Genomic DNA, 72,089 nt, shown 5'->3' with positions numbered 1-72,089 from the left:
CGTTTAGATTTCCTAAGCCAAATTATGATTTCTAGTCTCCTAATTGTAGCTAGAAGCTTTTTTAACATATGGCCTTTCAGCCACTAAATAGCCAAAAAAAAAAAAGAGAAGAAAAACAAATTGTGATATTAAAACCACCAAGTGCGGAAGATTTATTTGTCCCTTTTATCCGAAAGCAATTTATTGCACCATTAGAAGGAAAGGAAAGGACATCTCCGACCTTTACCCCATTATCTTCAACCTTTACCTCAATTTTGGTCTATTTCCCTATTTTGGGGATAACTTACTCCAATTATTCCCCCATTTTTTTTTCAAAAGAGAATATTCTTTTTTATATTCTTCTCTCTCTTCTATATTATATTATTATCTTTCATTTCAATTTTTATTTTTCAAATTTCATTAAACAAATTCCATCTTTTATTTTTATTAATTTATAATTTCTATTAAAACAATTCCATAATGAAAAGAAAAACTAAGAGTAAAAGAAATGAAAGAAGAAAATAAAGTTTTAATGATGGATGTAGAATCTATTGTCGATCCGACTCGTCGTGAATTTATGCGACAAGAACAACAACAAATAATGTATAAAAGAAGTCAACAATATCCACACTCACAACCACAACATTCTTCGGCCCCATTCATTCAATACTATAATGATTTTGGTGTATCTGAAAACGACATACCTCCCTACTAAGTTATTATGCTATTTACCGTAGTTTCAATTTTTATGTATTTTAATTTAATGTATTTTCAATTTTCATGTATTTTCAATTTTAATGTATTTTTAATTTTTACTTTTCAATTTTAGCAACATCTAATATTTTATATTCGCACCTTTCAATTTTAGCAACATCTAATATTTTATATTTGCACCATTTTTTTGAGATGATTATATATTTTTTGTACAATTATAATTTATAATAAAATTAACTTATAATTTTACATAAAAATAATAAATGCACGAAAATTAATTGATCAAAATTATACGCCAAAATTAAGATATAAAATTAATATTATAAAGATATTGTATAAATATAATTAGATATATATAAAGAGATAAATTTAAAAAGTTAAATAATAAAATATGCATAAATAATAAGGGAAAGATGAATAGTGTACTCATATTTGGAGGAACACTATTCATCCTTCATTTTGGGGGACAAAAATGGGGGAGGGTGCAAAAATTGCCCCCGTTACATAAAAATGGGGAGGGTTGAAGATGGCCTTGGAGAAAGAAGAAGATGAGGAGTATTCTAATTTGTCGTCTTTAGGACAAGACTTCTAATAATTCAAAGTGAGGATTTTTGCAAGAATATAGCTACGTCGAAACAGTCAACCACATAATTAGTACGTTCCAAAAACGTTTACTTTGAAGCCGTTGACTCAGTAGAGACAACTATCACCCAACCAACAAGGGTTGTGGACATCCTAGTGGAGTAATAACTATTCATTCATCTTTAACTAAAGGTTTCGGGTTTGACCCTTATATATGGAATCGCCTTTGATAGGGAACGCATTATCCTATAATATGGGACTTATGCACGAATTCGAATTTAGTCGGATCCCAAAGCGGGTACTGAACACCGGGTAGGCAATCAAAAAAACTACTTTATTTATCTCATATTATCTGTCGTGGTTTCTAAAAATAGTTGTTTCAAATTATTTATTATTTTAGAAATTCAAGAGTAAATTAATTATTCTTTTCCTATTCTACCTTTAATATTAATTATTTTTGAAGACTACAAATACCTTAATTATGAGTAAGTAATAAATGAAGAGAAATTATATCTTAAAAGATAAATAAGGGTAAAATAAGTCAAAATCTTTTCTATTTAATATTTTCTTAAGAGACGTGTAAAAGAGAAACACGACAGATAATATGAGACGGAGGGAGTATCATTGATACAACTAAGGGAGTACATGGGTCGGGTTGGTTCGAATTTTCTAATTACCAAACCAAACCAATTGTATCGGGTTATTAAATCTAAATACCAAACCAAACCAATAAAAGTCGGATTATTAAATCTAAATACCAAACCAAACCAATAAAAGTCGAGTTTTTTAATCTCGAATTTTCGGATTTTTTCGGATTTTTCTTTTCATTAAGTCTTCATAGCACAAAACGTAAAATATTTGCTCCAAATATTTCTTTAATCCTAGTAAGACAGAACTATATAAGGTGTTTTTCAATAAAATAACATAAATATGAGATTAGTCATGGCATTGTACTAAAATATTCGACAATAAAGATAATAAAATTGTATAAAATAAATATAATTAATAAGTCATAATGAAAACAAATATATTTTAAAATTATGACTAATAAGTACTACTATTTACATGACTAACCACTAAAAGAAAAATAAGTTACAATTTATCTAAACCATAAAAAAACTATTAAAAAAAAATAAAATATCCAACACTATTTTCATTCATAGTACAATTGAATTGAATGTCTTTTATTAGCATTAATATTGATTTAATTTTGGTTTAGGATTTATTTGAGTTACTAACATTTATGGACTATAAAACTTATTGGAGCATCCAAAAATTATAAGCTCAAGCTTGAAATAATACGTTAAAAGATAAAACTATGAAAAAGCTTAAGAAATATTTGTAAACTACACTACCATAAATATTTTTATGTATTAAATATATTTAAAACTTCTATACATATAATGTCGGGTTGGTTTGGTTTCGGGTTGACTTTTTTTAATTAAAACCAAACCAAACCAAATATGGTAGAGTTTTTTTTCTAACACAAAACCATAGTCGAATTTTTTTTTCTCGATTTAACTCGAATTATCGGATTGGTGCGGTTTGTAGGTTTCATTTGTACACCCCTAGGTACTACTATAACAAATTTTTAATTTTCTTTATGTCATAGTACTGTTCTTGATTGTGACATATTAGCTAGCTTTTCTCTTACAATTTGACATATTATTTTTAGTTATAGATTAGAGTAACCTGGTAATGTTTTTTGCAATCCAAGCTATAGAAATTAAAACCAAAACTATAGTGTTAAAAGAAGACAAAATCTATAACTCTTCCAAAACAAATACCAATACTATATACTAGAGTACTAAATTACCATATCCCGTCAGTTCAATATGGGGTAATTAACTTTTTCCTCTGCTTCCCTCTTGACTTTTCATGATTACTCAATGGTTACGCAAGACATGCGAAATATGTATATTCACAATTCTCAAAGGGAACAAAATGGAAATATTTCCTAGTCAATTAATATTTTAAACTTTTAATTTCGTATGTGTCACAAATTGGTTGAAAAATGAAATGTTATCTCCATAATTGTTTTTAATCATCTTCGAATATACTCACCTCTTTAGGCAAAGCCGCGAACAAATTAGTTGAACTTGGCAATCCTCGCCTTTGTGATGAGGTGTGACGAATTTTGGTAAGGGTGGTCAAAATTTAGTATATATATATATAAAGAGAGAGCAAGTAGGCAAGATATATATATGTCCCCCTCTTATCTTCGAGAGCTAGTTATTTATTGCGCCATTAGAAAAAAAAAAAACATTAAACTAGATAAAGAAGAAGATGAGGAGAAATCTAATTTGTCTTCTTTAGGACAAGACTTCTAAGTTCTAATAATTCAAAATGAGGAATTTTACATGAATATAGCTACATCGTAACAGTCAACCACATTAATAGTACGTATTGACTCTGAGGAGACAGTATCATCCATAATACTATAATAATATTTTAATTTATTTACGCCATAGTGTTCTCGATTGTAACATATTAGCCACCTTTACTCCTAAAGACAAAGCCAGTAATAAACTATATGATCTTGGCAGTTCTCGTTTTCAGTACTGAAGTGCAAAAAACTTCGTTAAGATTGTTCAAAACTTAATGGAGTATATTATTTTACGCATATATAAAATATAATTTCCTGGTGAAAGGTATCTCACTGTCCACCACACCCGGGGCGAAGTTACGTGCAACCAAGGGTGGTCAACTGATCACCCTTCGCCGGAAAATTATACTCCGTATAAGGTAAGATATTACTTGTTATTGATTAAAAATAGGCTTTGAACACCTTTACATAGCCCACTGGCAAAGATTTGAACACCCTTGTTAAATTTTCTGGTTTCGCCACTGACCATACCAGTTGTAGCTTCGCTCACCTTATGAAATAAATTTTGAAGTTGAGTTAGACTCAAAATTCTTTTCACCTATCAATATGTGGCCGGGAATAGTTGGAGATAAACAGTCATTTTCCATGAAGAAGCTGCAATATACTAAAGTTAGATCGATCTTTATCCGTATATCAAAATTCAATATGAAAAATAGACCTAATAAATGCTTTCCCATAATTGAAAGCAAAAAGATTGACTTACCTTCACTTACTTGGCAAGTGGGAATGCAGTTAGGAGTTGCAAAGTCATACACAAATTTATTAATTCTTCCTAACATGATGATCCCACTCTTCCTTTCTGATAAAGGAAAAAGGAGATTATTTCTAATAAACTAGAAATCTCGTTTACTCAAAAACAACTGGCCAGAGTTAATGCTGATAGTGACAAGTTCCTTGGCTTAGAAAAGTACAAAGGTAAAAAACTATATTTCTCACACTTAATCATTTGACATTTTACCTGTCTAATATTTGGGTTGGTCATTAATCCGTCCATTTATTTAATTAAGCTCATCTTGATCCAATTTATTTCAACCCATCAAAAGTTGGGCTGATTTTTAGCCCAAATTAATCCATGAGTAACTTTGCTAAAATATCTCAAAAATATTTTTTTTGTTTGATATGTTATATATGACCATAGCAAAAGAAAAAAAATCTTATTTAATAATTAAAAAATTCATAAAATATTAATACACATTAATTAAAGTTTGGTAAGAGTTCCATATATGACCCAATTTTTAGCCCAACTTGACTCAACCCATCTTAACATAATTTACTATTGAGCGGGCCATTCTCATTTATTGACTCAACTCATTTTGACCAATCCAAAATTAGCACAACCCATTTGACACCTTTAGGTATCTTCTTTGCCCTGTCATGTCTTTGTACTTTACTAACCCATTTTTTGAAAAAAAATAATAATAATAACACACCTTCATGGTGTTAATGGAAAAAATTATATCCTGAGAAAATAGTATTAAAAAAAGTTAAATAAAGAGGCTTTTTTATAGCAAAAATTAGTTATCTGCTCGGTATTTACATGAAATTAAACCAAGCAGTTTAATTAACTCTAACAACATTTTGTATCTCAATGTTAATTTCAGCAAGTCGATGGGGAATTTCGTGAATTTTAACACAAAGCAAAGCAAAGTGCATGGCTTTTTATTTTATTTTATTATTATTACAGCACGAAGGCTTATTGAGCCTTTTTTTTAAAGAGTTTCTAGCTTGCGTTAAGCTTCGTAGCACACCTCTTCTCTCTTTGTAGCAGTCATAGACAGAGGTAAGAATACATATCATTCAACCATAATTGTCAAGTAATATATTATATTTATATGCAAAACACGTCTCCCATTCATTATTTGGTGTAAACGACTATACCCTAAGTTTTTTTTCCTTTTAATATGTAGGGTAAGTTGAGAATATTTTGAGGCCAATAATTGCTGTACAGAAATGTTAGTTTTGGTGACATTTAATTTTGCTTTACATTCTTTAAGCTTCACAAGTTTCTTCTCATCCGAAACACATGCATCTTTGTCACACAACTGGCTGACTATAGCAATAATGTGGCAACCTGGACATGGCAGTTTAAGATGGATGGTAACTGGTAAGGAAGTACTTTCTTCAATTGTGACAATCCATATTTCCGAGTTTGAAGCTTTGCAGCAACGGTAAAGTTATATTTGCATGATCTACAGGTTATGGGTTCGAGCCATGGTGTCAGCCACTATATACTCATAAGAAGGGGAGCCTTGGAGCAACGGTAAAGTTGTTTCCGTGTGACTTATAGGTCACGAGTTCGAGCCGTGAAAGCAGTTATTAATGCTTGCGTTAGGGTAAGCTGTCTATATTACACTTCAGGGGTGCAGCCTTCTCGAGACCCAACTTGAATGCGGGATGATGTGTGCACCGGGCGTGAATGTGTGTGTGTTTTCAATTAATATTTTGCCCAAAATTTTCATCTTTAAGTGGATGAAACTACATAATGGATCCATATAAAATTATTATTTGGTACTCTACTTAGCAACTTAAAATTACTCAAAAGAGAAGATGTTAGTCTGCAAATTGGTTAAGATTATTTCTTGCTGGAGAGTTAGCATTAAAAAGAAAAAGAGTTTAAATTTTAAAGTAACCCGGCATTGAATTGGTATTCTATAAAAAGAAAATTTCGGTTTTTCCATTTTTTATTAAGTTTGTTTGTTGTGACTTTGCATTAGATCACGGTTGCTTTCTTGACTATAAAAGGTAAAAGAAGAAGAAGTAGTAGTTTATGGTTGCATTAAATCATACTTGAAACTTTCACAACATATCAAAGTGAGCCAGTGATGTTACAGATTTGTACTCCACGTTCCCAAGATTTGCAGATTGTAATATAATTTAATTTTATGTGATAAGGTTCTTCCCTCCCCAATCACCCAATAAAATTACAGATCCCAAGTGCAAAAAAATTCCTGATATAAGAAGATATTTTATTTTCTTAATTAAGTATATCATTAACATGCTCCTCAGGGTTGCTTTTTTGGAGATTATTTTTAATAATGAATAACCATCTAAACTTGATAGATGGTTTTTACCAAGTTTCTTACTAATTTGTCTTAAAAAATAAATAAATACACAGCTGAAATAAATAATTATTGCATATATAAAAGAAACAAAAAGAAATATAATGTTAGAATTAAATATGTTGTATATTAAGAAGAAACAAGAAAAAAAATATAAATTTGGAAAAAATAAATCATTTAATATAACTATGTGGCAATTAAAAATAAAAAATACCTTATTTTTTCACTCTCACGCTTCTAAAAGAGAGTGTATCCGTACTCTGGGGATCAAGGCTATTCATAAAGTGCCAAATCAATGTGATAATTAGGATAAAAATAGTTTAGTTGCGCACTAATAACATGTGTCAAATGTAGAGGCGTCTCGATTTATTTTACCAAAAAAAAAAAAGAGGAACTAGCTAAATTTGAGGGTCAAACGTTGTGCCCTGTGGTTCATATTCTCTATCCATTTCTCTTAATTCGTCTGTGTTTCTTGGACTGCTGTGTTACAGTATCAAAGTGAATAGCTTCGAATGTTTTGTTGCACGTAGTAAGGACTTGTAGAGGGGGAGGGTAAGGCAATTAAAACTCAAAAAAAAAATTAGAATTTAATTTCTACACACACACAAAAAAAAAAAAAAAAAGCTCAGTGCACTAAGCTCCCGTTATGTGCGGGGTCCGGAAAATTAAAGGGTCCGGCCACAAGAGTCTATTGTACGCGTTTTTTCCTATATTTCTGCAAGAGGCTATTTTTACGGGTCGAACCATGACCTCCTGATCACATGATAACAACTTTACTAGTTACCCCAAGGCTCCCTTACGGTTGCGCCAACTTCACCATCAACTTTTCTATACACACAGACAATGTAAATTTATAAAATTAAAACAAAAAAATTTGGTACGTGAATAGCTTTTTCCAGCAGTCTGATGAGTCAATGCTGGTTGGCTTCATAACTTTATACTCTACACTTCCATCTACCACTTCTTCCTTTCTTAAATGTTAGGCGATTTCAAATCTGTTAGCTTTAAAAGTTACTCTCCTTGCACCACCATAATAACTTTCTGTTCAGACCATGGCATGCACAAAATAAATTCTAGGGAAGGAAGTAATTATTTTAAATGAGAAAATTATTTTGGAAATGCAACTGTTAAAATAATTGGTATTTTTTATAAATTTTATAGTGATTTTTGGAATGTTTTTGTTTATTCAGAAAGATGATAGAAGTTAATATTTCCTTGTTTTATACCTAATTAATTAATGTGTTTGAATATATATTGCCTGTAATAAAGATTGTTAGAGACCGATCAGTTGGTGGGAGTTGGGAGAAGACAAAAACCAGTATTATATTTTCCAATTGCATTTAGTCACATGTGCCAACTTGGATCCTTCTTTTTATACTAAGACTTTGAATTAGATTTCTTATCAACCAAAAACCTAAAGTGTGCGACGTTCAAAAAACCCTAAGCTATTTACTCTCTCTTTGTCCTTTAGTCTTTGACTCTTCTTCTTCTTCTTCTCTTTCTCATGGATCTCATTTCCATTTTATTTTATGGTCTTCCTTTCTTTTATCTCCTCTTCTTGATATGGAAGATTATAGATCGAAAGAGACACCAAAATTGTTACATTTTGGACTACGAATGTCACAAGCCGACCGATGATCGAATGCTTAGCACAAAATTTTCTGGTGAAGTAATTAGAAGAAACAAACACCTTGGCATAAATGAGTACCAATTCCTCTTGAAAGCAATTGTGAGCTCGGGTATTGGTGAGCAAACATATGCACCAAGAATGATCTTTTATGGCCGTGAAGCATGTCCTACATATGAAGATGGGATTTTGGAAATGGAAGAATTTTTCCATGATAGTATTGACAAGGTCTTGAAAAGAAATGGAATTTCCCCTAGTGAAATCGATGTTCTCGTGGTGAATATATCCATGTTAACTTGTATGCCTTCTTTAGCTGCTCGAATAATCAATTATTACAAGATGAGAGAAGATATCAAGGTGTATAATATCACTGGGATGGGGTGCAGTGCTAGTGTAATATCGATAAATATCGTGGAAAGTATTTTCAAGAATGAGAAGAACAAGGTTGCACTTATGGTAACATCTGAATCCTTGAGTCCAAATTGGTACACAGGAAATAATAGATCTATGATTCTTGCTAATTGTTTGTTTAGATCAGGAGGGTCTGCAATTCTCTTGACAAACAAAGTAGCTTTGAAAAATAAGGCCATGTTCAAGTTGAAATGCCTAGTTCGAACACACCATGGTGCAAAAGATGAAGCCTATGATAGTTGCATACAAAAAGAAGATGATCAAGGTCACATAGGTTTCCACCTTGATAAAACACTACCAAAGGCCGCGACAAAGGCACTAGTCGATAATTTGAAAACAATTGCACCCTTAATTCTCCCAGTGAGAGAGTTACTTCGATTTGCAATTGTGTCACTTGTTAGAAAAATGAATTGGGGTTCAACAAAAGGAGGAGCTAGGCCAGTGGTCAATTTCAAAACAGGTGTGGATCATATTTGCCTTCATACAGGAGGAAAAGCAGTAATTGATGGAGTTGGGACAAATTTGAATCTAAGTGAGTATGATTTAGAGCCAGCAAGAATGACTTTACATAGATTTGGTAACACTTCAGCAAGTAGTCTTTGGTATGTGTTGGGTTATATGGAGGCTAAAAAAAGGTTAAAGAAAGGTGATAAAGTGCTAATGATTAGCTTTGGAGCAGGGTTTAAGTGTAATAGTTGTTTGTGGGAAGTGTTAAGAGATTTGGGAAATGAAAATGTTTGGAAAGATTGCATTGATAATTATCCGCCAAAAACTTTAGCAAATCCCTTCTTGGAGAAATTTGGATGGCTACATGATGAAGATCCAAACACTTTTGTTGTTCCAGATGACTATGTTATTCCAGATGACTAAAGAAAGAACAATATCCAACTTTCCTCTTTAATTTTATTTTATTTTATTTTCTTTTTCCATTGCAACAAGATGTATTACATTACAGTATTATTTTTCTCATTAGGTTTCTGGGTTGGGATTTAATCTATAGAATTGATAATTCCCTTTACAGATTTTTTTCATATATGTAAAACGAAAATTTGTTCTTGTTGATCGATTGGTGATTCTAACAAGACTTATCATTCTATTGTTCTTATTATTGTTAGAATTCTTCTTCTTTTTCCCGTACTAGCAGCTACATATGACGTTCATGACGGAGGGTAAGCTGATGACACAGATCAAGGAAAAAGTGGAAAGAATTAGGCTAGGCTGATAAACTTTCAAGAAGATGTGCATATGACACTTGAAAATTTCATATATCGAAAAAGTGAGATGTTATATAAGATAAAATACATGTTCACATGATACACACGCCTTTTAACTCTATATTGTATAACCAAGCGATCGAAATCCATGAAAATTACCGGGGCTGAAATAAACAATATATGTTATGGATGAGATTTGGGTCGTGACAGTAAACGACATTGTTTGGGTGTTTCTGAAACTTCTGGGAAAGGAAGCAGCTACGCATACTAATTTCTCCTTTACCCCACTTCCCTTAATGTCTTTGTGTGTGCGAATTTATTTTGTATTCGTGATTTTGTTGTGTGTCCAACTAAGACCATATTTAAGATGCACATGAGAACCGAAACTTCACTATCCAAAGGAGTCCCAACAATATATATCAGTTAAAGATTTTCTTCTTTGGTCCAATTCTTAGGAATTTAATTGGAAGTTTGAAATTAAACCTAATTTTATCGCGCAATTTATGATCCTTAAAGTGTTTTCATGTTTTGTCTATAACCTCACTTAAGGCAGATCATTGGGGTTATTAGGTCTTTGTAGCTCCTTTTACTAGATATGGATAAAGCTAATTTTCTAAATGTATGTCGCCTTTGTCAATGCGCACACGCTGCTCCAACTACTCCACATGAATATCATAGAGTTAACTCCTTTTATGATAGAGTTAACTCTCTCTCTCTCTTTGTTGAAGAAAGAACATATTGTTTGCAGGATTCAAAGTATTTGTTTAATCGTCAACAATATAATCACATATCATAAACACGAATTATATTGTAAAGATTCACATTTTAAAGTTATTTGAGTTGCACACGATTTTCCAATATTTCGTATAGAAAATCGATATGAATTAAGCTTTTCGCATAAAAATTAGGAGGAAGAAGATAGTTAGAAGAAGAAAAAGTTACATAGAAAAAGAATCCTACTTACTCCCTCCGTTCCGGTTTATGTAAACCTATTTTCTTTTTGGTCCGTTCCAAAAAGAATGACCCATTTCTAAATTTGAAAATAATTTTACTTAAACTTACAATTTTGTGGGACTCATCTAATAAAAAGAAATAAAAAAGAAAGAAAGAAAATGATGACAACAAGTTGCAATAATGAAGTGGGTGGCTAAGAAAAAAAAATTGACAACTTGCAAAGCAAATTGCATATGCAAGCATTTTGATTGGCTGAAAGTTTGGCAAGTTTTGCTATAAATAGCAGGCTTCGTTCTTTATTTAAGACACACTAAAATAAGAGAGAAGCAATAGAAGTTAAAAAGAGTAATCCACAGATTGTAGTCTGTGAGATAAATAGTGAGTGTGAGTAATATTGTAGTGATGCGTTTAAATAAAGAGTGTTATTTCTTTCAAAATTATAGTGATCTCTTGACACTACTAAGTTATAATATTAGTGGTAATATTGCTCCGCTCGGGTATTATATTTTACCTCATTAAAAGAGTTGGTGTCGTTGTTACTCTCTTGTGTTATTATTATTTGCCGTGGATATTATTTCTGAGCGGGATTATTATTTTTTCCCAACAAAGTGGTATCAGAGCCATGCAAAATAATGGTACGATATCTTTTTAATATTCCCGTCTCACAAAAGATAATTATGAGAAATGGTGTCTACGTATGAAAGCCATTCTTAGCTCCCAGGATATGTAGGAAATCGTAAATAGAGGGTATGCAAAACCCGATAATGAGGAAGCTCTGCCTCAAAATAAAAAAGATATCTTGGCAAAGACAAGGAAGAAGTATCAACAAACCCTCACGCTCATCCACCAATGTTTGGATGATGGCATGTTTGAGAAGGTGACAGATGCTACCACCTCAAAGGAAGCTTGGGAGATTTTAAAAAATTCTCTTCAAGAATTTGACAAGGTAAGGAAGGTAAATCTTCAAACTCTAAGGGCTGACTTTGAAGTTTTAAAAATAAAAGAATCCGAATGCATTTCAGATTATTGTTCAAAAGTGAAGGCTGTTTTAAATCAATTAAGAAGATACGGGGAGGACATATAAGATGTCCGTGTGGTAGAAAAGATACTTCGCACCTTAACACCTAAATTTGATTTTGTGGTGTGTGCTATTGAGGAGTCTAAAGATTTAGACTCTATGCTGGTAAAGCAATTGGAGAGTTCTTTACAGGCCCACGAAGAAAAGATCAAAAGAAGACAAGAAGTATCACTGGAGCAACTTCTTAAAACTCAGGCATCCTTTAAGGATTATGGGGGTGAAAAGAGCTATTGAGGACACGGATGAGGTTGAGGCCGTGGCGGTCATAGAAGAGGAAGAAGTAATGGTAACAACTTCAACAATAAAGTTAATATCCACCAAACATTCAGAGGTCGTGGCCGTGGACAAAGAGGAGAAAGAGGATGTGGCTACTACCAAGAAAATAATGGATAAAGGTTTGATAAATAAAAAATTGAGTGTTATAATTATTATAAATTTGGCCATTACTCTTGGGAATGTCGTAGCAATGTTGAAGAAAAAGCTAACCTTGTTGATGACAAGAAAGAAGAATATGAGTCAACGTTGTTGATGACACTCACGGAAGAAGACATGGATAATTGCAGCTCGTGGTATTTGGACAATGGAGCAAGAAATCATATGTGTGGATGCAAAGAGAAGTTTGTGGAGATTAATAAAATGGTGAGAGGTAATGTGTACTTTGGAGATACCTCAAAGATTCAAATCAAAGAGATAGGTATACGATTCTGATCTCCTGTAAAGATGGTAGTTACAAGCTAATTCAAGATGTTTATTATGTGCCAAAATTAAAAAATAATATTTTGAGTTTAGACCAACTTTTTGAAAAGAAATATGACATCCATATAAAAAATATGCATCTTTGGCTTAGAGATTCAAGTGGAATTCTAATTGGTAAAGTGCATATGGGAAAGAATAGATTATTTTCTGTGAATCTTAAAATAATTGATGCAAAGTATTTGAAGGCTAATGTGCAAGATGAATAATGGTGTTGGCACATGCGATTTGGGCACTTGAATTTTGAAGCGCTCAAATCAATGGGAGAAAAGAACATGCCGCATGGGATACCGTCAATCAACCTTCCCAGTCAATTGTGCGAAGCTTGTTTTCTTGGAAAACATGTAAGGAGGAGTTTTCCAAAGGAGGCCATGTCAAGATCAACTAAACCGCTTCAGCTTGTTCACACTGATGTGTGTGGACCAATCAATCCACCATCCTTTGGTAAAAGTAAATACTTTCTACTTTCTACTTTTTATTGATGGCTTTAGTAGAAAGACTTGGGTTTATTTCTTGAACCAAAAATCTGAAGCTTTTGCTGCTTTTAAAATTTCAAAGTACTTGTGGAGAAAGAAAGTGGCTATGAAATAAAAGCTTTAAGATCCGATAGAGGAGGCGAATTCACTTCAAAAAAATTTAATGACTTCTGTTAGTCTTATGGAATTCGTCATCCTCTAACGGTACCTTATTCACCCCAACAAAATGGAGTTGCAGAGAGAAAGAATCGAACGATTCTTAATATGGCTAGATGTATGTTAAAAGCTAAAAGTATGCCCAAGGAATTTTGGGAAGAAGCTTTATCTTATGCAGTTTATTTGAACAATAGGTCTCCAATAAAGAATGTTAGAGATCAAACCCCTCAAGAAGCATAGAGTGGAAGAAAGCCAAGTGTCAAGCATTTGACAATCTTTGGGAGCATAGCATATGCTCGTGTGCCACATCAAGGGAGAGAGAAGCTTGACGATCAAAGTATCAAGCAGGTGTTTGTTGGCTATGATACGAGTTCAAAAGGCTACAAGTTATACAACCCAAATAGTGGCAAGATGGTGGTGAGTCGTGATGTTGAATTTGATGAAGAATTGGCATGGAATTGGGAAGCTCAGGAAGAAATTTCATATGATTTTCTTCCAAACTTTGGCGATGAAGAAGAACCAGAGACCGTGAAAATTGTACAGGATACAACTCCACCTCCCTCTCTAACCAATGTTGCATCTCCTTCTTCTCAACAAAGTTCAAATGAGCAACCGCAAAGGACAAGGAGAATTCAAGAGCTCTATAATGGTACAGAAAAAGTTACTAATTTTGATTTTTTATATTGTCTCTTTGCTGATAGTGAACCAATGAACTTTGATGAAGTTGTTACAGACAAAAGGTGGAGATAAGCCATAAGGGAGGGGATCGAGTCAATAGAGAAGAACAACACTTGGGAGTTAACAACCCTTCCTAATGGTCATAATGCAATTGGAGTAAAATGGATATACAAGACAAAGAAGAATGTTGATGGAGATGTGGAGAGACACAAGGCACGACTTGTGACTAAAGGCTACGAGAAAAGGCAAGGCATTGACTATGAAGAAGTCTATGCACCTGTTACCCGCATGGAGATGATTCATTTACTGATCTCTTTGGCGGCGCAAATGAAGTGGAAGATCCATCAACTAGACGTCAAGTCAGCCTTCTTGAATGGCCATCTTGAAGAAGAAGTCTATGTTGAACAACCATTAGGTTTCGTGGACAAAAATTATGAAGATAAAGTGTTGCGGTTGAATAAAACTTTATATGGATTAAAGCCAGCCCCACGAGCATGGAATAGTTGCATCGACAAGTATTTTCAAGATAACGGGTTTACCCGTTGTCTCCATGAATATGCTCTTTACCTTAAAGTTCATACTAATGGAGATATATTACTTGTTTATCTTTATGTTGATGATCTTATTTTTACGGGTAATAACCCAAGTTTGTTTGAAGCTTTTAAGAAAGATATGTCTCGTGAGTTCGAGATGACAGACGTAGGGCTCATGTCATACTACTTGGGCCTAGAAGTGAAGCAGATGGAGGATGAAATTTTTATCTCTCAAGAAAGCTATACAAAAGAGATATTGAAGAAGTTCAACATGCTCGATTGCAACCCCGTGAACACACCGATGGAAAGTGGGACAAAATTATCCAAGTTTGATGAAGGAGAAAATGTGGATCCTATATTTTTCAAAAGTCTTGTGGGAAGTTTGAGGTACTTGACTTGTACCAGGCCAGATATACTCCTTGCAGTTGGAGTAGTAAGCCGCTTCATGGAAGCCCCTACCTCCACTCATTTGAAAGTCACTAGAAGAATTCTTTGTTACCTAAAAGTACGATTAACTTTGGATTACTTTATTCTTCTACTAGTGATTTCAAGCTTATGGGATATTGTGATAGTGATTATGCGGGAGATATTGATGATAGAAAAAATATAATTGGTCTGCTTTTGTATTTTTCTTGGGTGATTGTGTTATTTCCTGGAGTTCAAAGAAACAATCAATTGTTACTCTCTCGACTTGTGAAGCTGAATATGTAGCAGCAACATCTTGTACCTGTCATGCTATTTAGCTGAGAAGATTATTGAAGGAGCTCAATTTACCACAAATTGAAGCTACAAAGATTTGTATTGACAATAAATCCGCACATGTACTTGCAAAGAATCCAGTGTATCATGATCGAAGCAAGCATATAGATAAAAGGTATCACTTCATCAGAGAATATATTGCCAAGAAGGAAGTCGGGTTCAAGTATATGAAATCTCATGATCAAGTTGCAGATATTTTTACCAAGCCTCTCAAGTTTGAAGATTTTCAGAGGTTGAGATCAAGACTTGGAATGATAAGGAAAATTAAAATTAAGGGGGAGATTTGTGGGACTCATCTAATAAAAAGAAATAAAAAGAAAGAAAGAAAATAATGACAACAAGTTGCAATAATGAAGTGGGTGGCTGGAAAAAAAAAGTTTGACAACTTGCAAAGCAAATTGCATATGCAAGCATTTTGATTGGTTGAAAGTTTGGCAAGTTTTGCTATAAATAGCGGGATTCATTCTTCATTTAAGACACACCAAAATAAGAGAGAAGCAATAGAAGTTAGAGAGAGTAATCCACAGATTATAGCCTGTGAGATAAATAGTGAGTATGCGTAATATTGTAGTGAGGTGTTTAAATAAAGAGTGTTATTTCTTTCAAAATTCTAGTAGTCTCTTGGCACTACTAAGTATTGTAATATTAGTGGTAATATTATTCCGCTCGAGTATTGTATTTTACCTCGTTAAAAGAGTTGGTGTCGTTGTTACTCTCTTGTGTTATTGTTACTTGCCGTGAATATTATTTCTGGGCGGGATTATTATTTTTTCCCAATAAATTCTACCCTTAATGAGAAGCTTTTATAACCACACAAATACTCTAGGTTCCTTTTTGACTTATTTAGGATCATAAATTTTAAAAGTCTTCATTTTTTCTTAAACTCCGTGTCCAGTCAAATAGGTTCACATAAATTGAAACGGCGAGAGTAAATAAGATCACTCTTGTTTAATTGTCGCATCTACTGCCAACTCATGTGTCTTTTTTAGTTTATCTCCTTTTAATTTTATTTTATTATTAGGATTGACCCGTGTGGGTGACCCAGATTATTTTGTTTGCTTTTAAACTCATGTAATATATTAAATTAAACCACAATAAAATTAGAATTATTTCAGGAATATACTCATCTTCCTCTCTCCAATTGTTGTAATTTCCTTTTCTATCTCCCAACCTATGTTTGAATATGGCAACCTATGTTTCCGATAGACCTTATCTAATTTTCTCTATGACTTTACAAATTTATTCATTGAAACAAAGGGACCACATTGGGGTTAGAACGTAATGTACAGTGGTTGTACATGCACGAACAAGTCCCCAATGCCCATAACCAATATTTACAGACAACTTATTGGATCAAGATTTGGGAGATCAATGGGTGAAGTGGTACATTGAATATGTGCTGAGGCACAAGTTGCCACAATATATATTTGTTAATTAATTATCCACGCATATATATTCAATGATATTAATTTCACTTATAATAAAAGGAAAAGTTTTTATTAAACTTCGATTGAGGAAGTATATGTACTAATGCACAACGGTAGAAGGTCTACCAAAATTGATTTCTTTTAATTACTTATTACTTTTAATTAATGTTGTTACACATAATTACCATGTTTTATTCTGACACAAACTAATAAATTCGTGTTGTCTAATGGTATCAAATTAACTACATGATGAAGATGTTTATTGACAAGAAAACAATAATAATGCACGTTCCAAATAAAATCACGTCTTATCTTTTTTAGAATGCTTTTACCAGTTTAAACTTCCAGTATTATATTATTGCCATTGTCTCGTGATCATTATAACCTGCATTAATTGAAAATATATAGAAGTTAGAACTTTGTTATCACTACAAAATTCCAATAATACCCTAGCTTTGACGTTTTACATATGATTTTCACTAATACATTTTTATCCATTTTTTTGTTAAATACTAGCTAGTAGTAGCACTATAAAGTTGATTGAGATATGTGTGTGTGTGGGGGGTGTTGCGGGGGGGGGGGGGGGGTGCTTACTACTTAAGAACGTCATGCATAGAAGAAAACTACGTCGAAAAAGACTGGAAGCATTCACCAAATTAACCCCCACCCCCACCCCACCCCTTTCCAAACCCATAAACCAAGAAGGAAAAATGAACTAAAAAGTAAGGGCGCATCAATATTGAAGTTAGATGTTTAACTGTAAAAGCGAGCAGCGCGCCAGCTATTAATAGGTTTAAGTCTTATTACTTCTGTCTAATATGAAATTACTTAATCGGGCCTAAGTAAACACCGTTGTCACACAAATTGAGACAAAAAGAATATCTTTAAGTATTTTGACAGTATAAATTTACTTTTCATTATAATATATATTTTTATTTAAAATTTATTCTTCTAATTTTTTGAGACGCAAAGTTGTTAATAATTTTTTTATAATCTATTCTTCTAATTTTTTTATAATCGATTGTTATTAAATTTTCAACTTTTCTTTTCTTTTGGATTTTTAAATAACCAGATGCATATTTTCTTGTTGACATATTTATATTCCAAAAAATTAAACAATATGTATGGAGTAAAATTAATAAAATAATAAATAAAAATAATACTAGAAAGTTAGAATGATATTACCCAATGAATGATTCAAAAAGTCTGAAGACTTTGATTCCAAAATATCAAGTTGTTGGCTTGTAGGAGAAAGAAAGAAATCTAGTAGAATTGTAGAAAAAGATGAGCATGGATAAAGAAGTAGGAAGAAGGTATGTCTCATATATGGAATATCAAATATGAGGATTGAAATGAAATTGTAACGTTGAGATTTACTTGGGAGGAGTAAAAAGTAGAATTGTCAAATCAAATCAAATTGAAAATTATTTTTCTACTATAAAAAGTACAATAGTACTAGTGTATATATATATATATATATATATATATATATATATATATATATATATATATATTATTCACTCTTTTACCCCCCCAAAATTGGGGGCCTAAGACACTTGCCTTACCCCATACACTGTTAGAGTTGGCCATGTCAGCTTATAGATGTTAAGCTCAAACATATATAATGCCATACTTCAACAAAGAATAATTGCCGGAGCACTATATATTTTTATGACAAAAAAAAAAGTCACCAAGAAGATTAATAGTCGTTGCTTGAGACTGCTTATTTTTAGAATTTTATAGATTATTATGCAAAAAAGTTGGAAATGTGCAGCTTGTTCCAGAAGTTGGCATCATACACTTGTTCTCATGATATTTATGGGCAAAAACGGAGCTAGGATTTCAATTTTCAACCTTATATGTTCACGATTCTAATCCGTTTAAGTTATTGTTCATACTATTTATGTCAAAGTATTGTTCTTGATTGTGACATATTAGGTAACTTTTCTCTTACAATTTGACATATTATTTTTAGTTATAGATTAGAGTAAACTGGTAAAGTCTTTTGCAATCCAAGCTATAGAAAACCTTAACTATAGTGTTAAAAGTAGACAAAATCTATAACTCTTCCAAAACAAATACCAATACTATATACTAGAGTACTAAATTACCATATCCCGTCATTTCAATATGGGGTAATTAACTTTTTCCTCCGCTTCCCTCTTGACTTTTCATGATTACTCAATGGTTACGCAAGACATGCGAAATAAGTATATTCACAATTCTCAAAGGGAACAAAATGGAAATATTTCCTAGTCAATTAATATTTTAAACTTTTAATGTCGTATGTGTCACAAATTGGTTGAAAAATGAAATGTTGTCTCCTTAATTTTCTTTAATCATCTTCGAATATACTCACCTCTAGAGGCAAAGCCACGAATAAATTAGTTGAACTTGGCAATAAGTAGGCAAGATATATATTTGTCCCTCTTATCTTCGAGAGCTAGCTATTTATTGCACCATTAGAAAATAAGAAAAACATCAAATTAGATAAAGAAGAAGATGAGGAGAATTCTTATTTGTCTTCTTTAGGACAAGACTTCTAATAATTCAAAGTGAGGAATTTTACATGTATATGGCTACGTCGTAACAGTCAACCACATTATTAGTACGTATTGACTCTGAGGAGACAATATCATCCATAATACTATAATAATAATTTAATTTATTATAATTTTCATAGTGCAATAAAAGGAAAAGTTTTTATTAAACTTCGGTTGAGGAAGTATATGTACTAATGCACAACGGTAGAAGGCCTACTAAAATTGATTTCTTTTAATTACTTATTACTTTTAATTAATGTTTTTTCACATAATTACCATGTTTTATTCTGACACAAACTAATAAATTCGTGTTGTCTAATGGTACCAAATTAACTACATGATGAAGATGTTTATTGACAAGAAAACAATAATAATGCACATTCCAAACAAAATCACGTCTTATCTTTTTTGGAATGCTTTTACCATATCCTGTTTAAACTTTCAGTATTATATTATTGTCGTTGTCGCGTGATCATTATAACCTGCTTTAATTGAAAATATATAGAAGTTAGAACTTAGTTATCACTACAAAATTACAATAAGATCCCAGCTTTGACGTTTTACATATGATTTTCACTAATACATTTTTTTCCATTTTTTTGTTAAATACTAGCTAGTAGTAGCACTATAAAGTTGATTAAGATATGTGGGGGGTGGGGGGAGGGGGGAGGACCTGCTTACTAATTAAGAACGTCATGCATTGAAGAAAACTACGTCGAAAACTATGTTGGGCATATTTCTATATCTTTTAATATTACTTTACTCATATTTTAATCACTTTTTGGTGCTATTTGGTGTTAAAAATACCATATTAATTATTAATTTTTTGACTAATTGAGATGTGTGTGATGATTTAGGGTGTTTGGAGTGCGAAAATATGAAAAAAAGGTGCTCCAGCTATAGGAGAAGAGGGTGGATGTGTCGCATCCAACTTTGGAAAAAATTGTATTTGGTACACCTTTAGCAGTGACGTCGGGCTAAGGCATCCGCACCTGAGCACATCAGAGATAAAGGAACAGAGGGTGGATGCGATGCTGAGAGGTTGAAGATACGGCGGATGCGGCACATCCACCCCAGCATATATCAATCCCTGAAGCTGAGTTAGATTAGGAAAAGAAAAACATTGGCCCATGACCTATGTACGCATTATATAAGCCAAAAACGCCTCTTTTAGGTCATCTAACACACAAGGAAGCGGAAAAAAGCCATCACAAAGTTTGGAAACTACGGAATTCATCTTGAGTTCTTACTTTTTCCTTCTTTTATTGATTTGTATGTACTCTTGGGAATTATTTGAAATTGCTACCATGACTATGTGTGGCTAAACTCATCCGTTCTGGAGTTATGATTTTACATGAATGTTGATAATTGATTTGACGAGTTAATTTATCATATTTGGTTGTTTATTTATATTCTAAGTTTAATTATTTTACTGCCTAGCTAACAGTGAAATACTATATATGAATCTTGAGTTGAACTTGAAAGAGGTAATTCTTGATTGCAAAAGGATTGAATAGAGCACGATCTTGAACCTAGTCATTGGGGAATTGATTTGCAAATATGGATAGAAATATACATATTTTCCGTGCTTAGCCAATTATGCAAAAAATTATTAATGCGTTCTTTTTATCTCTAATCTCATAGAAATATAGGGTTTAGAATAAATTAAATAGGCGAGTAGAAGTTGTACAATTTCTACGAGTATTATTGTTCTTACAAGTTAATAACCAAGATAAAATAATGAGTCGAGTCGATTTAAGAATTCAACAGGATTGTTAGCCAGCCATAACCCTCGAATATTATTTCTCAGTAAATTAAATTCTTCGTGCTAAGTGTGCTAGTTAATTACTTCTTCTTTTACTTGCAGTTTTAGTTAGTAGAATCAATTAATCAAAAATCACTTTGAAACTTGTTCTTGACTCGATAAATTAGAAATTGCTCGATTTAGTTGATGATTGATCATAAATACTAGTGGGAACGATACTCTATTCACTCTTTATTACTTAATTGATCGCGTATACTTGTGTGTGCGATTTTGGGCAACAAGTTTTTGGCGTCGTTGTCGGGGACTTAAAAATTGATTATCTTACAACATTAAGCTTTTACCACTCATCGAGTTTAGTGTTTTTTTAATCTTCTTTTTGGATGGGTGTTTGATCTCAGGTACTTTTCTTGAATGCGATGGGTTAGAAGCCAGGATAGACTACAAGATTTTGACCCAGAACATTAGAGAGCATTTTGTAGAAGGTTGAGAGAAGCTCGAGAAAAAAATAATCTACAAGAACTCATCCAACTTCCTGTGGAAATGGCGGAAGAACACCCATTGGCGGTACAAGAGGTGGCTATGCCTAGCATTACTAATGTCACCTCCAATATCGTTAAGCCTAGGATCACTGGGCATTTCGAGCTTAAGCAGAGAATGATCCAGCTACTTCATGCAAATGGACAGTTCATGGGACTGGCACACGAAGACCCCCAACAACAACAACAACCCAGTATAATCCCACTAGTGGGGTCTAGGAGGATAGTGTGTACGCAGACCTTATCTCTACCCTGGGGTAGAGAGGTTGTTTCCGATAGATCCTCGGCTCCCTCCCTCCAAGAACTCCCCACCTTGCTCTTGGGGTGACTCGAACTTACAACCTCTTGGTTGGAAATGGAGGGTGCTTACCACTAGAGCAACCCACTCTTACCGAAGACCCCCAATAACATATTCTGAATTTTCTGGAGATTAGTGATACCTATATCACTAACGAGGTCACATATGATTATGTCTGGCTCATATTATTCCCTTTTTCTTTGTTGGGAGAGGCCAAGAGATGACTGAAGTCTGAGCCATCTAACTCTATTGCATCGTGGAATGATTTGGCTCGCAAATTTCTGGCTAGGTTCTTTCCCTCTGGTAAAACCGTAAAGATAAGAAGTGAGATAGTTGCATTCAAACAGAGAGAATGTGAATCACTTTATACAGCCTAGGAGCGATTCAAGGGGCTACTAAGAGACTGTCCACATCATAACCAAACCAACGAAGTACTGGCTCACACCTTTATTGAAGGTATGCACCCTAAAACAAAAAAAGTGGTAGACGCAGCAATTGATGGTCAAGTATTGGAAAAGAGCTTTGATGAGATCTACGTGCTGTTGAACAAGTTTTCCAAAAGCAACCCAGATTGGTAAGGGGAAGCAGGTAGACACACGGCCCATAAAGCTGCTGGGGTACTTGAATTGGATGTTGTATCAGCACTATCTGAACAGGTAACATCTTTAGCAAATCAAATCAGCAAGATGAATGTGACCCAGAACCAGCAACAGTTCCCATTAATGCAACAGGTTCAACCAGTACAACAGGTGCATGTGTTTTGCGAAGTCTGCGGCGAGGGCCATACCAGTGATGCATGTCCAGCGAATCCAGAGTTAGTTAATTTGTGGGAATGTGAATAGAGGCCAAGCTAATCAGAAGCAGTTCAAACCACAAGGCCAATAACAACAGTTTCGCCCACCATAAGCAGATTAGTATCGCACCTGACTGGAGTCTGCCCTTTGAGTTGATGTGTGATGCGAGTGACGTAGCAATTGGAGTTATTCTTGGACAGAGGAAGAACAAAGTGTTTCATTCAATCTACTATGCCAGCAAGACCCTAACTGATGCATAACTCAATTACACCACGACAAAAAAAGAACTATTGGCAGTTGTCTATGCTTTTGATAAGTTTCGGTCCTACTAACACATGCGATCATGTACATGGATCATGCGGCGATCAGGTATTTAATTTCAAATAAAAAATGCTAAGCCGAGACTGATTAGATGGGTACTTATTTTGCAGGAATTTGACTTAGAAATCCGTTATCGGAAGGGCACAGAGAAGCAGGTGGCTGACCACTTGTCAAGGCTAGAAAATCATGAGCATGTGGGAAAAGGAGGGGTGATTAAGGAGACGTTCCCAGACGAGTAACTCTTTGCACTCACACATGATCCACCAACATGGTATGCGGATTATGTAAATCTCATAATGAGCGGAGTACTACCTCCAGAAATGTCACCTGAAGGGAGGAAGCGATTCCTACATGACATAAACTACTATTTATGGGATGAGTTGTTCTTTGTATCGGCAATGTGCTGACCAACTGAGGAGGAGATGCATTCCGGAGAAGGAGGTGGAGCAGGTTTTGTACGATTGTCACTCCTCACCTTATGGGAGACATCATGGCAGTGACAGAACAACTGCAAAAGTTATGCAGTCGGAATTTTATTAGCCGACTCTGTTTAAAGATGCCCATTCATTTGTGAAGAAGTGTGATCGGTGTCAGCGAACTGGAACAATCACTAGAAAAAATGAGATGCCGCTTACGAACATTCTTGAGGTGGAGATTTTCGATGTTTGGGGGATCGATTTTACGGGACCATTCCCATTGCCTAGAGGGAACAAATACATCTTATTAGTAGTGGACTACGTGTCTAAGTGGGTGGAGGCCATTGCTTTACCTACTAATGATGCGAAGGTAGTGGCTAATTTTGTCAATAAGAACATTTTTACACATTTCGGGACTCCTCAAGCTCTGATAAGTGATAAAGGTACGCATTTTTACAATAGACTTGAACAACCTTCTAGCGAAATAAGTCAAGCACAAAGTTTCCACTGCATATCACCCTCAGACAAGTGGGCAAGCAGAGGTATCGAATAGAAAAATAAAGCAAATTTTGGAGAAAACGGTATGTGCAAATAGGAAAGACTGGGCTGCAAGGTTGGATGACGCTCTATGGGCATACAGAACTGCATATAAGAAGCCTATTAGTACCTCACCTTACAAGTTGATCTATGAAAAAGCATGTCACCTTCGAGTTGAGCTAGAACACAAGGCCTTTTGGGCCGTCAAAAATCTCAATATGAATATGGAGTTGGTGGGTGAGAAAAGATTGCTCCAACTCAATGAGCTAGATGAATTTAGGCTGAATGTATATGAGAACGCCAAGCTATATAAAGAAAAGACCAAAAGGTGGCACGACAAGCACATCAAGCATCGCCATTTCGAGTCGGGCTAGTTAGTATTGCTATTCAACTCCAGGTTGAAGTTTTTTCCTGGAAAATTAAAGTCGAGATGGTCTGGACCTTTTGAAATAGTGCGTGTGACACCATACAGGGCTATAGAGTTAAGATCGCCAAATTCCGAGAAGACATTCTTGGTAAATGGGCAAAGAATCAAGCGTTATTGAAGTGGTGAAGTTGATCGTCACAAGTCCTCAATTGCACTGAAGGATGATTGAGGAGTGGTAACGTCGTGTCGCGATGTTAAATCAAGCGCTTCTTGGGAAGCAACCCAAGCATTTTATTTTGCTTTGATAGTTCACTAGCTTTCCCCTTTTGTTTCTGTATTTTTTATTTTTTTTAGGAGTTCCTTAATTTTGCTTTATCTTGTAGGAATAATTTTTGTTGTATTTATCATAAAAATAAAAATAAAAAGTTCCAGCTGTCACACCTCCTTTTTTCCGAGGGATGGGGAGTTTTTCCAATCTAAGTGACATTATTGAAATGAGATTATTTTATTTAATTCAGAGTCGCCACTTGGAACAATTGTTATGGTGTCCCAAGTCACCGATTTATTTCAAAATCCCAAATCGATAAAATTGGCTCTTATTTATGGTCTGCGAACATAGAAGACCGGGTAAGAAATTTTGTTAACCCGAGAGAAGGTGTGAGGCACTTCCGAGTTCCGTGATTTTAGCACGGTCGCTTAACAATTAATACATGGCTTAATTATCTGATTTATTACATGTCTACAACCTATTCTGCATTTTTATATTTTAACCGCTTTTAATTATTTTTAGTCCTTTTAGTATTTATGGAATTTATTTGATCAAGTCGCGATGCCGCGCACTCGTTGTTATGGTACATATTGTAAATCACGCCACGTGAAATGTACCCGTGATTCACAACATATTTATTTTAATTATTATTATTATTTTAAATTAAAGTCAAGTCACGTGAAACACACACATGAGTTGGGATTTATGTATCATGACTATGCCACGGGAACTGTACCCATAGTCACGATGATTTATTAATCGCGCCTAAAGTAAGCTACGAATGTTTATGAGTCTATCTTCCTAAACTAATTTGAGATTATTGTGAAGGCCATAGATTATGGAATTTATTTGTGGATGACATGTCTTAATTGCTAATGGATCATTTAGGACTTGATGACCAAAAGGCTCTTTCAATTCATCTTATAATCTATAGAAATATGTGCCAACTGATAGTAATATATTAATTAATCCAATCGTTCTTATCATTTAAAAGTTATTCCTAAAGCCAAATCATTTCATGTGAATGCCCAACTCATCTTTCAAGATATTAGTGTATGGCCCAATTAGAAAATAATTCATTTACCAATTAAGCTTTGAGCCCATATTCTTAGCACTAACAATCATTCCAAAATAACGACACCAGTGAAGAAAAACTCACGTCTTAACATCAAAAGAATTAACCAAGGAATTCAAGGCATGCTAATTAACTAAAACTAAAAGCAATAAGCAACAAGGCTAAAATATCCGTCAAAAATAACAAGTGAAATAGTAAACCAATCGTAAATCTATCCTTAAGGAAAATAGGAAAAAAAATCAAACTTATAGCAAACATAATATGAATTGGAATCCGAAAACTGGAGAACAAGAAATGGACCTTTCAATAGCTAAATATTCTTCGGTACAACAGGAACAAAGCTCTGCTGGACTTTTGTACGAACTAACCACAACCGAAAACGGTACCGAGAACCTCGACGAAGCTTCGAACCTCGACTGAAACTCTTTTATTTTAGTGTTTGGGTAAGTTTCAGCTGGTGGTTCATGGAAGAAGATGAGGTGTTAGGTGTTGGTTTTCTACTGGAAGTTTAGGCTGGATTTTCGAAAGAAAGAGGAAGAAAGAATGACACGAATAGAAATTTTCTTAGCTATAGAAGAAACAAAAAAATATTTCTCTCAATTCTCTCCTCTCTATTTTTTTCTCTTTCTCCCCCTTTTTTTTCTCCTCACATTTCTCTTCTATTTATAGAAATATTTTCGGACTTTTTCAGATTTATTTATTATTATTATTATTATTATTATTATTATAATTAAAAAGAATTTCCACTTCCCATTTCTCTTCTTTTTTAAAAGAAAATAATTCCCTACTTTCCTATACTTTTATTTTTTAATTTCTCACCTTTTTACTTTTATTATATTTAAATTCCCACTTTTTTTACTTTTCTTTTTTTATTTTCCACTTATTTTCCTTCTTTTTTTTTTAATTTTCACTTTCTTTTACTTTTAAAAAACAAAAAATCAGCTACCTTTACTTTTATTTTTTAATTCCAACTTTCTTTTACTTTTCATTTTTTAAATTTCCACATTCTTTTACTTTTATTTTTTTAATGTTCCACTTTCTTTTACTTTTTTATTAAACAATTTTCACCTACTTTTACTTTTACTTTTTAATTCTATATTTTTACCTTTCCTATTTTTTAATTCCTATCCGAAATTTTTAAAAATAATATTTAATTTTTTTCGATTTTTTAATTCATTTTATTTTAAAATAAAGATAAAAATAAAAATAAAAATAATACTAATATAATAATTGACCTTTTAAATTATTATTATTTTTTACCCTATATAAAAATAAGTGTAACAAAGCTAAAAATACATATATTAAATTTCTAAAAATATTTATATGGTACAAGGTGATAAAAATTCAAATATAGTAAAAAATTAGGTGCTCACACCAGGCATGGGTAAAGAGGGTGGATGCGTCGCATCCCCCTCAGCGCCAGAAATTTTAGGGCAAAAATGGTCGAGGCAGTGAAGTCTGCCCAAAGCGCCAACTAGCGCATCCAATTGAAGTATGGGGAAAACAATTGGGACGCGTCGCGTCCCCTTCAGCGCGCACAGGTAAGTGTTTTAAACACTGCCTCAACCTCAAATGCAACAGGTACATGCCTCTCCTTCCTCGTCTTTTCTCTATCTCGCTGGTAGCAGCAGAACCCCTACCCCAAATTCCTTACTAATTAGAATATTACACATGAGACTAAGAAGGGAACTGAAAAAGTTTGAGGCATGTGATTGTCGTTCCCGTTGGTTGTGATATTTGTGAGATGATAAACTAGAATTCCCTTTATCTCGTTAATTTTGGGAGGGTATCCGAATTGCCCAACTATTAGAAAACACTAGGCAAAATTATTGCATGCCACATGTTCGACTAAATGCCTATGAGGTAAATTTAGGCGTTGGCGAAGTATGAGTAACCGAGCGATACTAGTATATGCTAGTGAATAAGTGTGGGGTCGTTTGAGTGATCGTGTACAGCCGTCTTAGAGTGTAGAAGCTACAGGTGCTCGCCACTCTTTCATCTTTCGTTTTGAAGCATGTGATGGTCGTTAGGCTTCCGAGCGACCACGTTCCGGGCTGAATTAAATGCAATTAAAGTGCTCAGCTGCTTGTAATGTAATGTACATGGCTCATGCAATTGCATTATGTGTACTTTATGCATAGTGGTATATATTGAAACTAAGTGTGGGGTGGCGAGTCATATAGCTGAATAAATTATTGCGGTTCGTGTGAGCACCACTCGAATCAATCTCTTGTTGTGCATAATGATGTCTATAAGTGCATTGCTCACTCGTGTAGTTGAATGAAATACTGAATGGCATAAACATGCGAATGATTGGAAGTGCACACTTTTGCACAACTCCTTCACATCTGAAACTTCAATGTTCTGCATACTAATTGTTGACTTTGCTTTGCAGGTACATAGGTTCCTAATGGCGGCAACGAGCAAAACGTCCAAACAACAAGAATAAGATAATGATAGGCAACCGCCTAAAAAGCTTACTGGAAAAGCGATAGGTGCTCCAAACTCACAGAACAAAAGAAAGCGGACTGAGAAAGCAAAGGTGCCGCCACCTAGGTGATTAATTGATGAGTCAGAGCAAGAAGAAGATGAACCATTAGTGAGGAGGACTGTAAAAAGGGGTACCACAAAAATATCCGTAAATCCTCCAAGAAAGGGGATAGAGTTCAGAGAACATGTGCCGCACTAGACCTAATCCACAACGCAGGTTGATCCAAAAGATAAAGGGAAGCAAAAGACTACCTCAAAATCTGAGTCTGAGTCTGATTCGGACTATGAGCTCACAAATGTCAACATGAGCGACGAAGATGAGGGTGAACTAGTTGACCGAGCTGCTTGGGAGAAGAATTTTGTCAGTGAAAAAGCATTCCGGGCTTATGAGAAAATCCTGGATTCTAAGAAGTACATTTCAGAAAAGCCAATCAACATTGGAACATTGAAGAAACATTATCCAGATCTTCTAAAATCAATTCGAGAGGTGCAACAATAAGGACCTATCTTGAAGGGCCACAGCAAGGCCAACCTTACTATTGTCAAAGAGCTTTATGCCAATTGGCGTCACTCACTGGATAACATTGTGAGAGTACGAGGAGTGGATATCAATGTATAAGCTGAAGCTCTGAACGAGTACTTAGGGGTTCCACACACACCAACGGACAAGTATGACTCTATATGCAAAGAGCCTGATTACTCACATATTCAGTCAGTCCTATGCCCTACCAGGAAAGATGCAAATTGGAAGCATGGGAGTGTAGAGTACTATTCTCTGGCCAAAGAATTCATGAGCGCATTAGCACATGTGGTTCTGAATTTCATATACAATCGCTTGATGTCGTGCCAACACAAAACTAATGTCCCTCGATACCGAGCACTAGTGTTGTATGCTTTATTGGAGGGGATCCCGCTCAACTTGGGATCCATTATGCACGACCAGATGCAGTGCACTAGGATGAACTACATGTAGATGTTGCTCTTTGCGAATACCTTATCGGCTTACTTGACAGAGATGGGAGTGCTATGGTACAAGGAGAATGATGATGTCGAGGCTAAAGCTCCAGGACCATATGATATTACTCATGTACTAGAGTCGAACATGGGGAGGGCCTCTAAGTTCACTATTCAATAGTTGTTTGAGCAGATGAGAGCTGATATGCAAAGGAACATGGCTGAGTTAATCGAGACTCGTGCAGAGTTGAGTGCCCCTAGAGGTGAGTTGATTCAGACTCGGGCAGATCTAAGCCAAGTCCAGACTGAGCAGGCTATGATGATAAGGGAGGTATCACTACTCCTCCGTGCTTTGGTCCAACGTACATATATAGATATCTCATAATTTCTTGCACCATCCTCTGCTGGACCATCCACGTATGCTCCTCCTATAGTCCCGGAGTCTCCATCCATAATGCCCACTGAGACCGCTGTGCCGCATGCTACAAACTCAGCTCCACTGGTGATGATAGGACTGTGATCGAGCTCCATATTCGTGAGGATGTTATTGCTATGCTAGAAGGGGCCATGATAGATGTCGCGGATGCTTCGAGTACTCACTCGGTTGTTGCTACTGTCTCTGATGCTCCTCCAAACACCACGGAGGAGCCCTTCACATAGACTTGAGGGAGTTTCTTCTCACCCTACTCTACTTAATTTGTGTGCATTGGGGACAACGCACGGTACTAAGTGTGGGGCGAAGGTTATTCATTTTTTTGTATGGATGAATGTACTTAACTGTTACAATGTTTGTTGCTTTTGATACTTTTGGGGCTGGAATATTTACTAAATTAATGACCTGTAATAGTTAGTAAATACGTCTATAAGTAGTAACTCTCGGTCTCTTGGTGTGTCTATTGGTAGTATATATATATATATATATATATATATATATATATATATATATATATATATATATATATAATAATAATAATAAATAAATAAAGTATTTTTCCCAACAACGGACTACTGGGACAGTTCTCTCGAGGGATTAAGGTCCTTGAAAAAAATACAAAAAGGTTTTCACTTGATTCTAGGAATTAGTGTTAGTATTAGAAAATTGATAAAAAATAAATAAAAGCACAAAAACATTTTAGTTGCTTTGAGTAGTTAGTAAGTTTAACTTATTTTGCAATAATCCGCCTGGTTTTTCTTTGGCCATCGGTTCTTTTTCAAGGGGTGAACTTTTGAACCGGATATTAATTTTTATTTTTAGAGTAGTGTAGGATATAATGACTTAGACTAAATTCAGCATATTCAGTGACTTGTTTGATACCAACGGAGTTAGACTTGAGCATATGGATTGTAACATTCTCCATGAGTTCTTGAGAACATTTTTGCCTTGAAAAGTAGAATAATTTTTTTTGTGACGCTTAAGCTCATTTTCTTGACTTTTGTGCTAACTGTTGTGCCTTGTGCATCAAAACTGTGGCTTAACTTTGTACTTGCTTTGATTGAGAGTTGAAATGTAGCAATCCTAATTGAATCATGTTCCATTGTATGGTGAGATTTTTGTATAGTTCCATGTAGTATATTTGTGTCTAGAACTTGCCCTGCATGTGAGTTGAAGCGAAATCCTAGGTTTTGCTCTGTGTGAAATATGATTTTAGGCTGTCTTTGATCCTTTTTGAATTGTAATGCTATCACAAATAAAATCATCCCTAGTTAGCCATTTTGAGCCTCTAGATCTTTTATTTGGAACCCACATTACGAGCCTATATCCTTTTATTCTTAATTAAAACTTTTGATCCTTTTACCTCTTAGAGTACTTTAATTGTGAAATGAGCACTAAAAGAAGTAATGAAGAGATATGGGTGGATTTGTGGAATCAATGAAAGGGAGAAAGGTGCACTTATTATGTAAAATAATACATCACTAGCGAAAATTGAAAAAAAAAAAAGAAAATGAAAGAAGGAAAAATAGAGATAAATAAATTATGTCTTGTTCTTGCTAGTGGGGTACAAATTAAAGTAGTACTTAAAGAAAGAGAGAATAATTTTGGGGAGTGATCTTGTTTATGAAATTGAAGTGGATTGAAGAAGTGCGCTTAGAGTTTATTATGTGATGTGTTAAAGTGCTTAGGAGGATAAACCACTATTCCTAAATATATCCTACCCGTCCCTTAGCCCACATTACAACCAAGATAAAGTCCTAATTGATTTTAGACTGAGCAGGCCTACATTAGTAGAGATTTACATAACGAGCAAGCATATGGCACCTTTTGTGCGCATGTGAACTTCTTTAAGAGAGTGAGTGATTTCCTCTATTGTTTGAAGTCCTTAAATTACGTTCGATTTTTTTTTTGAGTGTGTAGACTATCTCTCTTTGATTTGTGGTGAGTGCACATATTTCATAATGGATAGGTGACTTTATTAAGCTCTTCAGTCAGAGTGAGTAAGTTGGCCTGGAAGTAGTTATGCTAGGGAGTCAGTTTCTGAGGTTGAGATGTCCCGAATTTGCTATTTGATTGGTTTGAACTGTTCAATAGCGTGCTATGCATGATTTTAATATGGAGAGGAAAGTCCAAGAATGCATATGCAAAGGGCTAATTATTGGTATCAACCAAAGTCATGGATACTTGAGCTTAATTGAAATGTATGGCTTGATATTGATAAACTTAACTGTGTTCGATACATTATAGGTTGATTTTACTTTGCTCGAGGACGAACAAAAGTTTAAGTGTGGGGTGGTGATGTTGAGCATATTTCTATGTGTTTTAATATTACTTTACCCATATTTTAACCACTTTTTGGTGCTATTTGATGTTAAAAATACCCAACATGTGTTAATTATTAGTTTTATGATTAATTGAGTTGTGTGTGATGATTTAAGGTGTTTGGAGTGTGAAAATATGAAGAAAATGTGCTCCAGCTATAGGAGAAGATGGTGGATGCGTCGCATCCAACCTAGAAAAAAATTATATTTGGTGCACCCTTAGCAGTGAAGTTGGGCTAAGACATCTGCCTTAGCATCCGCACTTGGGCACAACAGAGATGAAGGAACATAGGGTGGATGCGAATCATCCACCCCAGCATGCGATGTTGAGAGGTTGAAGCTGAGGCATATGCGAAGCATCCACCCCAACATCAACCCCTGAAGCTGAATCGGATTAGGAAAAGGAAAACTTTAACCCACGACCTGTGTACGCAATATATAAGCGAAAAACGCCTATTTTTGGTCATCTAACACACGGAGAAGCGGATAAAAGCCATCACATAGTTTGGAAACCACATAATTCGTATTGAGTTCTTACTTTTTCCTTCTTTTATTAATTTGTATGTACTCGTGGGAATTATTTGAGATTGCTACCATGACTATGTGTGGCTAAACTCATCCGTTCTGGAGTTATGGTTTTACACGAATGTTGATATTCGAATATTGATTTGACGAGTTAATTTATCATATTGGGTTGTTTATTTATATTTTGAATTTAATTATTTTACTGCCTAGCTAACAATGAAATACTATATATGAATCTTGAGTTTAACTTGAAAAAGGTAATTCTTGATTGCAAGAGGATTGAATAGAGCGCGATCTTGAACCTAGTCATTGGGGAATTGATTTGCGAATACATATAGAAATATACCTATTTGTTGTGCTTAGCCAATTGTACAAGAAATTGTTAATACGTTCTTTATATCTCTAATCTCATAGAAATATAGGATTTAGAATAAATTGAATAGGCAAGTAGAAGTTGTCAAATTTCTACGAGTATTATTGTTCTTGCAGGTTAATAACCAAGATAAAATAATGAGTCGAGTCGATTTAAGAATTCAACAGAATTGTTAGCCAGCCATAATCATGTAATATTATTTCTCAATGAATTAAATTATTCGTGCTAAGTGTGCTAGTTAATTACTTCTTCTTTTGCTTGCAGTTTTAGTTAGTAGAGCCATTAATCAAAAATCACTTTGAAACTTGTTCTTGACTGGATAAATTAGAAATTGCTCGATTTAATTGATGATTGATCATAAGTTCTCGTGGGAACGATACTCTACTTACTCTTTATTACTTGATTGACCGAGTATACTTGCGTGTGCGTTTTTGGGCAACAAGCATCCATATTGAAGTAGATGTTTAACTGTAAAAGCGAGCAGGTAAAGCGCGATAACTATTAATAGGTTTCAACTCTTATTACTTCTGTCTAATATGAAACTACTTATCTTAAACTTCGGGTCTAAGTAAACACCGTCACACAAATTGAGACGAAAAGAATATCTTTAAGTATTTTGATAGTATAAATTTACTTTTCATTATCAGCTATAGATGTTAAACTCAAATATACTTCAACATAGAATAATTGCCGGAGCACTATATATTTTTATGATAAAAAGAGTCACCAAGAAGATTTATAGTCGTTGCTTGAGACGGCTTATTTTTAGAATCTTATAGATTATTATGCAAAAAGTTGGAAATGTGCAGCTTGTTCCAGAAGTTGGCATTATACACTTATTCTCATGATATTTATGGGCAGAGACGGAGTTATGATTTCAACTTTATAGGTTCACGATTTTAATCCGTTTTAGTTACTGGATTCTAAATTAATATTTATACATAATTAATAAATTTAAAAAAAAATGAATACAAGGTTTGAATCAAAGCTATTAGGTTCGGCCGAACCCGTAGCCGGCACTGTGGCCCCGCCCATGTTTATGGGCATAAAAAATATGGGGCCGTGTCCCTAATATTAGTGTTATAGAACTAGTTGCAATTACTAGTGAAGACCCTCTAATTTATTGATTTCGCTTTTGAAAAGTCATATGCATGCATGAAACCTTTTACTTATTGTATGAGTACAATTGTTAGAAACTATAGAAATTCATGTAAAAGTCAGTCCTTCCTGGCTCTGTAGTTTTCACTTGTTAATTCCATACTGTACCACTTTTTTCATCTTAATTAAGTTACCTAATAACATTCCGACAAACTTACATCAAGTAGTTTTGAATGTTCTTAGAAATGCAATTCATATTTATTTTTTTGTTGCAAATTTTGGAATTAAAAGGTCAAACAAATTTTACCACTTTGCTTACCCAAATAATAATTTGATATTTAATGAAAGTATATGTTTTTCGGTGCAGAAATTGTTAAATTAGTACATGCTCAAAGAATTTGACAGAATTATAACTTAAATCCTACTTATTTGAAACAAGAATTAGCCAGGAGTGACCTTCCCTGTGTCTGTTGTTTTTTTTGGCCCTATTAAAGAATATATCAGCTTATTAACCCCCTTGTGTTAGGATTTGGCCACCATAAGCATATTATGGTGATTACTCGGATGCACCAGAAATTTTAGCGATCAACATAAGCATGTTATGGTGATCACTAGAATTTTTGACCAAAAATCTACTATGAAGGAGCCTGCTTCCAAGTTCTATTAGGAAGGCTATTTTTTCAAGATTTTTTTAACGGGGTCAAAATCTGAACGGTGGCAACGAATAATCCTATTTGTGCAAATTACCCTATTTGTAACTGGCAAAGTGCACCAGTAGCCACTTCCAAGCCTGCAATTTAAAATATATTCACGATTTACAAAGTTTTTAAAGATTAGCCAATTCATCCAAACTTCAGGGCTAAGTATCCTAAAATTTTGAGCTGCTAATTTGAAATTCAGGACTAAGTGTCTTGAATTTCTAAACTATTAATTTAATTTTCAGGACTAAGTGTTCTAAATTTATGAACTGCTAATTTACTATTCAAGACAAAAGATTCGAATTTTTGGACACAATTTTCGAGCTTTAGAACACAATGTCTTGAAGTTTGAACTTTGAGGTTTAAACTTCAGGACGCCGTATCCTGAAGTTTGAGCGAATTGGCTAATCTTTAAATACATTGTAAACTATGAATATATTTTAAACAACATGCTTAAAAGTGGCTACCTGATGTCATTTCTACATTTGTAAGGCTGCCCAGGTGTGAAAGACTTGAAAGAACAGGCCCAAAGTCCATCTAGAACTACATCGGGTCCAGGCCCATTAAATATGGAACCCAAATTCTTACTCCGAGCACCTAGCTTCAACTCTCATACAATTTACCTGTAATTTGATCAATCTCGACTCTCTGTGTGTGTGTAGAAGAAATGGAGGAGAAAATCAGCTGCGACGGCGGTCACGAATTCAAGCTGCTGCTCTCATGTCCTTCTGGCCTATCTCCTTCACAGGTTATTTACTTATATTGCCCATTGTCTGTTTTCTCTCTTCGTTTTCTACATATTTATTATGCTCATTCTTGTAATCTGAATGTACTTGGGTAAAAGGTTTCAGTTGTTTTCAATGAAGCATACGACAGGATTCCCCATCCCGATTCTTCTTTGGAGCAGTCCATTTCCGAGGTTTTTGTTTCTAATTCTCTTCCTTTAAATGACAATTTTGTAATTAGAAATGCTTAGAGAACATTTGAAAAAATCATGGTCTAAGAAAAAATGTTTGATTTCTAAATAGTAATGGTTTCATGTAAAATGAAGCAGAATTAATACTATGCAAATAACGCTGTTTCTTTTGTTGATCGTGAGAATCACACTTGATTAAAAGACCAAATACCAAACTCTAATTTTCTAGGTAATTGTCTGTATGTTTAGGCTGATAGATCAAAAAGCTATAAGTACTAACTTGGACCAATACCGGAATTTGTTCTGAATCTTTTGATTGCTGTAATGTGTTGTCGGTTTGTTAGATATGGGACGCAAGAGTTCAACAAAGTTCATCACTTTACAATGGAACGAAGTTTAGGGTATGCTGCACTCTTCTTCCATTGCATTTATCATTTAATTTTTATATTGAACTATAGATAGTTTGGCTATATCTGTTCTGTCCAGAATTTGGACAATGTCGTGTTGTCACTTTGATGACCACAGTTGCAGATCCATTATTTATAGGAGAGTTTAATTAGTCATTTATTGTTTATCAGATACACCCAAATATGATATATGCATAGAAGCTGCATATCTTTGTTTTTTTTTTCCTTCTCAATTTTCCTTTTAAGAATGTTAAATATACTAATACTTTACAGTATGGAGGATGCAACTTCAATGTAGGAAATGATCCCAAGCAACAGCCTCATGTTTCCCTTCAGCTTGGTCTGACAGATTATAGGTTCTTCGCTATCTTGCATCTTCTTCCTTCCTGCCTTCCTTTATTCTACATGTTTTTCCATTTAATGTGCATGTAATGGAAAATGTATATCCGTCCGGTGAATATGGACATGCTAATGTTACTGTCCCAAACTTATATCAGAATGTTGAAACGATAAATTATTAAACAATTGTTCGTTATTTGTGTCGCTAAAATTTTGGGTGAAATATGAGAATTTGTGTATGCCTGCAATGTGCCGTCAACACTTCAATTTCGTCCTTGCATTAACCCGATAAGAAGAGCAAAAATAAGGAACAAATTAGGAAATAAAATGATATTCTTACACTTGCGCTTTTCTACTCAGGACATTTGTTGGAACAAATTTAAGTCCTATATGGGAAAGATATCTTGTTCAATCTGAAGGTAAACTTTCATGAAATACAATTGTTTATTGAGTTTCTTCTACCGAAGGAAACGACTGTACCCTGCATATCTATAATGTATCTGCTATCATTTTAAAAAAAAAAAGAAGTAATTGATTCCATTGCTGGAATCAAGAAGATGCATAAAATTACAAAAGAGGGGGACTAATGTATCTGCTATCATAAACTGCAATATATTTCTTATTTCTTTTAGTTTCCTTTTCTATACTCTTTTGGTTTCCAACATAAGGTCTGTATCTAATTTGATGTCTTAAGAATTCTAAGAGGGATATGTTACAAGGTTCTTATGTGATGCAGAACTGCATATAACATTGCACAGAGCAGAGACTTCAAGTATATGCAAAATGATGAAAATGATTCCGACTGATATTCCAACTCGCGAGACCACAATTTTTTGTGCTAAAAGATGTGACTTGGTTTTCTGCAGATGATTGCATACAATGTCAACACACATCAAGTCCCCTGGGTAATGGTGCACTTGTGGAGACTTCTGACAAGAAAATACTTGTGCTTCAGAGAAGTAATAAAGTTGGAGAATTCCCCGGATATTTTGTTTTTCCTGGAGGCCATCCAGAGGTATCTCATCTCATGTTGTAAGGACACCTTTGAGATAATGGCAACAAAATTCTGATAAATATAAGCTTTCGCAACTCAAAATGGGAGAGGCAAAAATGGTTGTAACCCAACAAGCTACTCAAAATCTTTCATATTGAATAACGTGTGAGCTATGGCAGCAAAAAACAACTGTCATATTTCTGTATGTCAATTGGTACCAACGGTGTTCACCATTTAGACCTTTAGCTAAACAGTGTTTTTAAGTTGGGTAACTTGTTATTCTATTTCACCTGTTTATAATGTAACCACCATATTGTGTGACCTTATCTGACATTGCTTTCTGGAATTGTAAGCTTTGTTTTAGGTTTATTTAATTAGAAGATCACCTAAGGGATTTTGAATGTGTGACTGCTTTCATGCAAATCACTCTTCTTTTGTGTCAAGATTAAGCTGTGGAATTTTTGTTACTTCACTGCCCAAATATATCCGGATAATAAGCAATACATGGCATGATTGTATTTATTCTTTTAACAGCCCCAAGAAGTTGGAATAATCTCCCATGACGGCTTCAAAGAGCTGAATCAATGTCGTCCAATTAATAGCAAAGTTTCTCAGGAAATGTTTGACAGCATTGTCCGTGAAGTTGTTGAAGAAATTGGTGCTCCTGCAGATAGCCTTGTAAGTGGTGATTTGTGTTACTCTAATAGCCTTCTTTCTTTCTTCTATAGCCTTCTGTTCTGCCTTTTATGTTAATATCAAGGGTAGAGTTCAAAACCTACTACATTGATGATGCTAACGAGGTCTCCATAGGTCATTTGATGATAAGAAATTTTACCCTCACAACGATCTTGGATTTTTGTTCTGACCTTGTTTGCGAATAAAGGTGGAAGTTCACTGATAAAGCGTTCTTTCCAGAAATCTAGATGACAGTGAGGTCTAATCATAACCTTACTGATGAATTGGTTTTTATACCAAATAAAGTCATCTAGAGTTGGGCAAGACAAATTGTTTAGGATTTGTAAACTTCTATCTTGGAAGAGTTTGGGTTTTCCGATGAAGTGTTTTGCGATATGATAGACAAGGGTAGCACAAACGTCTTCTCTAGCTATCTGAGAGGTAGTTTCCATGTCTGTGGCTGTAGTTTCAGTTTTAACAACTGTTTCAATGGCAATTGAAGAATATATGGATTGTTTGATTTCATCAGTGAAATAATTATCCCACCAATGTTTCAACATGCCAGTGAATCCAGCTACGATCATGGAGGCGGCTTCTTTGTCAGAGGAGCCTCGTATTTTGTAGGCTGTGATAGAAACACCCATCTCATGGAGTTTATTGTATATCTGATGTTCAGCCAAACCATCGATATTCCATTCCATGATGCTTATTCCTTCATGAGCAGTGGTGGTGAGATAGATATTCTCTTCATACTGAATATCTGGGAATGAAGGACGCGTATGATAATTTTTCTTATTATGAAAGCGATTGTTAGAAAGTTTGTGGAGAAGGGCTTCTTTCTCTTGAATAACGGAAATTTTTCTTTTGTCGGAAATATTGAAATTGGCCAATTGTTCATTGATCTTATCAAGAATATTACCAGAGACATCAAAATTATCTTTGAGTTTTGGGTACTTATCTCTGGAAAATTCAGTCATTTTGAATACTGGATTTGGTTCAATAGTTTGACTGGTGCTTGGCTTTGAAAGAGTTGGTTTTCCACTAAATATAGATTTTTCTTTGGAATCTTCTATTTGTCTGGAGACAACATGAAGGAGTTGATTGGTGTAGTTATTCTGTTCGATGATTCGGTCAACGTCTGAACAGACAACCATACTGTTAGGCTTCTCGCTCTTAGTTTTGAAGGGAGAGGCAGGAATAACTGTGTTGGAAGCTGTGATCTTTATCCCTTCTAATAGAGGAGTAACTGACTCAATAACTTTGTTGGTGGTTGTGTACCATTTGTTGATAAGGACTTGCAGAGATTCCTTTTGGCTGTCGAATTTGCCAGATATTTCAAACCATCTAAAGAAGTCGATTTCGCATCTAATTCTTTTCATATCTGCCATCCAACAATCTCTGAAGTTTTCTCTTTGTTTTAGAGAATAAGTAGCCACATACCATTTTCTCTTTGTTTGATTGTCAGGATGAGTCCAGAGACGATTTAGGGTCTCAGGATTTGGAGTAAAAGAATTACCTGACTTAATCATCTTAAGGTGTTCTGGTATTCTTGGAGGAGATTTCATGTCGCTAGGGGTTAGACTAGCGGGATGATCTTGGTAATAGATTTTGGGAATTGTATAGGAGAAATCTACTCCTGTAATTTCCTCTTTGTCGTTGTTTACAACAACTGAAGTTGTGCCTTCCTCCGGGGGTTTTGAAGAAGGTACGGAAGGAACTGTAGACTTTCTTCTAAAGAAACTGGTTCTGCTTGATAGATTGGAACCTGAACCTAAAAATTTGAAATCTATAGATCCATCAGAAAATTGAATTACTTGTTCAATATGGGATCTCTCAAGATTGGAGGTGGAAGGTTGAGTTATGGCATCAAAGTTCCAATCATTACTTGAGAGTATATCATTCCAGTTAAGAAGTCTAGGTACAAAGACTGTACTATGCTCAGTGTTTGCTTCCATAAGCATGGTGATTCCTTTGACACTTTCAACTCGAGCTTTAGGTGCCAGAGTAGTGTCCATAAGTCTATAGTAGACTCGATGAATGATAGCTATCTCACGAGTGTTAACTTTGCTATTCATATTCTTGGTTTTGACATTTAAAGTCAAAGTATCTATGACATTAGGGTCATTGATATCAACCGAGAAGTTAGGGTAGCAATTGAAGTATACCGGGCCATTGGCGAGGTTGCTTTGAATGACTCCTAAGAGAGAGTCGTCGAAGTTCAATAGACGAACATCTCTTAAAAGGACGCAGATGGGTACGTCTAAACCTTTTCTAAAGAGAGGTTTGACAGCAATTTGAACAAGACCTATATGCAAATAATTGAATTAATGCTTGTATTTGTTCAAATCTTGTTCAGAAAGCAATTTAATAATTTCTAAAGAATTATTGATAGCAATAGTGGACTCCCAGGTTTTAATATTATGCTTCTTAATAAAACTGAAACTTCCTATTTCATAAATTTTTTTGAAAGGTTCGTTGGGAATATTCCAATTTTGTAAATCATTTTCAAGCTTAGCAATCTTAGTTGCTTGAGAAGATAAGTTAACATTATTCAAAACATGCTGGTTTGAATTCATTTTGAGAAGAATACAGTCTAGGGGCTTATAAGGCTAAAATAATTATTCAATACTTGTAATAGTAAAACAGCAAATATGCAAATATCTAACAGATACTATACCTCAACATCATAGATCTAATAACTTCTTAGTAAAGTCTTCTTGGATTTACATCTGTTTTCTCTAAAGTCATTTTAGCGACGAGATCACCTAACAAGGTCTAAACGCCTACCTCAGCTACAACGACCTATCACTTTAAGGCTAGCCAAAGTTTGAACCGTATATTAATCGGTTACCTCATACTTATAGAGAAAATAAAAACCTCATAGTAAACATAGAAGCATTTGTAGATATATACTGCCAACATGGCTCTGATACCAATTGGGACGGAACGAAGTGCAGTATATAAACAGTAAAGACAGTATAAGAGAAGCCCTTAAAAAACTTACAAGATTTTATTGAACGAACATTAAAACATAAGGAAAGCAGAAATATTTAGAGAATGCTACTAAGGGAGAGAGGTCTTTGAAATTTGGGAAAATTTCTGATGCCTCTAACAATGGGAATGGGGTTTTTTATATAGACTAGAGAAGATGCCCTTTTGATTTTAGGCTTACAAGTGTACCACTTAAATTCGTTAGACAAAATTTAGTGGTAGACAAAGAATAAAGTGGGTGATTTACTTTTGAAAAAGTAAAGTGGTTGCTTTTGATAAAGTAGAAAGATAAGATTCTTTCTGTTTTGTCTGTCTTGATGATGGATTTCTTTATTCGAAGTTGGGGTCCATGTAGGCCAAAACTATTCCTTTTGGGTTGCACATGTCTCCGTTACTGCTTTCTCCTGATAAAGCAGCATCTTCTATTAGCTGCATGATTTGATGTTCTTCGTAATTGTCAATATTCTGCAAGGCTTGCTTGAGTTTCTCTTTGAGCGCTGCTTTGGAAGATGAAGCTTTTGTAAAGCTTTGTTGAGTATTTTTTGTTGCTTTGAGGATTTGCTGTTTGGGAGTCCAGTCTTTGATCTTGATTTCTTTAGACAGATATTTAATCCTTTCAAATTCTGCTTTAGAAAAGTTCCAACTAATAATGAAGTAAATTCTTTTTTGAATAAAGTACTTGCACATTTTAATGTGCTCTGGTAAGGAAGATGTTGCCTCTTTGATCTGAAAGCCATCAAACCTGTTAAGGAATTGTTGGGGAAGAATCTCTTTGTTTCCTCCGAAAATGTTCCACCATTCGTAGAACCATATGGGATTATTGCCTTAGTGACTTCTAGACTATACTTAACAAACCAAGTATGTCCTGGCCTAAGGTATAGAAAGTTGAACCAGGCAGCCTCGTAGTCATGCCAGTTGTATGTTTGGGGTCGGTGCATCATAGATAGTGCTATAGGTGTGTGCAAGTGATCAGCAAACCATTCAAATGGTGATAATATTTTCTTAATGGTATCTCTAGAGTAGTTGATGTACTCTGGACTTTTGTCGTTTAAAGTATGTTCTACTTCTATAGAATCAGTGTCAATGAGAATGGCTTCATAGAACCTTCTTGTTTTATATGGATTTTCTGTATCCACGTAGTTAAAGTCTGTAAAACAAGGTTTAATAAGGTATTCAATTCTGAGACCTTCATACTCCTTGTCAAGTGCTAGTAAAGGTAATACCTGGATGGTAACATATTCAAATTTCTCTTCTTTAGGAATATCTTCTTGTACCTTCTTAGCCGAAGGGTTAACTGTTTCTGCAAAAGTCTCAGGGACTTTCATAGCGTAACTTTCTTTGGTTTGAATTGAGGAATTAGAAGTTGTTCCTCTTTCAAAAGGTTTTGTTGGTTGGAGATTGGTCAGTTTCGCTGATGGAATTGGTATTGGGGCTGGTAGCTTGGGATACTCAGCTAGGGCTGTATACCTGTTTTGGAAAGGAAGTTGGGGCCTTTGAGGGGCTGTTGTTTTGTTGGGAGTAATAGGAGGAAGAACAAATGGTCTAGCCATTTGTGTAGCCATTTGTGTATTATTGATCTTTTTCCCTTTGGAAGGGGTGTTAGGCTTGAAGGGCCTCATTTTTTCTCTGTAAAAATTCTCTTGTTAGAATATCAGGTAAAGAGTTATTTTCTCCTTTAATAAAATCTATTTTGAAATCGAAGCTAGATAGTAGAGCTTGTCACCTAGCAAATATTTGTTTTGAAACAAGGTTTTTGATATCCTTTTGAAGAATCTCTTTAGCAGATTTACAATAAACTCTAATTAAAACTCTTTGTTAATAAGATCGTCTTGAAATTTTGTAATACATAGTACTATAGACAAGACTTCCCTTTTAACCGTAGAATAGTTTTTCTGAGCGGAAATCTAGATTCCAGATGTAAAACGGACAAGTTGTTCTTGGGCTTCTATGGATATCCTCTGCTTAAGGATTCCGCCATAACCTATATCTGAAGCATCTGTTTCTACAATCATAAATGCTTTTGGATTCGGGATTCCTAAGCATGGAAGATTTTGTACTAAACCTTTTATTTGGATAACTAATCTTGTTTGTTCAGAGCTCCAAGGAATAGGGTTTTTCCTAAGTCTTTTATATAAAGGTTCACAGACCTGTCTAATGTTTGGAATAAAGTCAGCTACATAGTTGAGACTTCCTAGAAATTTTTGAAGCTGGGTTTTATCAGTGATCTCATTAGGAAATTTAGAAGAGAACTCTATGGCTCTGCAAATTGGCTTGTAAAAACCTTGGTATAGGTCATGGCCTAAGAATCTAATGGCGGTCTGAAAGAGTTTGATCTTCTTAGCACTGACTACTAGACCATTTCTCTTAACGACTTTAAAGAATGTGTTGAGATGCTTAAAATGAGAATCTATGTTTTCTGAGAAGATAAGGACATCATCTATATAAATAATAGACATGTAACTATAATCATTAAAAATGGAATTCATGACATTCTGAAATTCAGAGGGGGCATTCTTAAGCCCAAATGGCATAACGTTCCATTCATACTGTCCGAAAGGAACATTAAAAGGAGTTTTGTATCTGTCTTTCTCGGTTACTTGAATTTGCCAGAAACCAGATTTCATATCGAACTTGCTATAAATATTAGTTTTGTAAGTTCTTTTTAAGAGATCCCTTTTGTTAGGAATGAGATATCTAATCCATTTAAGGACAACATTTAAAGGCTTATAGTTTATAACTAACCGGGGTGCTTCTCTTTCTTTCTCAGCACTATTATTAACATAAAAGGCAGAACAGCTCCAAGGGGATTTAGAGGGGCGAATGATGTTATTCTTAAGGAGATTTGAAATCTCAGTTTTACAAGTTTCCATCATTTCTTGATTCATTTGAATAGGCCTTGCTTTGGTTGAGATGACCTGTTCATTGAATCCTTCAATGTATGGAAGTTCAATCAAATGCTTTTTTCTTTCCCAAAAAGCATTAGGAAAATCAGAGCATATTTCTTTTTCAAAGAGGTTTTGAAGATTGGCTATTTTAGTAACCATCTCCGGGGTTTTTAAAATCTGCTCGATTTTCTTAACTTTTATTTCATCCTTTAAAAAGGTGATATGTTGAGAAAGTTTATTAATACGAAATACTGTATTTTTTCTTATAAAATTACTTTCATCCGGTGAAAGGGTTTTTATACAAGGAAAGTGTAAATTTTTTCCTAAAATATGAGTGGAGATACCGTCTAAACCAGTAATGAAAGGTTTTATTTGAGTAATAAAAGGAATTCCTAAAATGATATCTTCATTTATATCTTCAGTTATAACAAAATCATTTGTCAAGCAAATACCATTGTTACAAATATGGGCTTTAGAAAGCTTATAATTAATACGAAATTGTTCTCCTGTAGCGGAGTATAATTTAGAAGTACTTTTTTCTAAATATTGAGTAGGAACAATACCTTTCATGATACAGTTACGATTTGCACCACTGTCAAGTAAAGGAATGTTGTTAATAACAAAGTTTTTGCTAATAACAATTTTGATAGGGATATGTTAACTCTGAGGTTTAATACTAGTTATAACAGTAATGCATGGAGCATTGGATGATGAAGTAAGACGAAGATTGGTAGAGTTATCATTTTCTAAGTGATACTCACCTTCAGGAAGCTCGGGAGGTTCTTCTTCCTCAGACTTATGTTCGTAGGTTCTGGCCTGTTTAAGGACCTGTTCTGTAAGAACATCAAGTTCGACTTTTCCAAGTCTGGATTTAATATCCCTAATTTCTCCTTTAAGTTCTGAGACTTCTTGTCGTAGATCGGAGATGGATGGTTCCGAAGGTTTGTTAAAATGAGACATGATTTGTTTCATACTAAACGGTTCAACGACAGGTTTTGAATAGGATCTATCATTGCTATGATTGAGGATGAGATTTTTGAGTTCAATAAGGTAACGTTTTCTGGATTCATCATTATCGATGTGTTGGATTACATCATAAAGAGCTTCTTTGGAGCTATCTGAAAGAACTCTAATAGATGCTGGAGTGTTGCCACAAGTACAATAGGTTTCGGTGCAGATTGGCTAGAATCAGACTTATAAGCGATGTTAAGATCTTCTTCATCACTATAATCATTCGACGAATAATTTGGAGAGGAATCTGAATTAGCTTCTTCTAAGATGGAGAAGAGTTCCTTTTTAGTATCATCGCTAATTTCTAGAAGATTGATTTTCTTCCTTTTCTTGTCTGATTTGCATTCATTGGCTCTGTGTCCAGTTTTTCCACAGTTCCAACAGACATCTTTGGGTTTAGAAAACTTGGAAGGTCTACGGTATCTGGATTTCTTTCTAGGTGAATTTTCGAAAATTCTGCGAGATTTGCTACGGTGAATCTTTCTAGAAGATTTAGAGGTTGTCTCTTTTTGAAGAGTGAGTAGAGGGGACAACAATGTTTGTGTAACTGAAGTCTTGACAGAAACTTCCTAGTTCTTTTCTAGAAGAGAATCGTTCTTTCTTAAGTTGGCTCTTCTGCTTCATGGCCTAAGAATCTAATGGCGGTCTGAAAGAGTTTTGATCTTCTTAGCACTGACTACTAGACCAAGGTTCTTACAAGCTAATTTGCAGAGCCATAGAGTTCTCTTCTAAATTTCCTAATGAGATCACCGATAAAACTCAACTTCAAAGATTTCTAGGAAGTCTCAACTATGTAGCTGACTTTATCCCAAACATTAGACAGGTCTGTGAACCTTCTTTATATAAAAGACTTGGGAAAAATCCAATTCCTTGGAGCTCTGAACAAACAAGATCAATTATCCAAATAAAAGGGTTAGTACAAAATCTTCCATGCTTAGGAATCCCGAATCCAGAAGCATTTATGATTGTAGAAACAGATGCTTCAGATATAGGTTATGGTGGAATCCTTAAGCAGAGGATATTCATAGAAGCCCAAGAACAACTTGTCCGTTTTACATCTGGAATTTAGAATTCCGCTCAGAAAAACTATTCTACTGTTAAAAAGGAAATCTTGTCTATAGTACTATGTATTACAAAATTTCAAGACGATCTTATTAACAAAGAATTTTTAGTTAGAGTTGATTGTAAATCTACTAAAGAGATTCTTCAAAAGGATGTCAAAAACTTTAGGTGGCAAGCTCTACTATCTAGCTTCGATTTCAAAATAGATTTTATTAAAGGAGAAAATAACTCTTTACCTGATTTTCTAACAAGAGAATTTTTACAGGGAAAAAATGAGGCCCTTCAAGCCTAACACCCCTTCCAAAGGGAAAAAGATCAATAATCCACAAATGGCTAGACCATTTGTTCTTCCTCCTATTACTCTCAACAAAACAACAGCCCCTCAAAGGCCCCAACTTCCTTTCCAAAACAGGTATACAGCCCTAGCTGAGTATCCCAAGCTACCAGCCCCAATACCAGTTCCATCAGCGAAACTGACCAATCTCCAACCAACAAAACCTTTTGAAAGAGGAACAACTTCTAATTCCTCAATTCAAACCAAAGAAAGTTACGCTATGAAAGTCCCTGAGACTTTTGCAGAAGCAGTTAACCCTTCGGCTAAGAAGGTACAAGAAGATCTTCCTAAAGAAGAGAAATTTGAATATGTTACCATCCAGGTATTACCTTTACTAGCACTTGACAAGGAGTATGAAGGTCTCAGAATTGAAGACCTTATTAAACCTTGTTTTACAGACTTTAACTACGTGGATACAAAAAATCCATATAAAACAAGAAGTTTCTATGAAGCCATTCTCATTGACACTGATTCTATAGAAGTAGAACATACTTTAAACGACAAAAGTCCAGAGTACATCAACTACTCTAGAGATACCATTAAGAAAATATTATCACCATTTGAATGGTTTGCTGATCACTTGCACACACCTATAGCACTATCTATGATGCACCGACCCCACACATACAACTGGCATGACTACGAGGCTGGTTCAACTTTCTATACCTTAGGCCAGGACATACTTGGTTTGTTAAGTATAGTCTAGAAGTCACTAAGGCAATAATCTCAGATGGTTCTACGAATGGTGGAACATTTTCGGAGGAAACAAAGAGATTCTTCCCCAACAATTCCTTAACAGGTTTGATGACTTTCAGACCAAAGAGGCAACATCTTCCTTACCAGAGCACATTAAAATGTGCAAGTACTTTATTCAAAAAAGAATTTCCTTCATTATTAGTTGGAACTTTTCTAAAGCAGAATTTGAAAGGATTAAATATCTGTCTAAAGAAATCAAGATCAAAGACTGGACTCCCAAACAGCAAATCCTCAAAGCAACAAAAAATACTCAACAAAGCTTTACAAAAGCTTCATCTTCCAAAGCAACGCTCAAAGAGAAACTCAAGCAAGCCTTGAAGAATATTGACAATTACGAAGAACATCAAATCATGCAGCTAATAGAAGATGCTGCTTCATCAGGAGAAAGCAGTAACGGAGACATGTGCAACCCAAAAGGAATAGTTTTGGCCTACATGGACCCCAACTTCGAATAAAGAAATCCATCATCAAGACGGACAAAACAGAAAGAATTTTATTTTTTTACTTTATCAAAAACAACCACTTTACTTTTTCAAAAGTAAATCACCCACTTTATTCTTTGTCTACCACTAAATTTTGTCTAACGAATTTAAGCGGTACACTTGTAAGCCTAAGGGCATCTTCTCTGGTCTATATAAAACCCCCCATTCCCATTGTTAGAGGCATCATAAATTTTCCCAAATTTCAAAGACCTCTCTCCCTTAGTAGCATTCTCTAAATATTTCTGCTTTCCTTATGTTTTAATGTTCGTTCAATAAAATCTTTTAAGTTTTTTAAGGGCTTCTCTTATACTGTCTTTACTGTTTATATACTGCACTTCGTTCCGTCCCAATTGGTATCAGAGCCATGTTGGCAGTATACGTATTTAACATGAGCAGCTAAGTACATATACTGTCTAGGGCATGGCAAAATTACTTTCTATGCTGTATTTTTAAAAACTTAACTATGTTTACATCTATCTTACTACTGTTCTTCAAAATCATGTTCTACAAATGCTTCTATGTTTAGTATGAGGTTTTTATTTTCTCTATAAGTATGAGGTAACCGATTAATATCCGGTTCAGACGTTGGCTAGCCTTAAAGTGATAGGTCGCTGTAGCCGAGGTAGGCGTTTAGACCTTGTTAGGTGATCCCGTCGCTAAGATGACTTTAGAGAAAACAGATGTAAATCCAAGAAGACTTTACTAAGAAGCTATTAGATCTATGATGTTGAGGTACAATGTCCGTTAGATATTTGCATATTTACTGTTTTACTATTACAAGTATTGAATAGTTATTTTAGCCTTATAAGCCCCTAGACTGTATTCTTCTCAAAATGAATTCAAACCAGCATGTTTTGAATAATGTTAATTTATCCTCTCAAGCAACTAAGATTGCTAAGCTTGAAAATGATTTACAAAATTGGAATATTCCCAACGAACCTTTCAAAAAGATTTATGAAATAGGAAATTTCAGCTTTATTAAGAAGCATAATATTAAAACCTGTGAGTCCACTATTGCTATCAATAATTCTTTCGAAATTATTAAATTGCTTTCTGAACAAAATTTGAACAAATACAAGCATCAATTCAATTATTTGCATATAGGTCTTGTTCAAATTGCTGTCAAACCTCTCTTTAGAAAAGGTTTAGACGTACCCATCTGCGTCCTTTTAAGAGATGCTCGTCTATTGAACGTCGACGAATCTCTCTTAGGGGTCCTTCAAAGTAACCTCGCCAATGGCCCGGTATACTTCAATTGCTACCCTAACTTCTCGGTTGATATCAATGACCAACGTCATAGATACTCTGACTTTAAATGTCAAAACCAAGAATATGAATAGCAAAGTTAACACTCGTGAGATAGCTATCATCCATCTAGTCTACTATAAACTTATGGACACTACTCTGGCACCTAAAGCTCGAGTTGAAAGTGTCAAAGGAGTCACCATGCTTATGGAAGCAAACACTGAGCATAGTACAGTCTTTGTACCTAGACTTCTTAACTGGAATGATATACTCTCAATTGATGAATGGCACTTTGATGCCATAACTCAACCTTCCACCTCCAATCTTGAGAGATCCCATATTGAACAAGTAATTCAATTTCCTGATGGATCTATAGATCTCAAATTTTTAGGTTCAGGTTCCAATCTATCAAGTAGAACCAGTTTCTTTAGAAGAAAATCTACAGTTCCTTTTGTACCTTCTTCAAAACCCCCGGAGGAAGGCACAACTCCAGTTGTTGTAAACAAAGGGAAAATTACAGGAGTAGATTTCTCCTATACAATTCCCAAAGTCTATTACCAAGATCTAAAAAAGACATTTTCTTAAATTCAACATTGTAAAAGGCCTAAAACCTCTTCCGGGTCAATTGGTTTTTTGGCCTTTTACAAACTTATTTTTAGTTTTATGACCCTACCTCTTTTTTTACACATGGGAGATTTACTTTTACACACAAGAGATTTTTCATTTACACATAAGAGATCTAAAAAAGATATTTTCTTAAATTCAACATTGTAAAAGGCCAAGAAGGCCTAAAACCTCTTCCTCCCAAATCCAATTTGTAATAGAAATTAACACCACAAAATTGGGAGAAAGGAGAGTGCTTTCTCTTTCTTTTGCTCTCTCTTCTCCATAATTTGTTTTTTCCATGTTCATTTTTTTTTGGGGGGGGGGGGGGGGGGCTTGGTAGAGTGACTTTTTTCTGGTCTCTTTAATTTGTCAACTCCTATCTAAACTTTCCACTTAGCATTGCCTTGTGTAAGTATATAATTCCTGTATGCTCTACATTTTGGGTAGCAAACAAGTGAAATGGGTCAAGTTTGTAATCTGGAAGGAGAAGAAGGTCCTTGGTAAGCGATAGCACAGACTGGATAAATATAATGTCTAATCAACCTTGTATCAGGGCTCCACCTGATTTTCATTCTGGGTTGTTATACCAAATAGCACAATCACGCCGAATTTTGAGAATTATCATGCTTGTTGTGTTGTCGATTTGTCGTATACAATACCTGTACCTAGATTTTTTTGTTTGTTTGTATTTTTTTCTTCTTTTTTCTTTTGTTGCCCTAATAGGAAAATATGACTGAATTTCGAGTAACACATTGTTCTTCTTTCTCACTTCATTTGTCAGCTACCATTAAGATCTACCTCAAAACTGTAATCAAATAATTTACCAAGATTATTAAATGTACCACAGTAATCAAATGTAGCATACATAATGTAGGACACATTGATTGTCAGTTATAAAATAAAGTTGCATTTGTAAGCTGATCAATTGGAGACTGGTGACTAATTATGAATATGGCTGTCTGCAACTTTTGAGAGGGCTGTTTTTACATGCACCCTCAGATTGTTGTTTCCTTTCTGGTAAGATTGCATCATATTAGGATTCATATTTGTAGAAGCCACCTAACTCTTGTTCTTTATTCTTTATCTTTGATGTTATATCAGTCCAGCCCCATATTTATTGGTATATCCCGAAGAGTGTTGAATGTTAGGCCAACTGCTTTTTTCTTCATCAAATGCAATCTTCAGTCTGATGAAATTCAACAATTGTATTCTAGCGCAGAGGATGGCTTCGAGTCAACTCAGCTTTATGCTGTTTCAATGGTTAGTTTTACAAATTGTCAAAGTAGTTCTACTGAATTGTCTTATCTATTAATTTTTGCTCAACTGCTGTATGGATCCACTTTTGCTGAGCTCTGTGGAATCTATAGCTTAGCCTAGCGGGAGTCCCATGTGGAGGGAAAAGGACCATCTATAGCGTGAGGTTGTGGTCTAACACACAATGCTAATAATATAATGTAACTGAAATTGTTGTAACAAGGAAAGTAAGTGTTACAGGAATTAGTTAAAATTGGAGGCAATTGAAGCTTGTCGGTTAAATTTGGAGTCTGAATTTAATATTTAATTTTGGATTATCTGTTATCTTTGAGATTCCTTCTGGAAATTTTTAGCATCAGCATGATCTTTGCAACTGTACAGAACTCCTGTAGTTCATAGAACATTCTGAAAATGCCTGATTCATCCCAATTTTATTGGGATTTTCTATTTCTAATTCCCCTAGAAATACACTAATGGTACGAGGAAGTTTATTTCTGAGTTGGTACTGAATCTTTGGAATGAGGAAAAGTCTAGTCTATAAATCATATTATGCTTCTTTAAAATTAATTAGAGTTCTGTCTATATTTTTCTCAGAATCTTTTGTTTATTATGAGTTGGATGATGCAACTATAGCACTAGCTGCTGTACCTGAGAGTAATAGAAAGTGATAATTGCAAAACTATCCTCTGGTTCTCCCTTTTTTTTTTTTGATGAAATAAGGACGATGTCATTAAAGGCATCAAGAAGATGCAAAAAGATTACAAAGCAAAATTTATCAGCTCATTTACAATTGAAGTGCTACAAAACTAGAGAGCTGACAAAGTCCAAAAATACGTCACAGTTGTTTACAGGAGAGAGGTTAGCCCAACTAAAAAGGTTAACCAAACATCTAGCCTTCGGGTAGCTAATTGAAGTTGATACACCATCAAAGCATCTACGATTCCTCTCGGTCCAGATACACCAAATAATGCTAGCAGGAACCATAATCCATATGCTTCTGATGGTCTTGTCAACTTTCCTTAAGCTCCAACTTGCACAGGCCTCTCTAACAGATGATGGCATAGTCCATTTCAATCCAAAAATGTTGAGAAACAAATTTCAGATGTCTGTGGCCACTGGACAGTGCAGGAAAAGGTGGTTAATGGATTCTGAATTTGAGAGACACATGAAACATCTGTTTGCTAGTTGGAAATTTCTTCTGATTAGGTTGTCTTGGGTGAGGCAGGCACCCTTTAGAGCCAACCAGCTGAAGCAGCTCACTTTAGGTGGAAGTTTTGTTTTCCAACCTAGCTTCCAGGGCCAAAGATCAATCATCAAATTGTTAGAGCAAAGATTAGCATACCCTGCCTTTACAGTGTAAAGTCCATCCTTAGAGTTGCCCCATTTCAGTTTGTCCCTTAGCTGAGAGTTGATTGAACATTTCTCCAGTGTTTTCATCATGTCAATGAACTCATCTACCTCCCAGTCATGCAAGTTCCTTCTAAGAATGGGATTTCATGTGTTGACCCCTCTATTGTGAGCAATGAGGGAGTTCATCTATTGTGAACTCATCTATCCTCTGGTTCTCCCTTACAGCTTCACAGAATCAGTGATGCTTGTTCCTGGCATCTTCTTATTTTAAGTATCACCGAAACCCTTAAAGTTGATGAGATCCTTTTAGCCAAATAATACTCTATCCTTTTCAGCTTGAAATTGCAGAAAATCAACCTTAGAGGTATCTCCTTTCTGTCCTACCTGGGACCATTTAGCAGCTAAAGTTAGCGTTTGTACTTGTCATGTGAAGATTTAGTTTGAACATTTTAAGACTTTTGTTCGTGTGCTGGACTACTTTATTTTATTTTTTGAATTCTTTCCTTTCTTGTATTTGTTACTCCTTAATCTGTTAGACATTATAATATTTGGTAATGATCCGTTGTTCAAGTATGTGTTGCTAAAAGTAGTTATAGGGGTAGTTTTGCTTCTTCATCCATAAAAGAAAGGTTCATATTGCTTTAAACAGTTTATCTAAGACTTGCAATTGTTAATTTCATATTGTTTTTTTTTTTTTTTTTTTTGTCAGAGTGATTTGGAAAACATGGCTTCTAAAATGCCCGGCTGCCACAGAGGAGGTTTTGCACTCTACAAATTAATGGAACAAGATGCAAATAATAGCTAATATCTTCATTGCGTTGAATGGTGATGTTGTATCCTCTTTATCTCTTGTATGTCTGATTTATACATGTTCGTCTTGTATTCCTTGATGTGCAACCCCATGCTATTTGATAGGTCAAAAGAAAACTTTCCATGTAAATGAGCTCGCCTGCAGATATGCGATTTAGTCATATCTCCAGTACGAAATATAAATTTGTGTCAGGTAGACCTATTAAGTGAGGTAAAGTGCCTTCTATTGAATGATTCTTTTATTTCCAGCTCAAAGCCTTGGACGTGGATAATTCCAACTATTTCACCATAGCAGTAGGAGCTTTGAGTCGTGGAAACAGTCTCTTGCAGAAATGTAGGGTAAGACTGCGTATAATAAATACTTGTGGTCCGGTCTTTTTCAGGATCCCGCACATAGCGGGAGCTTAGTGCATTGGTTGTTGCCCTTTCACTCTACCCAAAAAGCTTTGTGATCTATGCTTTTGATTCTACTAAAGATTAAATATCATGGACTTTTACAGACATTCTTCACTACCATTCACACCAAATCAGCGTGACAGCGTCCAACATTACAATTTTCTTTATTCCTCTTTGTTTTTCATGATTAACTGTTTTTTCTTTGTAGTACAAGTACAACTACTATTAAGTGAAAGTAATCACCTCAAGTCCTCAAACTAATTAAGTTTTACTCAAACTTGGATAAGAATTGAAATACTCCTGTTTAGCCGCTACTATTCAATTACGTCAATTAAAGTACTAGACTAAAAGGTCTGTTCGTTTAAGATTTTCATCCATCCATATATCATCAATACTCCTATCTGGTTTCTATATGAACTCTTTAAATAGCAAGGAAATATGAAAAATATATAACATCAAAGCTTTATGCTATGGGCATGTTGGAATGACCAGATAAATCCATATACATACCACCGCAACTGAGAAAAGCTAGACTATATTTGACAAAAAAAAAAGTACTCCCTCCATCCCAATTTATGTGGCGGAGCTCAAATTTCTTATTTTGATAGTGAATTTGGATATAAAATCTTTAAGTTTCATGAAATGTAATTTATGTATTTGGAAACTACGTAAAAAATATTATAAATCACAATAATTACCAATTCAAAATACATAAAAGACATAAAAAAAATCACGGTAAAAGAAATACTCAATTGACTCTTGAAATCCGAATTCCGCCATATAAATTGAGACTGAGGGAATATTTAACTTGAAGTCTTGAAGAACAAAATTTCAAGATTTTCATTCGTTTTATTTTGCTTCAAAAATTTGAAGAAGAGTCTCAACCAAACTTTTAAAACAATTTCACAAAAAAAATCAACTTAATATTAAGAAAGAAAAATTATTAGTTTTTGAGAAGCTGAAAAACTTGGTCGCATTTGTTTCAAAAAGGGTGAAAATATAATTTACATGAAAACTTTTCTCAGTGTTTCCGGAAAAGAAAAATCACGCCAAACACCATTTAAGGATAAGTGTTTCAATTTATGGAAAAACATAATCTCTATGTCTTTCTATTTTTGGAATGATATGAGAAATTACATGCAGAAATGTTAAACAGTTGCATGTAAACTACGCGCTTCCTGAGAGCGCGTGATACACACTTTACTTTTGTAAAGAACATATATGTGTGGGGTTCTAGACCTTCTGGTAATATGGTTAGTGAGATTATTCACCAACCACAGCGAGCAGTTTTTTTCTTCTGTTTCATCTCCTTAAAAGAAATTATAATAATAATAATAATAATAAATATACCCCATTAATATTTCACATTTGATTCTCAAAATTCAAATCATCACCACCAACTTTAGAAAAAGTTTCATTCTTTTGGTTCTTTTTTCGTTGTGGGTAACTCTTTAGGGGTGAGTTTGTGCAATCACATGTACTAAATATTTTGAACAGCGGTGTTAAATTTGCACATGTTTAAAAATTCTTGGTATTACTGTTCATAAGAAAAAAGAGATACTTCACATATATTTTTTATGCAACTACCCGTTTGTGTTAGAATTTGCACCTAATAAATTTCGATATGACGTTTATGAATTAATGATAAAATGAAAATTAATTCCTTCTTTCTTCATTTTGGTCAAAGATAGTGTATAGCAAAACAATATTTGTAATACCAAGGCATTTGGTTCCGGAAGTTGGAATATGCCCGTTGTGTCATTTATGACTTGTGTACAAAATCTGAGGTCAATTGGAGTTGGTTTGATAGGTTTCGTCATCGATTTTAGAAGTTGGAAATTCAAAAGTTCATTAGGCTTGAATTGAGTCGCGATTTGTGTTTTCGATGTTGTTTGATGGGATTTGAGGCTTCGACTAAGTTCGTATTGTGTTTTAGGATGAGTTAGTATGTTTGGATGGGTCCCAAGGTCTCGGGAGTGATTCAGATTGAAATCGAATTGAATTTTGGAAGAGCTGGTGTGATCAGGTCTGGTGCAACCGCACCTGCGAGAAATAGGCCGCAGATGCGGGGGTCCTGTGTGTGTTGGGTAATGGTCGCATGTGCGTTGGATCTTCCACATCCGCGCGCCTGCAGATGCGACGAGGTCTCCGCATATGAGTAATTTGGTAGGAGGGGCTAAGGTCGTAGAAGCGGATTGGAACCGCAGGTGCGGACGCGCATGAGCGTAGCCTGGTCCGCAGAAGCGGTCCCGCGGGTGTGAAAATTGGGTCGCAGGTGCGGCTGGTCGGGTGCTTAAGTGATTTTCGCAGAAGCGGGCTTTCCTATGCAGAAGCAGAGCCGCAGGTGCGGCAGGTGAATCCGCAGGAGCGAAAAGGCTAGGCAGGGATTTAAAATCGAGGGTTTGAATCTTCTTCCCGTTTGAGAGTTTTGGGGTGCAGACTTAGGCGATTTTTGGAGAGGTTTTCATCTAGATTGAAAAGGTAAGTGAATTTTGATCACTTTTATCCATGTATTTTGATTACCCATTGATTATTACATCTATTTATCATGAATCTAAGTTGGAATTTGGGGAATTTTGACCCATGTATTGGAGAGTAAGATTTGAGGGGTTGAGAGTCGATTTGTGGTTGGAATTGGATGATTTTGGTATGATTGGACTCGTTATTGAACGGGTGTTCGAATTTTATAAATTTTGTCTGGTTTTTGAGTCGTGGGCCCGAGGTTGACTTTTTGGGTTGACTTTTTGACTTTGGTTAAAGATCTTAGTTTTATCATTTGGGATCAATTCCTATAGCTTTTATTGATAGTATTACGTTATTTTTGGTTAGATTCGAGCCTTTCAGAGATTGATACGCGTGGGAAGGGCTTGCTAGCGGAGTGATTTGATTTATTTGAGGTAAGTATCTTATTTAAACTTGTTTGAGGCACCAGTTTCCTGAATTATCTGTGATAGCTACGTGCTATGGGTGCGCGCATGCATGGGGTTTGAACCCATGTGCTGACACCGAGGGTATTTATCCATGTTCGGGTTGTGTTTAGGCTATGATAAGTATAAAATTGATTGTTAAGCTTTAAAGTATGATGTTTCTCATATTTATAACATTGTGTGAACTATTTGAGTCATGTTTGAGTCTACATAGAGGTTTAATCCCTGAATAAACTTGATAAATGCTATTCCGTGATAAAATTTCCAATTTGAGCTATGATAGCACACTTTGCACATGCTTACACTTTAGCATGTCATTTATACCAGTCCAAGAGCATGATTATTCATTCATCAAATACATGTATTCTTATTTATTTGCTCCTGTGTGATATGATTGGACTGAATGTCTATGACCACGCCGGGTAGATTGTGTTGCGCTTGTGACCACGCTAGGTAGATTGTGTTGTTATGCCCGTGACTACGCCGGACGGATTGTGTTGTTATGCCAGTGACCACGCCGGACGGTTTATGCTGTTATGCCTGTGACCATGCCAGGTAGATTGTGTTGTATGCCTGTGACCACGCCGGGCGGATGGTGTTGTTATCCCTGTGACCACGTCGGGCTGCCAGCACATTTAATTGACCGTGCTTGCGTGTAGATATGGATCCATCCCCCCAAGGTCACCCTCTCATGTTTCTCTCTTGATGGTGTATACTGATCAGTGGGTTGGAACGGATATGAAAAAGTGAGGGAATCTGGCCAGTGTGTTGTTGGATTTTGCATTTTCTCTTTACTTGCAATTTCCTTGATCATTTATCTGAATTAACTGCATATCACCTCTATATGCCAAGATATTGTCTAGGCAGAGTATTTGAGAAACTGTATACATACCCACACGGATGCCCTTCTTATTAAACTTGGTGATTTGATTTCAATATCGTTCTGTACCGGTTTAAAGGATGAAACCACACAAGCGATAACTAGTATCATTAATAATTTGTGCTTCTTTTACCTCACCGTGTTTATTTACGATACTTATTGAGTACATTGGGTTAATTGTGCAGATCTAGGTGTGGGGACTAGTTATCAGCAGTAGGTTGCTTGTGGACTATCTGCTAGAGGTGAGGTAGAGCTGCATCCTTGGTCGCAGTTTGACTTGTCTTTTCCTTCATACTGTTGTTATAGTTCAGACAGTGTATTTATTATTCAATTTCAGACTTGTATTCCGTTGTAGTAGCTCATGACTCCATACTTACCAGTTTCTGGGGGGATTTACAATGTATTAGCAGTTTTTATTGTATTGAGACCTCGGATTTAAGCTATTTCTATGATTTTTATTATTATGTTGCTTTAGATATCTTGTTTTGGCTTGCCTAGCCGGTAATTCGCACCTAATAAATTTCTATATGACGTTTATGAATTAATGATAAAATGAAAATTAATTCCTTCTTTCTTCTTTTTTGTCAAAGATAGCATATAACAAAACGGTATTTGTAATACCAAGGTATTTGGTTCCGGAAGTTGGAATAGATTTGTTGTGTCATTTATGACGTGTGTACAAAATTTGAGGTTAATTTTGTGGTCATCACCACCAACTTTAGAAAAAGTTCCATTCTTAAAATTAAATAAGGTAACTCTTGTTTAGGCGTCGCATCTATTGCCAACTAATGTATCTTTTTTGGTTTATCTCCTTTTAGTTTTATTTTATTATTAGGATTGACATATGTGGGTGGCCCAGATTATTTTGTTTGCTTCTAAACTCATTCATAATTCATATATATCACTTTTAGTATTTGACGATGTAATATATTAAACCACAATAAAATTAGAATTATTTCAGGAATATACTCATCTTCCTCTCTCCGATTGTTGTAATCTCCTTTTCTATCTCCCAACCTATGTTTGAATTTCGTAAACTAAAGTTGTTTTTTTTACTTCAGGACAATGGTTGCATATGAGTATCTGACATTCTCTATACCAACAACAATAACAACAATGACATATCAAGTGTATTCGCATAGTGTGGGATCTGAAAAGAGTAATGCGTACGCAAACTTTACCCCTACCTTGTAGAGATAAAGAAATTATTTCTGATAGATCCTTGATTTAAGTATCTAATTTTCTCTATGACTTTGAAAATTTATTCATTGAAACAAAGGGACCACTATTATGTCGAGGAAGAGGCAAACTCGAAAATAGAGAAGATAAAGAACACCAAATTGGATCAAAAAATTACGGAATCACAAAGATCTAAAAAGCTTCACTATAACAATAAGAGAGTTACAAAAGTTTTTCAAATTGGATACACAACAAGTGTCAAACATATAGCAACAATAGCAACAATAGCAACAACAATTCAATTGAAGAAAGATCAAGAGAAATCACAAAAATAGAGATGCTGTTCGGGGCTTGAAATCTGATGCTACGGGCCTCTAAATCCAATCTCCACCATTCAAATTACATATCAAGATATTAAAAATACTCAGCCCAAATTTCAGCCCGACCCAACGGTTAACAAATCAGAAAACAGATTTGAAGTTGGCTGGTCGGAATAAAATCTACATCAAAACAAACACTTTTTCTTCTCTTTTCTCTCTTGATGAAAGCTCTCACAAAAATCACTCTTATGTGCTAAAGTCTTTCAAAGACTTATATCAATGAGCATAGAATAATTCTCCAAGGTTGTCCTATTTATAGATAATGAGTAGTGCATTTTCTTAAAGCTAAAACCAACTCTAAATAGGAATAAAAACAGAATCTAATTCCAAATAGGAATGAAAACCAAAAAAGAATAGAATTAGGTCATTGGGCCTTTGGCTGGATAACACGGACATGTGCCCAAAAAGTTGTCCCTCCATCTAATTGGCCAAATGGGTCTTCAAGTTGAGAAACTATTGCGAGGCTTCTTGCATGCCAATTTTCTGCAAAACACATGCTTATCTGCAAGCTTAACTATGAAATCCTCAGGCTGCTCCATATAAATCTCCTCGTCTAAATCACTATGAAGAAAAGAAGTCTTTTACATCCATCTGCTCAACCTCTAAATCTAGACTCGCGGCTAAGCCTAGAACCACACGAATAGAAGACATTCTCACAATATGGGAGAAAATTTCATCAAAGTCAACTCCCTTCTTCTGGCCAAAACTTTTAACAACTAACCTCGCCTTGTACCTAGGAGCAGAGGTATGTTGATCGTGGTTTACCTCTAATATCCATTTGTTTTATAAAACTCTCTTACCTTTCGATAATTTCACTAACTCATATATGCCATTCTCATAGAGCGACTTCATCTCATCTTCCATGGCTTCTATCCACTGATATTTGTGAGTATCTTGCATGGCTTTATCATAACTCTCGGGTTCTCCCATGTCAACTAAAAGTATATACTCATCAGGAGGATAATGCATGAATTTTTGCTTCTCCTTTGTAGATCTTCTAAGAGAGGTTTCAAGAGCATTCGAAGTAGTTACCTGAGCAGGAATTGGTTGTTGATCAACCACAACTTCATCAACTGGAGCATCCATAACATCTACACCATGATGATCATTTTGATCTTGATCACTATCTTCATTATTGTCTTGGGTTCCTTCATGTGTAATAGGTTCCTTGGCAATAGAAACTGGATCAATATCTACTAAGCTCTCACTACTCTAAAAATCTATCTTCTTAGCTTTGTCAATATCTTCAATAGTCTGGTCTTCAAAGAATATTACATCACGACTTTTAATAAGTTTATTGTCAACTGGATCATAAAAACAATACCCAAACTCATCTTGACCATAACCGATAAAGATGCACTAATTAGTTTTGACATCCACTTTCGATCTCTCATCTTTAGGAACATGTACACAAGCTTTACACTTGTCTAATGTCTTGCTTCAACTTGTGGTAGAACATTTTGATATGCCCTCTCTTGCCACAGTGGTTGCACGTAATATTATGGTATTTGGACCTTGACTTACTTCTACTTTTACCTCTATTCCTCGAACCTTTTGTTCTTTCTCTCCTACGGTCTTCTGTAACCAAGATATCTTCTTGTGAGGATGAACCCTGAGATTTTTTCCTTACTTCCTCGTTCAACACACCACTCTTGGCATATTTCATGGTTACCTTACCTCCAGGAGCTAAATTTGTCAAAGAAACACGAAGAGTTTCCCAAGAGTCTGGCAGAGTAATAAGAAGCCAAAATCCTTGTATCTCATTATCAAAATTAACTCACATTCCAGATAGCTGATCAAGGACGCATTGAAAATCATTTATCTGATCAAGGATAGTGTTGCACTCCTTGTATTTAAAGTTCATCAATTTCTTTAGCAGGAACAACTTGTTATTCCCAGTTTTTGAAGCATAAAAAGTCTCTATCTTTTCCCATTACGATCTCGCATGTATCTCATTAACAATATGGTTACAAACATTGTCTTCAACCCATTGTCATATATATCCACATACTTGCTGGTGCTCAAAATCCCAATCTTCATCAGATATACTCTCGGCTATATGAGTTGCAAAAACGGGTAGATGCATCTTCTTTACGAACAATAAATCTTTCATCTTGCTTCTCCAAATATTATAATTGCTCCCATTTAAACATACCATCCTGCTCATATTCGCCTCCATTCCGAAAAATCCTGGATAAATAACCAAGGATCTGATACCACTGTTTTGTTGAGGAAGAGGCAAACCCGAAAATAAAAAAGATAAAGAACACCAAATTTTTAACGTGGAAAACCCTTCAAATCGAAGGTATAAACCACATGATCACAAAGATCCAAAAAGCTCCATTATAACAATAAGAGGGTTACAAAAGTTCTCCAAATTGGATACACAATGAGTGCAAACACGGAGCAACAATAGCAACAAGAGCAACAACAAATCAATTGAAAAAAATGGAGAAATCACAAAAATAGGGCTGTTGTTCGGGGCTCGACATCTGATGCTACATGCACCCAAATCCAATCTTCACCGTTCAAATCAAAGATCAAGATGTTATAAATACTTACTCAAACTTTTATCCCGATCCAACGGTTAACGAATCAAAAAATGGGATTTGTGGTTGTCTAGTCGGAATAAAATCTACAGTAAAACAAACATTTTTTCTTATCTCTTCTCTCTTGATGAAAGCTCTCATAAAAACCACTTTCATGTGCTAAAGTCTTTCAAAGAATTATATCAATGAGTATAGAACAATTCTCCAAGGTTGTCCAATTTATAGATAATAAGTAGTGCTTTCTCTTAAAACCAAAATCAACTCTAAATAGGAATAAAAACTAATTCTAATTCCGAATAGGAATTGTTTACCCCAAAATAGGATAACAATTAAATTTATATGCGATTTAAAGGGTACATAATTTAATTTAACACAAATAGTTAATAATGATAGATAAACGGATTAAAGATGAAATAAACGATGAAACCACTCGCAATGTTAAGGACATGACTGATCTTGGATTGAATGATGAGCTCGTCCTCGATTGTGCCCTCGATTTAGGCACGTTCGTGAATAAAGAACAGAACTAGTGATTAAACTGTTAACAATAGCTTTAGAGAATAAAAAAAATCTTTTGTTCCCTTGGAATGCGTGTTACAATGTCTCAGATACAAGAAAAAAATTCTCATTTATATATTAGGAGAGTTTCAGCCCTAATATGAGTCTAAAAAGATAAAAATCTTCTTTTCCTGATAATAGTTGATCTGTAATCGACATCGAGCGAGATTCATGCCGTGATATCCGATTAAGGGAGGCTATCACGACCCTCTATCCATCATGCATAACCGTTCACCATGTCTCCCGAAGTCTAGAACTCACACTCATCTCGGGCGCATCGCTTTACCATATCCGATGTCGGATATATCGTTCACCCTTTCGGGCTCTTGATACGATAGGCCTTTGACCTCGACTGCAAACCTCCCTATTCCATGCTCCTCTTCCGTCCTCTCATCGGGGGATCGGGGTAGACTTTAGCTCCGATTTTACCAGCACACAGATAGTCCCCTTGTTTTTCGGAGAGTAGATTTATTGAAACAACTGAAGCGATAAATGACCTCCGGTTCCTTCCTTTGTACGTCACGAAAGAGTTGTTAGGTAAGTGAAAACGTCCCATCAGGCGTGTCGTTCTGACTTTGGACGCGTGTCAGCCACCGGTTGACTGTCCTTGAATATGAAACATCACGCATTGTCTGTTTACCCCCATAAAAACTCCTCCCCTTTTCACTTTCCCACATTTCGATTCAGAACTCTTTGAATTTACCCTCAAATTTCCTATTTGACTTTGACTTCGTCAAATCTTCATACATTGCTTCCTTGGATCTTCATATCTTCATAGATTTTCTTCAAATCTTCATAGATCTTCTTTGAATCTCCAACCCAAACCTTCATATCTTCATCCCATCTTCAAACCTTCATGGATTTTCTTCAAATCTTCATATTCCCATAACTCGATGGCAAAAACTTTCAAGTCCGTGCCTCAGAAACCTGCCTCTTCGTCTTTCAACTCGACCACAAATGCCGAGGTAGCTGTTCACGAGGTGGCCCAGGAGTCTCTTTTGAAGAGCTTCATCCCCGAGGGCTGCTTTATCGAGAATGACTTCCATGTCAAAAAGACCTTCATCCAGCAAGACCGAGGCGAGGGAGCATGGAGGTACATATGCTCCGTTACCTAGGAGACACTACATATAGTTTGGGTAGATTATAACTGGGAAGGTAAAGAGGCGGTCGTCCCCGAGTCTAACGAGGACATAACTACGCACGTGGAGAGGTACCTAAGTGTTTACACTTACCTCTTCACGCTCGCCCCGGTAGACCCCGTAGTCCTTAATTTTTGTAAACGGTACGAGGTCTGCCTTAGGTAGATCCATCCGTCTTTTTGGAGTATCGTAATCCTCCTTCGACATTTTGTAAACAACACCGAAGCTCCTCGGTGCACTCTCGACCATTTGCTTCATCTATACAATCCACGAATCTTCTGAGGGGGCTTGATCAAGCTCGTTCATCGAGCAAGTAAGGCTCCGTTCTTAAGCATCGACAAGGACTAAGATCGAGGCTGGCAGGGGAGGTTCATTTGGGTAAAGATCAAAGATCTCATCCCCTCTGACTTTCTACAGCTCCCCGAAAAGGGGAACGCATCCCGTAAGCCTTTCTCTTATTGAATATTTGGTATTCCCTTTCATTTCTTTTCTAACTGCACGTATTTGTTATTGTGCGGCAGTTGCCCGGGTTCCTAATGTTGTCCCCCATTTTAAGGAGTAGATCGAAGGGATCTGCAAATAGATTCCCTACTCCGAGCACACGTGGTGCAGGCTCTGAAAGGGCAAGTGGGAGGCCCGTTCCCAGGGTAAGGTTCTTTCCGAATGATCACATCCATAGGTCTAACTTATATTTTGCTAAGTCTTTTTCTTTCTCACAGGTTTTCCCAAGACCTCTGAGCTTAGGCCGTTGAATGAGGATGAGGATCCGTCCGCACTTGATGAACCTTCCGCTTTGGGGTGGCCCGGGACAGACAAAAGGAATAGAAAACGAAGAAAAGGAGCCCTCGGGTAACCCGGATGCGGAGGTGAGGAAGCAGAGAGTGGCCATCTGGATCCGTAAAAACAAAAGGAGCACCAAGTCCAAGTTACCGGATTCTGATTCCTTTTTTAGATTAGAGACTACCCCGAGGATGATGACCTCGCGTTCATGGCTCATGAGTTGACTCTCAACGAGTAAGAGCAGGTGGCAATCGAGAGAAGTGACCAGAGGTCGATCCCCCTCTAGCTTGGGGACCAGAGGGAGAGACGAAGGCTGCAGTTTTTTGAGAAGCCGCTCCCATCCCGAATGAGGTAGCTGGTGTGATCGACATTGTGGAGACGTAGTCTTATACCGAGTCCATGCACGAAAAGGTCCAAGCGGGCAAAGAGAAGTCAAACGAGACGGCGCCGGGCCCAGATGATGCCCTTAACTCATTGTTCAACAGCTTGGACATGGCCGCGTTAGAGGAATTTTCTGGGCTTGGTCACCTGGAGGTCCCAGAAAAGAATGTGCCACCGGGGGTGGGCGAGCCAAACTCGAGCTCAAAATTGGTGAAGTAATTCTCCGCCCTGAGTGTGGAACCCGATCGCAAGAGAACGGTCGTTCTTACTATCTCGAGGGATGCCCGGGATTTGTCCGCTCCGGTGGGCGTGAAAAGCTATCACGACCCAGAATTCCCACCTTCGGGACCGTGATGGCACCTAACATTTCACTTGCTAGGCAAGCCAACGTTAGAATAATTTCTAGCCCTTTTTAATAACTAAAGTTAACTGGTGCCAAATTAACCAAATAACTGAAACAAGACCTGTGATAACGACGTCAGATAACTCGGCCTCAGGCTTAGTTGGGAAAGCATAAAATCGGAGATGGGCCCCACCACTCTGAACTACGTCTCTAGGACTGAGTCTAGCTGGCTGGCCTCCATCTATAATGGCCTGACTTCCACCTCTAACGGCCTGACCTCCACCTTTAACGACCTGACCCCCACCTCTAGTTGCCTGACCCCTGCCCCTAGATGGCTGAGCGGGCGGTGGAGCAACCGGTGCTGGAACCATGGCATGAGAACTCTGCTGTGGCATGTCGCCCAATAATCTCGGACATAACCCCCTGATGTGATCAATACCACCACACTCAAAACACCCATCCTGCTGCTGTGGCTGCTGAAGCTAAAGCGGAAGCTAAGCCGAACGGGCCAGATAACCACGGTAATAGCTCTGAATTTGAGGTGCACTAATAGGAGCTGATGGTTTACAGTAGGCTGGATGCCCAGAATGAGGCACATAAGGATCACGGCTCCCTGAAGCACTGTGAGATGCCTGAAGTGCTGACTGAAATGGCCTGGGAGGATGGCCTCTACCAAAAATACCCTGCCTCCAGATGAGGCACCATTGAAACCACCGAAATAACGAGGGCTCTTATCAGACACATACCCCCTCTCCTGAGCACGAACCATGTCGATCCGCCTAGCAATATCTGCAGCCGTATGGAAGGAAATATCACTACCATTCTCCTTAGACATCTATAACCTGATAGTGTAAGTGAGCCCACAATAAATCTCCTCACTCTCTCCCTCTCAGTAGGGAGCACGATAATAGCATGGCGAGCTAGGTCCACAAAAGGGGTCTCGTACTGGATAACAGTCATACTACCCTACTGAATACTCTCAAACTGCCTACAGTAATCCTCTCTCAGAATGACATAAATGAACTTCTCTAGAAATAGATGTGAAAATTGATCCCAAGTAAGTGCAGGTGACCCAGCTAGTCTATTCAACAGATAATCTCTCCACTGCTTCTTGGAAGAACCAGTCAACTTAAACACAACAAAATTGACCACATTGGTTTCAACTATACACATGTTCCGCAACACCTTATGGCAATGGTCTAGATAATACCGTGGGTCCTCTGAAGTGAACTGGAAAGAGCTTGGTAAACCTTTCCAACCTCAACAAAGCCTCAAAACACATAGCATGCCTATCACCGGCCTGTGCTACAACAACCGGCTGAACCACCTCAACTGGCAGGGCTGCTGGAGTCTGGTACTGGGGAGCCATATGCTCTGGAGTGTAAGTATCGGGAGTTTGTTCTCCTCCCCTCAGCCCGAGAGATGGCTTGTGCCATTGGAAATGTACCAGTCGAGGCCACACTTTCCATAAGGCCCACCAAACGGACTAGAGCATCCTGAACTATTGGAGTAGCTATGAACCCCTATGGGACCTGAGCTGGTCCAACGGGTACAAACTGAGCTGGGACCTCCTCCTCAAAATCTACCCGAGGCCTCCACTGCTGGTGCTGCTGCTCGAGCTCTAGGCTGAGCTCTACCTCGGCCTCTGGTGCGACCTCAGCCTCGACCTCTGCCCCTAGTAGGAGCTGCCACTGGGGGCTCCGACTGTTGTCTGGCTGGAGATGCAGTGCGTGTTCTCGTCATCTGTGAGAGAACAAGAATAAAAGAGTTCAATCATCAATGATAACATAAAATCGCACGATAGAGAAGAATAGAAGTGAAATTGTTCCTAAACTCCATAGCCTCTGGAAGATAAGTATAGACGTCTCCGTATCGATCCTCCAGAGACCCAGACCGGTACATTCCCGGTGGCATCAGTCGCCTCTCAAGCTGGGGGAGGAGCACAGACTCCCGCTACTCACACCCCGGAGCAGATGGCTCCCAATACCAGACATGAGCAACCCCTCCAGTTGGGGTGGTTCATCCGATAGTTACAGCACAGGCCGATGATAGGATTGTTATGTCTTCTGAGATTTTGTTGAGGTTGGAAAAGTTTACCAAGCTCTTTCCAATTCACTTCAATGGTGCATCCTCTGAGGACCCACATGATTATTTAGACTGCTGCTATTAGGTGCTGCGGAACATGGGTATAGTTGAGACCAATGGGGTCGATTTTGCTGTGTTTCAGATGACTGGTTCCGCCAAGAAGTGGTGGAGAGATGTGATGACCCGAAAGGTCATCTTTAAATTTAATATTCATTTATGTGTTCTGAGACCTTGAATAACACCATTTAGCATTCATTGACTTGAGTGTATAGTCCGTATATTTTTTCGGAAAGCTTTTATGTGAAAAATTGTTTAAAACGTGAAATAGTGCTTTAAAACTCACTTAAGTTGACTTCAATCAACATTTTGAGCAAACGGACCCGGATCGGTATTTTGACGGTCCCGGTAGATCCATATCGTAATTTGGGACTTGAGCGTATGCCCAGAATTTAATTTGGAGGTCACTAGTTCGAGTTATCGCCATTTATTGAAAATTAGAAGTTTGAAAGCTTAAATAATTCAAAGTTTGACCACAAATTGACCTTTATTGATATCGGGCTCAGATTTCGATTCCGAAAGTTGTAATAGCTCTGTTAATTCGTTAGGGACTTACATGCAAAAATTTAGGTCATTCCGAACTGTTTTGATATGTTCGGCGCGAGTTTTAGAATTGAATTTTTCATAGATTCATTAAGTTAGAATCGAGGTGTGAATTGTAGTTTTGACATTGTTCGATGTGATTTGAGACCCCGAGTAGGTCCCAGGGGCCTCGGGTGAGTTCCGGATGGTTAACGGATCAAAATTTGGACTTAAGGAAAATCTAAAATTTTGGCCTTCTCGTGCAATTGCACCTGCAGATTTTTGACCGTAGGTGCGAGCTCGCAGAAGTGAGCCTGACACCGCAGAAGCGTATGACAACAGAAGTGGACTAAACATCGCAGAAGTGCGACCGCAGAAGCGACAAAATGGTCGCAGATGCGGCTTGTGCTAAGGGGCATTGGACCGCAGAAGCGGACATTTTTTCGCTGAAGCGAGTCTGCAGAAGTGGACTCTTGTCCGCAGAAGCGATCCAGCCCGCAGAAGGGACAACCATCCTCGCATCTGCGAGACCGCAGATGCGCCCAAGTGCATCGCAGATGCGGAAACACTAGCAGTGTTAAAAATAGAGGGGTTTCGACATTTTTTTTATTTGGACATTTCAAGCACGGTTTGGGGATATTGTTCGAGGGAATTCATGGGAAAAATTGAGGTAAGTCACCTGTGATCATTTTTAGTCAATAATATTGAATTATCAACGAGTAGTTCGACTAGATTATGTGTTTTTGAGGAGAAATTCGAGGATTTGGGCCTAGGGATTTGAAAATAAAATTTGGGGATTTGAAGGTCGAGTTGATGTCGGAATTTGGTAAAATTTATATGGTTGGACTCGTGATTGAATGGGCGTTCACATTTTGTAACTTTTGTTGGGTTTGAGATGTGAGCCCCACTGTTGATTTTTGAATTGAATTTCGGATTTTAATTGGAATATTTAGTATTTTCATATAGAATTGGTTTCCATAATTTGTTTGTGACTAGATTCAAGGCATTCAGACACCAATTCGCGAGGCAAAGGTTTATTAGAATCTTGAGTTGGTTGCAAAGCGAGGTAAGTGTCGTGGTTAACCTTGACTTGAAGGAGTAGGACTTGTTTATCTATTTGCTACGTGATTTAATGTGCGGGTACAACGTATATGTGATGTGATGAGTACTTATTCGTTGTGGTTGAGTCAAAGCATGTGGGTGGAATTTGTTCATTCTGAATAATTGCTTATTTAATTAAGATATTCTTGCTTAAGTTTATTATTGTTTATTTGATCATTTCTCGTGAAATTGTTGCCAATTTAATTAATGTTGAATATTTGGAAGGTGAGGTTGGTATTCTGGTATTGAATTGATTGATAAGTATAGATCCCTACATTTAAATACTCTTCTGAATTTATATTATCATTTTCATGGTAAGGAAGAGTGTAAAAGCACGAAGGGTGATGCTATGCCATTTATACTATTTATATTATTATTATTGTCAAGGTGAGGAAGAGTGTAAAAGCACGAAGGGTGATGTCGTGCCATTATCACATTATTATTTATTGATTTATAAAGTGAGGAAGAGAGTCAAAGCACGAAGGGTGATGCCGTGTCATTTAAATTATTTATTTATCATATTGTGGCAAGAAAGAGAGTTAAAGCACGAAGGGTGATGTCATGGCATTCATATTATTTATTTATTATTTCATGGGAAGAATAAGAGTAAAAGCACAAAAGGTGGTGCCGTGCCATTTTATTATTTCAGCTACCTATTTTGTTGTTGGTGAATTATTTGGCTGCTACATGACACTTCCCTGGCTGAAAATCTTTATACCATTTCCCTTCACATGTTCTCTCCCAAATTTTGTAAAATTTGTTAATTACTGTATTCAATATTGCCTCGTGTGTATATACTTGCACAGGTTGTTTATGTATGTGTCTTGTCATAGCCTCGTCACTACTTCGTCGAGGTTAGGCTCGACACTTACGGAGTACATGAGGTCGGTTGTACTCATACTACACTCTGCACTTCTTGTGCAGATTTTGGAGTTGGTCCCAGCGGCGTACCATAGACTTGCTCGGATTCAGCTACCCAGAGGAGACTTGAGGTATAACTGCACAGCGTCCGCAGTTCTGAAGTCCCCTTCTACTTTATCTTAGTTGTGTATTATCTTTCAAATATGTTGAATTATATTTAGACCTTTATTTGTATTATTCTAGTAGCTCGTGTACTTGTGACAACAGATTCGGCGATGTATTTGGATGATTCGGTTGTTGTGGCCCTCCGCACTTTATTTCAGTAATTGACTTCCGTTTAATTTGATTTGTTAAAATAAAATGGCTAAAATTATTCTAATGTTGGATTGCCTAGCAAGTGAAATGTTAGGCTCCATCATGGCCCCGAAGGTGAAAATTTCGGGTCGTGACAAGATATTATATGTTGACTAGACCAACTGGGTCGCCTGCACTTACTTGGGATCAGGGTTCACATCTATTTCTAGAGAAGTTCATTCCTGTCACTCTGAGAGAGGATTACCGCAGGCAGTTTGAGCGCCTTCAGTAGGGTAGTATGACTGTTACGCAGTATGAGACTCGTTTTGTGGACCTAAATTACCATGCCATTATCTTGCTCCCTACTGAGAGGGAGAGAGTGAGGAGATTTATTGATGGGCTCACTTACACTATCAGGCTACAGATGGCCAATGAGACCAGTAGTGATATTTCCTTCCAGATGGCTGTAGATATTGCTAGGCGGATCGAGATGGTTCGTGCTCAGGGCATGGGGCATGGGTCTGATAAGAGGCCTCGTCATTTAGGTGGTTTCAATGGTGCCTCATCTAGAGGTAGGGGTATTTTTGGTAGAGGCGATTTGGGAGAGAAAATTCATCATCCTTTCATAGGTTGGTATACTTTAACTTGTTTTCTTCCATTTCCATCATCACCTATTAATTTATAACTTTAATCTATGTTCTTTCATGGTTGAAAATTAGGGATTTGGGAAGAATTAGGGGGTTTTGTAAAATTGATATTTAGACCTCAAATTGAGGTTGAATTTCGAAACTAATTGCATAATTGGGCTCGGGGGTGAATGGGTAATTGGGTTTTGGTCCGAATCTCGGGTTTTGACCAAGCGAGCATGGGGTTGACTTTTTGGGAAATGTATAAAGACCTTAATTTTATGTATTGTAATTGATTTACCTAGTATTATTTGATGTTATTGAGTCAATTTTTGTTAGATTCGATTGGTTTGGAGGCAGATTTTAGAGGAAAGGCCCCGGTAGAGCATTGATTTTCTTGCGGAGTGAGGTAAGTGTTGGGTCTAACCTTGATTTGAGGGAATTCAGAATCCTTAAGCTATGTGCTATGTGAAATTCATGTGTATCGACGTATATGCGAGGTGAAGCAATTCCCCGCCCCGAGTGTGGACCTCGACCGTAAGAGAACAGTTGTTCTTACTATCCCGGTGGATGCCCGGGCATTGTCCGCTATGGTGGGCGTGGCTAGCTACCTTCGTTGCCTGGTGACCAAGGAGGACCACGAAAAGATGAACGAGGTAGGTACGTCAAACCTCTTCAACGAGGCGCAACATGCACTGAACCGGGTAAGATGTTTATCCTTTGTATCTTTTGCAAATTCTGCTCAGCATATTCTAATTGGCTTGTTATTTTTTCAGGCTTCGGTGCTTCATCATGAAAGATTCCTTCAGTCTTGTTTAGAGATCAATCAGCTTGAGTACGAGCTTAAAGAGCAAATCCGAAAGAAGAACATGTATAGGTCTCTTAGTGATCAACAAGATGAGGCTCTTAAGGATCTCCCAACTCTCCAGGTCGAGCTGGAAAAGGCTCCGAAAGAGGCCTCATCCATAAAACGGGAGCACGCCGATCTGGTCGAGAAAGTAAGTCTCTTTGAGGCTAAAAATGAGAAGCTATTCGTGATGACTAGCAATGCAACCTCGCAGGTCCAAGAAAAAGTAGATTTGATTGACCAACTTTGGGCTGAGATGGACGAGGTCAAGGTCGAGACCGAGGTGTAGAAGGGTAGGATGAATCTGCTGGCTTCGGAGAAGGAGAACAAAAAAGAGGAGTTGGCATCGGTCAAGGACCAACTCCGGATGGCAAAGGACAAGGCCGATAAATGGTCTCAGCTAAATGATGAACTTCAGGCACAGATGAACTCAGCCATCGCGGAACGAGATACCCTCGGCCAAGAATATACTGCGCTGAAATCCAAATTGGAGGAGACTTCAATCAAATCCTCCGAGGTTGAGGAAATGCTGGCCCAGTATAAGGTTGATGTGGAAGTAGCTGAGGCTCACTTAAAGACAGAGACCAAATATGTGAGGCGGTTATCCCGTAGAGAGACCATCGAGGAGATTTACGCCCGAGGCTTTGACATATCGGCCAAGATTGAAGAGGCTAAGAAACTCGAGTCCTGAAGGTTCCGAGGGTTCCGACAGTTTTGGTGACAAGTCGAGCCATAGTGAAGACTAGGAATAGATGCCTTAGTTATTTTTTGTTGGTTTTTATTTGTATATTTTCTATTTTGATTATTTCGAGGCCGTTCCATTGTGCCTTTGTAAATAATTTTTTGAAATATATAAAATTTCCCCCTTTGGCAATACTGTACCTTTACTTTCCAGCATATGTTTGCAATTTTTTATTTGCGCATCATTTTAAAAATGCCTTAGAATGAAATCAAATGTAGATTGGAGTATCCGTTCTTCAAAGATCCACGCGAGGCCCGATTTCGATGGCAACTCTGGGCTACTCGTGGTTTTGAGATTTCGATAGAGTTGAAGGTTTTATTAAGAAGCTCAAGTGTCTTAGATGATGTTTTTGCTGAGGGCAACCACTTAATAGGTTTTGATTTTGAGCAAAGGCCTTAATTTCTGAGTACGGCCTTCGAATGTCTCCGAGCCTTTTTTAAGGCGGCTGTAGCCTTTCGCATTCGGGCACTGCCTAATAGGCTTGGTTCCTCCGGGATTTAGTAACTCGGGTCGCCTGAATATTTATCAGTCGACAGTGCCCGAGTAGGGGTAGCTCGTGGGCTTTAGGATTCAAGATCGGAGAAGTGAATTGTACAGTAATTAAGTATAATGGAAGCAAAGATTTCTTTCATTGTCTAATTTGTAAGGTACGTGATCGGAGGCGCATAAGCCTTGTGCCGTGGCTAGAGTGGACTATGTGGTCACAGTTCGTATGATCGTTCGACCC

At 36.3% G+C, this 72,089-nt stretch overlaps 3 protein-coding genes and 1 non-coding gene across 14 annotated transcripts; 3 read left to right on the top strand and 1 right to left on the bottom strand.

Annotated features, from left to right (window-relative positions):
• Window positions 1–8,093: 8,093 nt before the first annotated feature.
• LOC104094094 (3-ketoacyl-CoA synthase 3-like) lies at window positions 8,094–9,866 on the top strand. Its single transcript, XM_009599954.4, has one exon. It carries the CDS (start codon window positions 8,225–8,227, stop codon window positions 9,626–9,628), a length of 1,404 nt encoding a protein of 467 aa, XP_009598249.1. The 5' UTR covers window positions 8,094–8,224; the 3' UTR covers window positions 9,629–9,866.
• A 12,376-nt stretch (window positions 9,867–22,242) lies between these two features.
• Window positions 22,243–22,349, bottom strand: LOC117276247 (small nucleolar RNA R71). The gene has a single exon (XR_004506482.1). It is a non-coding gene; the product is annotated as a small nucleolar RNA R71 (small nucleolar RNA).
• A 12,849-nt stretch (window positions 22,350–35,198) lies between these two features.
• On the top strand, window positions 35,199–57,338 carry LOC104094097 (nudix hydrolase 9). Of its 11 annotated transcripts, XR_011412171.1 has the most exons (12): window positions 35,199–35,346; window positions 35,443–35,517; window positions 35,859–35,915; window positions 36,195–36,277; window positions 36,621–36,679; window positions 36,997–37,032; window positions 37,127–37,275; window positions 37,789–37,932; window positions 50,403–50,561; window positions 52,615–52,730; window positions 52,965–53,054; window positions 57,104–57,338. XR_011412171.1 is itself a non-coding variant. In XM_070188500.1 (11 exons), the coding sequence occupies exons 1-10, from the start codon at window positions 35,266–35,268 to the stop codon at window positions 52,708–52,710; spliced, it is 939 nt and encodes a 312-aa protein (XP_070044601.1). In that variant the 5' UTR covers window positions 35,199–35,265; the 3' UTR covers window positions 52,711–52,730; window positions 57,104–57,337. The 11 variants fall into 11 exon arrangements, 8 of the variants coding, with proteins under 8 accessions (XP_070044601.1, XP_070044600.1, XP_009598251.1 ...); XM_070188500.1 differs by lacking the exon at window positions 52,965–53,054 and having other exon boundaries at window positions 57,104–57,337; XM_070188499.1 differs by lacking the exon at window positions 57,104–57,338 and having other exon boundaries at window positions 52,965–53,216.
• A 13,580-nt stretch (window positions 57,339–70,918) lies between these two features.
• LOC138902059 (uncharacterized) lies at window positions 70,919–71,311 on the top strand. Its single transcript, XM_070189871.1, has one exon. It carries the CDS (start codon window positions 70,919–70,921, stop codon window positions 71,309–71,311), a length of 393 nt encoding a protein of 130 aa, XP_070045972.1.
• Window positions 71,312–72,089: the final 778 nt, after the last annotated feature.

Source organism: Nicotiana tomentosiformis, chromosome 11 (assembly GCF_000390325.3).
Source record: "Nicotiana tomentosiformis chromosome 11, ASM39032v3, whole genome shotgun sequence".
In the NCBI taxonomy this organism is placed as follows: domain Eukaryota; kingdom Viridiplantae; phylum Streptophyta; class Magnoliopsida; order Solanales; family Solanaceae; genus Nicotiana; species Nicotiana tomentosiformis.
Note: the sequence above shows the minus strand (reverse complement) of the source record. Positions and strands in the feature narration are given on the sequence as shown.

Coding starts and splice junctions, on each gene's coding strand:
- LOC104094094 (XM_009599954.4), top strand. CDS start 8,225: ATGGATCTCATTTCCATTTTATTTTATGGTCTTCCTTTCTTTTATCTC.
- LOC104094097 (XM_070188500.1), top strand. CDS start 35,266: ATGGAGGAGAAAATCAGCTGCGACGGCGGTCACGAATTCAAGCTGCTG. Junction 35,518..35,858: donor TGGAGCAGTCCATTTCCGAG/GTTTTTGTTTCT, acceptor TCGGTTTGTTAG/ATATGGGACGCAAGAGTTCA. Junction 50,562..52,614: donor AGCTTTATGCTGTTTCAATG/GTTAGTTTTACA, acceptor TTTTTTTGTCAG/AGTGATTTGGAAAACATGGC.
- LOC138902059 (XM_070189871.1), top strand. CDS start 70,919: ATGAATCTGCTGGCTTCGGAGAAGGAGAACAAAAAAGAGGAGTTGGCA.